Source organism: Diceros bicornis, chromosome 3, assembly GCF_020826845.1.
Source record: "Diceros bicornis minor isolate mBicDic1 chromosome 3, mDicBic1.mat.cur, whole genome shotgun sequence".
NCBI classification, from domain to species: domain Eukaryota; kingdom Metazoa; phylum Chordata; class Mammalia; order Perissodactyla; family Rhinocerotidae; genus Diceros; species Diceros bicornis.
This window is the reverse complement of record NC_080742.1, coordinates 17537904-17609992: the sequence shown is the minus strand read 5'-3', so window position 1 is coordinate 17609992 and position 72089 is coordinate 17537904. Positions and strand designations below refer to the sequence as shown.

General features: G+C 34.7%; 1 long non-coding RNA gene across 1 annotated transcript; it reads left to right on the top strand.

Annotated features, from left to right (window-relative positions):
* Window positions 1-19043: 19043 nt before the first annotated feature.
* LOC131393436 (uncharacterized) lies at window positions 19044-27098 on the top strand. Its single transcript, XR_009215923.1, has 3 exons — window positions 19044-19428; window positions 21501-21591; window positions 26860-27098. It is a non-coding gene; the product is annotated as an uncharacterized LOC131393436 (long non-coding RNA).
* The last annotated feature ends 44991 nt before the right edge of the window (window positions 27099-72089 follow it).

Below are 72089 nucleotides of genomic sequence, written 5' to 3'. Positions count from 1 at the left end.
CCCTAATATGCCTCAAAGATAGTTGGCATAGGAATAATCATAATAATAGAGGAATAACTATAGTTTATATTTTTAGTGTTTACTCCATGTTAGGTGCTATTATAAGAACTTTACAGGTATTATTTGATTTGATTTTCACAACAATCACAGTAAAAGGCATGCTACTACCCTCATTCTACAGTGAAAGAAAATTAAGCACTGGGAGTTTAAGTGACTTGCTCCAGGTGACATAAAGTGGCAGAACCCAGGAAATCACATTAGAACCCAGGAACTCCAACTTCAGAGTCCATGCTCTTAAATACCATGATATGTATATAATTAATTCTGGGTCAGTGTATCAAATATCAGAAGGATAACTCCTTGGATATGTGGTGTAGCAAAGACAAACCTTTGAGAATATTTATGAACGTTATTTATTCTAATAAATATTTATTATTGTTACTTCTGTCTATAAACATATCTTAGATTTTATTTATTTATTTATTAGTAACTCACATGCATATGTAACACTAAAGTTTATTTTTTTAGTTTTATTCTGCCAATTTCACCACATGGAGAAACACTGATATGTAGCATAGTGGAAGTTTAACAAATTTTGAATTTAGATAAATAGAATTCAAATCCTAGCTTTTCCACTGTATGGAATATTGCAATTTGTTTCTCTCTCTAATTTTTACCTTCTTGGAGAAAAACTGGAATCTTATAAGCAATATAATATTTATTTATTAATATTATTTTTTATTGAAGTATAATTGACATACAGTATTCTATTAGTGTCAGTGTACATCATTGTGATTCGATATTTATTACGAAATGATCACCATGATAAGTATAGTTACATCTGTCACCATACAGAGTTATTACAATATTATTGACTATAATCACTATGCTGTACATTACATCCCCATGACTTATTTATTTTACAGCTGGAAGTTTGTACATCTTAATCCTCTTCACCTATTTTGCCCACCCTCATCTCTCCCCCTCTGGTAACCACCAACTTCTTTTCTGTATCTATGAGTCTTTTTCTGTTTTGTTTTGTTTGTTCATTGTTTTGTTTTTTAGATTCCACGTATAACTGAAATCATACAGTATTTGTCTTTACCTGTGATTTATTTCACTTAGCATAATATTGTCTAGGCCCATCCATGTTGTCATAAATGGCAAGATTTCATTCTTTTTTATGGCTGAGTAATATTCCATTGTGTATATGTACTACATCTTTTTTACCCATTTATCTATGAATGGACACTTAGGTTGCTTCCATATCTTGCCTATTGTAAATAATGCTGCAATGAACATAAGCATGCATATATCTTTTCAAATTAATGTATTCATTTTCTTCAGATAAATACCCAGAAGTGGAATTGCTGGATTGTGTGGTAGTTTTATTTTTAATTTTTTAAGGAACCTCCATACTGTTTTCCATAGTGGCTGCACCAATTTACTTTCCCATCAACAATGTTCGAGGGTTCCCTTTTCTCTGCATCCTTGCCGACACTTGTTATTTCTTCTCTTTTTGATAATAGCTATTATGACAGGTGTGAGGTGATATCTCATTAAGGTTTTGATTTGCATTTCCCTGATGATTAGTGATGTTGAGCATCTTTTCACGTGTCTGTTGGCCATCTGTATGTCTTCTTTGGAAATACGTCTATTTAAGTCCTCAGCTCATTTTCTAATTGGGCTGTTAGGTGTTTGATATTAAGTTATATAATTTATTTATATATTTTGGATATTAACTCCTTATAGGATGTATGATTTGCAAATATCTTTTCCCATTCTGTAGGTTGCCTTTTCGTTTTGTTGATGGTTTCCTTCACTGTACAAAAGCTTTTTAGTTTGATGTAGTCCCATTTGTTCATTTTTACTTTTGTTGCCCTTGTCTGAGGACACTGGTCCAAAAAAATATTTCTAAGACCGATGTCAAAGAGCTGACTGCCTATGTTTTATTCTATGAGTTTTATGGTTTCTGGTCTTACATTCAACTCTTTAATCCATTTTGAATTTATTTTTGTATATGGTGTAAGATAGAGGTCCAGTTTTATTCTTTTGCATGTAGCTATCCAATTTTCCCAATACCATTTATTGAAGAGATTGTCTTTTCCCCATTGTATATTCTTGCCTCCTTTGCCAAAGATTAATTGACTATATATGCATGGGTTTTTTTCTGGGCTCTCTATTCTATTCCTTGGTGTGTCTGTTCATGCCAGTACCATATTGCTTTGATTATTATGGCTTTGTAATATAGTTTGAAATCAGGGAGTGTGATACCTCCAGCTTTGTTCTTCTTTCTTAAGACTGCTTTGTCTATTTGGGGTCTTTTGTGGTTCCATACAAATTTTAGGATTCTTTCTTCTAGGTCTGTGAAAAATGTCATTGGTATTTCCATGGGGATTGTATTGAATCTGTAGACTGCTTTGGGTATTATGGCTATTCTAACAATATTAATTCTTCCAATCCATGAGCATGGTATATCTTTCCATTGTGTTGTCTTCAATTTCTTTCATCAATGTCTTATAGTTTTCAGTACACAGATCTTTCACTTCCTTAGTTAAATTTATTCCTAGCTTCTTTTTGATGCAGTTGTACATGGGATTTTCTTAATTTCTCTTTTTGAGAGCTCATTATTAGTGTATAGGAATGCAACCAATTTCTGTATATTAATTTTGTATCCTGCAACTTGACTGAATTTATTAGTTCTAATAGTTTTTTGGTGAAGTCTTTAGGGTTTTCTATATGTAATATCATGTCATCTGCAAATAGTGACAGTTTTACTTCTTCCTCACAATTTGGATGCCTTTTATTTCTTTTTCTTGCCTAACTGCTGTGGCTAGCACTTCCAATACTATGCTGAATAAAATTAAGGAGAGTGGGCATCTTTGTTTTGTTCCTGATCTTAGAAGAAAAGCTTTCAGCTTTTCACTGTTATGTATGATGTTAGCTGTGGGTTTGTCATATATGGCCTATATTATGTTGAGGTACATTCCCTTTATACTACTTTGATGAGAGTTTTTATCCTAAATGGATATTGAATTGTGTCAAATGTTTTTCTGCATCTATTGAGACGATCATATGATTTTTATCCTTTGTTTTGTTAATGTGGTATATATACATTAGTTGATTTCCAGATGTTGAACCATTCTTGCATCCCTGGAATAAATCTCTCTTGATCATAGTGTATGATCTCTTTAATGTATTGTTGAATACAGTTTGCTAATATTTTGTCGAGGATTTTTGCATCTATGTTCATCAGGGATATTGCCTGTAATTTTCTTTTTTTGTAGTATCATTGTCTAGTTTTGATATCAAGGTAATCCTGGCCTCATAAAATGAGTTTGGAAGTCTTCCTTTGTCTTCAGTTTTTTGGAATAAATTGAAAAGGATAGGTATTAACTCTTTTTTAAATGTTTAGTAGAATTCACCTGTGAAGCCTTCTGGTCCTGGACTTTTATTTTGGGGGAGTTTTTTTTTTTTTCTTTTTTTTTATTGATGTCATAACAGTTTATAACATTGTGAGATTCCAGTTGTACATTATTATTTATCAGTCACCATATAATGCTCTCCTTCACCTCTTGTGCCCACCCCCCAACTCCCTACCCCCTGTTAAGCACCAAACTGTTCTCTCTGTCCGTGTGTTAGTTTATATTCCACATATGAGAGAAGTCATACAGTGTTTGTCTTTCTCTGTCTGGCTTATTTCACTTAACATAATAACCTCCAGGTCCATCATGTGGTTGCAAATGGGACAATTTTGTCTTTTTTTATAGCTGAGTAGTATTCCAACGTATATATATATCACATCTCCTTATCCAATCATCTGTTGATGGACACTTGGGTTGCTTCCACACCTTGGCTATAGTTAATAATGCTCCAATGAACATAGGGGTGCATAAGCCTCTTTGGATTGTTGATTTCAAGTTCTTTTGTTAAATACCCAAAAGTGGGATAGGTGGATCATAAGGTATTTCTATTTTTAATTTTTTGAAGTATCTCCATACTGTTTTCCATAGAGGCTCCACCAGTTTGCATTCCCACCAGCAGTGAATGAGGGTTCCCTTTTCTCCGCATCCTTTCCAACATTTGTTATTTTTTGTCTTTGTGATTATAACCATTCTCATGGGTGTAAGGTGATTTCTTAGTGTAGTTTTGATTTGCATTTCCCTGATGATTAGTGATGTTGAACATCTTTTCATATGCCTATTGGCCATCTGTATATCTTCCTTGGAAAAATGTCTGTTCATATCCTCTGCCCATTTTTTGATTGGGTTATTTGATTTTTTTGTTGTTCAGATGTGTGTGTTCTTTATATATTATGGAGATTAACCCCTTGTCGGATATATGATTTGCAAATATTTTCTCCTAGCTGGTGGGTTGTCTTTTCATTTTGATCCTGGTTTTGTTTGTCTTGTAGAAGCTCTTTAGTCTGATGAAGTCCCACTTGTTTATTTTTTCTTTTGTTTCCCTTGTCCGAGTAGACATGGAATTCGAGAAGATCCCTTTATGACCAGTGACAAATAGTGTACTGTCTACATTTTCTCCCAGGAGTTTTATAGTTTCAGGTCTCACCTTCAGGTCTTTGATCCATTTTGAGTTAATTTTTGTGTATGGTGAAAGCAGATGGTCTACATTCATTTTTTTGCAAGTGGCTGTCCAGTTTTCCCAGCAACATTTATTGAAGAGACTTTCCATTATCCATTGTATGTTCTTAGCTCATTGGTCAAAGCTTAGCTGTCCATAGATGTGTGGTTTTATTTCTGGACTTTCAATTCTATTCCATTGATCTGTGTGCCTGCTTTTGTACCAGTACCATGCTGTTTTGATTACTATTGCTTTGTAGTATGTTTTGAAGTCAGGGATTGTGACACGTCCAGCTTTGTTCTTTTTTCCCAGGATTGCTTTAGCTATTCGGGGTCTTTTGTTGCCCCATACGAATTTTAAGATTCTTTGTTCTATTTCTGTGAAGAATGTCATTGGGATTCTGATTGGGATTGCATTGAATCTGTAGATCGCTTTAGGTAGTATGGACATTTTAACTATGTTTATTGTTCCAATCCACATGCATGGGATATCTTTCCATTTCTTTATGTCATCATCGATTTCTTTCAATAATGTCTTATAGTTTTCATTGTACAGGTCTCTCACCTCTTCAGTTAAATTTATTCCTAGATATTTTATTCTTTTTGTTGCAATTGTAAATGGGATTGGGGGAGTTTTAAAATTGCTGATTCAATTTCCTTACTTGTAATCAGTCTATTCATATTTTCTATTTCTCCCTTATTCAGTCTTGGAAAATTGTATTATTCTAGGAATTTATCCATTTCTTCTAGGTTGTCCAATTTGTTGGCACATAATTGTTCATAGTAATCTCTTATAATCCTTTGTATTTCTGTGGTGTTGGTTGTAACCTCTTCTCTTTCATTTCTGATTTTATTTGAGCCCTCGCTCCTTTTTTCGCGATGAATCTGGCTAAAGGTTTATCAATTTTGTTTCTCTTTTCAAAGAACCAGCTTTTAGTTTTGTTTCTTTTTTCTTTTTTTTTTTTTACTCTCTATTTTATTTATTTCTGCTTTAATCTTTATTATTTACTTCCTTATATTAATTTTGGGCTTTGTCTGTTCTTTTTTTTCTAGTTACTTTAGGCGTAAAGCTGGACTGTTTATTTGAGTTTTTATTTTTTTTCTTGAAGTAGGGCTGTATCGTTATAAACTTCCCTCTGAGAACTGCTTTAGCTGCATCCCATAAATTTTGGAAAGTTGTGTTTCCATTTGTCTCGAGGTATTTTTTGGTTTCCTCTTTGATTTCTTCATTGACCCATTGGTTGGTTAGTAGCATGTTTGATGTCCTTTTGACATCTCAAATGGAAAGTCCGAGAAAGATTTTTAACTTATTTTAGAAGGATATTCACTTCTCTCTAAACACATTTTAGAAGGGAGAAAAAGGAGAGAAAAAGCCTAGGGCTTCCTACTATGTTCAAAAGGCTCCCAAAGGCCGCAGCATAGAGCGGGCACAGACACAAACCAAGACAATGTGTTTGTGTTTTTTCCAGTTTTCTTCTTGTAATTGATTTCTAGTTTGAAACTGTTATGGTTGGAAAACATACTTGATATGACTTTTATCTTCTTGAATTTATTGAGACTTGTTTTGTGGTCTAATACGTTATCTATTCTGGAGAATGTTCCATGTGTTCTTGAAAAGAATGTGTTCTGCACTTTTTGGACAGAATGTTATCTATATATCTATTAAGTTCATCTGGTCTAATGTGTCATTTAAGACTAGTGTTTCCTTATTGATTTTCTATCTGGATAATCTAACTCTTGATGTAAGTGAGATATTAAAGTCCCCTACATTATTGTATTCTTGTCAGTTTCTCCCTTTATACCTGTTAATATTTGCTTTATATATTTATGTGCTCATATGTTGAGTGCATAATTTTTTATGAATGTTATATCCTCTTCTTGGATTGACCTCTTTATCATTATGTAAAGCCCTTCTTTGGCTTTTGTTACAGTCTTGGTTTTAACATCTATTTTGTCTGATATGAGTATTGCTACCCCAGTTTTCTTTTTGTTTCCATTTGCATGGAGTATCTTTCTGGCAGAATGCTTGGAGCTGGAGTGGGTGCCAGTTGGGGAGTCCTGGGGTACACTGTATTGGGGCCACCATGGTAGAATGGCTGGAGCTGGAGTGGACTCAGATGGGGCAACCCATGGCATGCCGTGCTGGGGCTGCCTTGCTAGGACGGCTAGACTGGTGTGGCCAGGGGCCCTGGGAATGCTGGGATGGCCTTGGAAGGCAGGCTAGAGTGCCTGGACTCTGCTTCCACCTGCACTATCAAGGTAAATGGGAAATGCAAAAAATGGCACTCATCAGCATGTTCGACCCCAGAGAGAGGTCCAACAGTTTCCGGCCCATTTGGCAAACACTCTAGGATTAGTAAATGGATTTCCTTCATATATAATCTAGGTGATCTTTAAATCACTGTTTTTTTTTGCTGTGCACCAGGATGAGCAAATTTGCATGTTGGCCCTTCAGTGATATCCCTCCCTGCTGCAGGTCTCAGCATCACAGGTCTCGGGTTCCTGTTGATACCATGTCTTTGTCTCTCCAGTCTACCGGTCTCTGTGTGGTCCCTCTATCATCTGTTATGCAGAAGCTGTTCACTCAGCCCTCACTTCTTCTTCGGGGAGTTGATCTACATATAGGTATAGATTGGATGCCTCTGTGGGAGGAGGTGAGTTCAGGGTCTTCCTATGCCACCATCTTGGACTCTTCTTAGCTTATTTTATTTTTTATAAAAACTTTATTGAGATAAATCACATACTATACAGTTCAGACATTTAAGGTATACAATTCAGTGTTTACTATATTCACAAAATTATGCAACCATCACTACAATTTGAGAACATTTCCTCACTCCAAAAAGAAACCTTTCCCCATTAGCAGTCACTCTCCATTCCCCCTTCTTCCTCCCAGCCCTAGGTAACCACTAATCTGTTTTCTGTCTCCATGTATTTGCCTATTGTGGACAATTCATATAAATGGAATCATACAATATGTGGTCCTTTGTTATTTGAATTCTTTAAGCAAGAATTATTTATTTTTTATTTATGGACAAGAAATTTAAAGTTACTTTTTCTAGAAAACATGAACCTTACAGGATTACTGTTTTGTACGTATGCCACAGGAAGTAAGGAGTAACTATCTGGAATATAGTTTTATGTAACAGATTAAATATCCTAAAGTTTTATTTTGTACATATTGTCACTGTAAAATTTCCTGGTTTATTGTCTGAGTTTCCTAGTAAAAACCAGAGCCAAAATCTTCAGCTGTGGTCCTAAAATTTTTCATCAGAATTTTTCACAATTGAAGATAGTCACAGAATTAATTTTATGTTAAAATTTACTAATTATTTGCCCCAATTTTATATTGCTCAAGATAAAAGTGCTAGGAATTTCAGCTTCTTTAATATTTAGAGCTAATTATAATACCTGTTATTTTTATTAAAACGGAAATTGCATATTATGAAAATACACATTTTGGTTGAAATATTTTCAGTTACATAATTCTATAATCATTAATTTGGAAACTTTTTTCTTTATTTAGCATGGCTGCCTTGTGGGATATTATTTGAGGACGAGTTAGGAAGGGACAAAAGTAAGTCATGTTAATAGGAAACAAAAAGAAATAGAAGAGCAGATCCATGGGACTTTGGAAGTGGCAGGGAAGGATGAGCAGTAATTGAAAATTTTTGTCTTCACTATGCAGGATCATATTGTGGTGTCACTTCTAAATTTTGCCTTCTACTATTTAGCTTACTTCCTTTAGTATCCACGCTATTTCTAATTTCCATAAACCCTGTCTCCTCATGCTTCTTACCTGTTAAACAAAGGATATCTTGGAGTCAATAACCTCTATGTTACAATTTAGGGGTTTCTTGCTTTTTTATTTATTTTTTTGGTAGTTCAGAATTTTCTTAGTTTTTTTTTAATTTTTAGACTTTATTTTTTAGAGTAGTTTTAGATTCATAGCAAATTTGAATAGAAAGTACAGAGAGTCTCCCCACACACCCACAGCCTCCCCCACCATCAACATGTCACACCAGAGTGGTACATTTGTTACATTTGATGAACCAACCATAATTTACGTTACGGTTTACTTTTGGTATTTTATCTTCTGTAGTTTTGGCAAATGTATAATGACATGTATATGCCACTGCAGTATTATACATAATTGTTGCCTTAAAAATGCCCTGTGCTCCATTTCATCCCTCCCTCCCCTCTAACCCCTGGCAACCACTGATTTTTATAATGTCTCCAAAGTTTTGCGTTTTCTAGAATGTCATATAGTCAGAACCATACAGTACGTAGCCTTTATAGATTGGCTTCTTTCACATAGTGATAGAATTTAAAGTTCTTCCATGTATTTTCATGGCTTGATAGGTCATTTCTTTTTATTGCTGACAAATATTACATTGTCTGGATGTACCACAGTTTGGTTATCCTTTCATCTACTGAAAATATCCTGGTTGCCTCCAAGTTTTGGGACTTATGAAACATCTGTGTGCAGGTTTTTGTGTGGACATTAGTTTTCAACTCTTTTGGATAAATACCAAGGAGCATGATTGCTGGATCATATGATAAGAATATGTCTAGTTTTTTAAGAAACTGCCAAATTGTCTTCCAAAGTGGCAGTATCGCTTTGCACTCCTGCCAGCAATGAATGAAAGTTCCGTTGCTCCACATCCTCAGTGGTGTTGTTGGTGTTTTGGATTTTGGCCATTCTAATAGGTGTGTCGTGGTATCTCGTTGTTTTAATTTGCAATTACCTAATGACACATGATGCGGGACATCTTTTCATATATTTATTTACCGTGTGCATGTCTTCTTTAGCGAGGTGTCTGTTCATTTTTTAAATCATGTTGTTTGTTTTGTTATTGTTGAATTTTAAGAGTTCTTTGTATATTTTTGATAATAGTCCTTTTTTGGTATACTTTTTGCAAATAATTTTTCTCGGCCTTTGGCTTACCTTCTAATTCTCTTAATGGTGTCTTTCACAGAGCAGAAGTTTTTAATTTTAATGAAGTCCAGCTTATCAATTATTTCTTTCATGGGTCGTGTCTTTGGTATTGCATCTAAAACATCATTGCCAAACCCAGGGTGATCTAGATTTTCTCTTACGTTATTTCTAGGAGAGTAATAGTTTTAAACGTTACATTTAGACATATGATTCATTTTGAGTTATTTTTTAAGGGTGTAATATCTGCGTTTAGATTAATTTTTGTTGCATATGGATGTCCAATTGTTCTGGTACAATTTGTTGAAAAGACTATCCCTTCTCCATTGAATTGCCTTTGCTCTTTTGACAAAGATTAGTTAACTATATTTGTGCGGATCTATTTTGGGGCTCTCTATTCTGTTGTTAATCTATATGCTTATACTTTTGCCAATACCACACTTGATTACTGTAGCTTTATGTAAGTCTTGAAGTTTGCTGATGTCAGTCCTCTGTCTTTGTTCTTTTTCTTCAACGTTATGTTGGCTATTCTGGGTCTTTTCCCTCTCCATATAAACTTTAGAATCAGTTAGTTGATATCCACAAAATAACTTGCTGGGATTTGGATTAGGATTACATTGAAACTATAGATCAAGTTAGGAAGAACTGACATCTTAATATTGAGTCTTCCTAATCATGAACATGGAATGTCTCTCCACTTGTTTAGTTCTTTGATTTATCAGGTTTTGTGGTTATCATTCTATAGATATAATACATTTTTGGTTATACTTATACCTAATATTTCTTTTTTGATGCTTATATAAATGGTATTATATTTTTAATTTCAAATTCCAATTGTTCCTGGCTGGTATATAGGGAAGCAGTTGATTTTTGTATTTTAACCTTACATCCTGCAACCTTACTATAGTCACTTAGTTGTTTTGGAAGTGTTTTTCATTGTTTCTTTTGGATTTTCTATGTAGACAATCGTATCTATAAAGAAGGACATATTTTTTCTTCCTTTTTATTTCATACACCCTTTATTTCCTTTTCTTGTCTTATTGCATTAACTAGGTCTTCCAGTATGATAGTGAAAAAGATTGTTGAGAGGGGATATCCTTGCCTTGTTCTTTATCTTAGTGGGAAGACTTCTAGTTTCTTACCATTAAGTATGGTGTTAGCCGTAGGTTTTTTGTAGATGTTCTTTTTTATGTTAAGGAAGTTATCCTCTATTCCTACCTTGCTGAGAGTTTTTATCATGAATAGGTGTTAATTTATTGTTTATTTTTACACTGAAACTTTATCAATTAACGTTTTTATCACTGTTTACAATTATAAGATTATAGGTCATGTGCTATAGTCACGCATCACATAATGACAGGGAGAAGTTCTGAGAAATGCATCATTAGGCAATTTTGTTGTGTGAACATCATAGAGTGTATTTACACAAACTTTGATAGTATAGACTACTACACACCTAGGCTGTGTGGTACTAATTTTATGGGACCACCATTGCATATGCGGTCTGTCATTGACCAAAACATCATTATGCTGCATATGACTGTTAATTATAATTAATATAAATGCAATTCTTTTTTTTTTGGATGAGGGCTAAGCAGATTTTCTCACAAACCATTTGCAAAAAACAGATTCTCTTTTTGGAACATAGTCTTTGTTTCAAAAACCAGAGTAGGAAACATGGTTTTGAAGGAAAGGGAAAAAGTCTTTAAATGTTTAATTTGTGCTAAGCATTCATAAAGATAATAATGGCTATGAGAATTCCCCATCCATCCACAACCCATCACAACTTTTAATCATTTTCTCTAAGTGCTTTTCCTTTTGGCAAATAATAGCTTAGTAGCCCTCACTGGAAATGGACAGCACATCCTCTACTTAATCACATGGAACATTTAAGCAAAAAGAGACAGTTTCACCTATAGGCAAGTTGTTCACTGACATCTTGAATTATTTCTAAGATGCAGGAGCTTTTTACTTCATAATCAAAGAGTTGGCTCTGATTATTATGACATAAATTCAAAAATTAACCTTTCTTATTGTCTCTTCTAAAGTCTTAGAAAAAATATATATATATTTTTTTAAAAAAAGCACACATTGGGGAAGAGAATTGAAATAAGATATTTCCAAACTATATTTCCAAATTTTCACTTTATCTTCAGCTTGGCTACTATTTTTTTCCTGCATTTGGTTAGCTCTGCCCTTAGGTGGTCTCAGTTCTGACACCTGAACTTCATCATCCTCCCAGCTCCATACTCCTCCTGTTCTTGGTTCCAACTCTGAATTCCTCTATACGCTGCCCGGTCTAGGGCTCTGCTTTGCTCACCTTCCTCTAGGACTTAGCTTGCCTATCATTTTTATAAAGGGCTTTAAAACAATGCTCTGCTATATCTCTAGAGCCATAAGACCTAGAAATTGCTTTGAAGGGTCCCCCTTCCTCTTCTGTTTCCTTTTCAGGACACTTTCCCTCACTCCTTCCTAAATTTCCCAGCTTTGAATCTCATGTCATCACACCCTTCATTGTTGTGTTATTTATTGATCCCTACTCATATCTTCATTACCTAATGATTATGGCCCATGGTTCCCTGTCATTCTCTCTAATAATATTCCCGACTTAGTTCTTTGTCACCTCAATATTCACTTGGCTCCTTGAATCCACTTCTCCAATGATCTAATCCTCCATTCTTTGTCAACTACTCACTCCCATTATCATAAAACCTTGCCTCTGCTATTATTATAACTGTAACTTAGAACTGCAGTCATTTGAATCAAGATGCCATCGCTATTGGGGAACTGAGACTACCAGTCAACATGCCTGTGTTGTATGTTTCAGGAAAACTTTGCCCAAGAAAGATAAGACTAAAACTATAAAGCAACAAACAACTTTTTTGTTTTCTTCAGAAAATTCCTGCAAATTAATTTATCTAATACCTTTATCTAAGTCAGCTCACATGGGCAAAAATTTCCCTAAAACAACAATTACTTATCTAGTCTTGATTCAAGACCCTCCCTTGTTTTGTCTATCAATTCTAAACAATTGTGTCATGAATTTTGCTCAGTTCCCAGTTCCCAGCCTTGAAAGCTCCACTTCAAAACTTAAGTCCACACCCATACCCCTATAAAGATCCTTTCCTGACTTCCTCCTTTTGAAACATGGCTAAGACTCCTTTACTGCAGTGAGTTCTAATAAACTTAATTTTGCTTTATTAAGATTCCTGGTGATATTTTAGAGACTTTAACACAACTCGTCTATGATGTTACTTTTAAGCAGTCTACCCTCTGACCCTATTACAACACGCCCCTTCCACCTCAACCCTACAACTCCGTGGACAACTTAAATCCATTGATCTTGTCAACAGTCACTGTCCTTCACCACCTCTTGTCCTCATTCTCTCCATATCGAGCTTAAGTTCTCTGATCAGTCATAATCACTCCCTTGTAAACATCCTCAACATCCTAGCCCTCACCTACATCATCACATTCACTTGGAAAACCAACACCACCTGTCAGTTCTCATTCTCCCCTCCTCACTGCCTATGTTCTTGTGACTGAACACGGCTGGAGAGACACCCTCATGTGGAGCCGTCAGATTTTAATTTCTCACTGAAATCTTTAAGTTGGCCCTTATTGCTGCCTGGAGTACATTGTATATTGCCTCAGTTCATTCCCTCTCCCAAGTTCCTGTTTCCAACTTTCTCACCTTTCTTCAGAGTTCAGACATCCCCTTCTCAATCACTCTTTTATTTCACTGAGAGATTTGAAACAACGAGAGGAGAAATCCCTTAAGCTCCCATACCACGTTTACTCGCCTACCAGCATTTGTAACAAAATCCTTCCTTTCTTCCTATCACTAGAATTGAATTGCTTCATCCTTTCTCCCCTTTTACTTATGCATTCACATCACTATATAAACATGCTACTATTTCTCCCATTAAAAACCAAACAAACAAACGAACCTTTCTTACCTCCCTGTCTCCCTCCAGCTACCACCCCATTTCTCTGCTCCTTTTTTAGAGATTAGCTCATTAAAAGGGTTATCTATATCTGCTATCTACACTTTCTTTCTATTCTATCTTAGATTTACTCCAATTCAAATTCAACGCATCTCAAAACTTCTCTATATTACTAGATCCAATGGTTAATTTTTAGCCTTCATTTTATTTAGCAGCAGAATTTGACCCATTATTGCCTCCCTCCTCCTTGAAATACATTTTAAATTTATCTTCCAGGACAATACCTCCTTCTGGTTTCCTCCTTTCCTTACTGGTTGTCTTTTTTCATCTTATTTTCTGATTCCTTTTCCTATCTCTGAACATCTCGACCCTTGATGATCTTATCCAGGTTTCTGGCTTTGAATTTGATGAGTACCAAGTTTATATCTTCAACTAGCACCTTCCCTTGAGCTACAGATTTCTACGTTTAATTGCTGACTGGACATTCTTACTTGGACGCCCAACAGACATCTTAAGTTTTGCATGTCCAAAACTGAACTCTTCATCCTCTCCAACCAAATATGTTTCTCCCACAATCTTTGCTATTTCAGTTAATGGGAACTTTAATTTCTTAGGCTAAAAACCTCGGATCGATACTTAACTTTTCTCGTTTTTCTACCTTACATTCAACTAGTTAGCAAGTCCTCTTGGCTTTATCTGCAAAATGTATCCACAGTCTGACCATTTCACTGCTAGCATCATGGTCTAAATCAGAGGTTTCTCACCTAGATTATTGAAATAGCCTTCTAACTGATCTCCTGCTACCACCCTGATCCAATAACCATCTCAATACAGCCACCAGAGTGGTACTAATAAAACAGTGTCAGATTATTTCTCTCTTCCACTCAAAACTCTCCAGGTTTCCCGTTTCATCAGAGTAAAAGCAAAATCCTTGTGATATTTTAAGAGGTCTGTGTGATCTCGTTCCCTTAATGTTCTGACTTCGTCTCTTACTTCTCTTCCTACTGCTCACTTTGTTCAGCTGGTCTACATTTCCTGCTGGTCCTCAGATATGCCTGGTTCATCCCTACCTGTGGAAATGTGCCCAGATTATTCAGATTTCCAGGAATGCTATTCCTCCAGATATTCAAGGCTCACTCCCTCACTCCCTTAAAATCCTTGCTCAACATAGTTGTCTTAGTGAGGCCTTCCCCGATCATCCTTTTAAGAATCACAATTCTTGCTTTATCCCTGCATCCCTATCTTCTACTTTGCTTTATTTTTATTTATTTAGTTCATTGTATGTTTCCATGCAGTAGAATGTAATCCTCACAAGAGTAAGGTTTTTTTTTTTCTGATTTGTTGTTCACTGCTCTATCCTCTAGAATCTAGAACATTGCCTAACATATAGTAGGTGTTCAGTTAATTTTCGTTGAATAAATAAACGCATAGAACTTAATGTTTTAAAAACTTATACTGATTTAGGTTTTAGGCACATTTTTCACAAGTTACATTCTGTTATGTATTTTTAATCTGTTCAGTTGCTTTTGGCCTCCTTTCTCAAAATATACAAATTAGCTGAATATTACTTTTATTATTCACCATACTTTCAGTAAGGTCACTTTGTCTGTGATTCCTATGAAAACTGGATCATGATGCCTCATTATTTAATGAGATGTCACAAATCAGGTCATTAAGTAGCACTCTTCTCAACTCTTATATTGATTATGTGAGCCAATCTCACAAAAGCAGGAATAAAATGACTTCTATGCCAAAGCCCAGTAGATCATAGAATCACTTTTAATAAAATATCGGGAAATTTTGCGCAAAGTAAAAGGGTAAAAATTTTATGTCCCACAAGTGACATTAAAGTAAATGCATTTGGGAAGAATTATTTCAGGCATTTCCAATGGACACTTTTATGAGGTGCTGTTGATCACAGTTTCTAAAGTATCACATTGAGTGGTTTCATTTCCTATCACATTTCTTCTTTTTAAAGTAGTAAATAGCTATGATAATTCTTATTTCATCATGCCTGTCACATGTAACAAGGAACAACCCATCTTGTTTTCATTATTAATCATGGATACTGAATATTGAAAGACTAGATATAACAACTCTGTCAAGTCTTGTTGCTACCAGGGCGGTAATTTGTCTGTGAGTAATGGCTGAGTATAACAGAAACATGTGATGGTGAGACTCAGCTTCAACCAAGACTTGGTTTTGTTTTTTTAAACTTAACTTTAGTGTTTCTCAAAATGTGTTTTTTGTTCATGTGGTTGCAAGCAAAATGATTTTAGGTAGTATGTGGAAAGACACATTAAAAATTAATTCACATCTTCATTGTAATGTATATAAGAAAATAAGTAAGTAATAGCAGAAATGCTACTCAGCAAATATCAAGAAGGGGATAAACAAAATGAGTGAAGTTTGGAAAATCTTTGTTATTGGATGAGATCGCCAACTAATACCTAAATATTGTTTGATTACAGAATGTTGAATTAAGTTAGTTCACTAAAGAAAAAGGGACATTACCTGATATCCACTCTCCAGAGAGAACATGAATGAAGGAATAAATAAACAATAAAGAGCAAGGTGAGCATTAGACAGTAGTGAAATTTAGGACACACCACGCTGCCTCAACTTGACTATTCCAGCCCGCTATGTGGCTCCCGGTAGTAACACTAAAAAAGATGCAAGTAATTGGCATTCTTCTCGCCTTAAAAGTTAAATATGTACTCTGAAAATTCCTCATTTTCTTTATATATGCTTTTAAGAACAAATAGAAAAAATCTATTCCCCACAACTCAGCATCCCTATACATAAAAAGTCTAATCACTCCCATACTTTTGTACATCTAGGACAAAAACGTCATTCTCCCACTTTCCAGCTCATTATTAAATGGCATCAAATACTTTTCTCTTAATCTTCCTTATGTAATGACTGTAGTCTAAGTAAAAATTATATTCCTTCTTTGGATATTTTATAATCGTATTCTATAAATTCTGACATTAGCACACCTTTATTTTGTTTACTTTAACACTTAAAATTGTGCTATTTCTTCTAGTCTATGCCTAGAATGTTTGATGAGGAAGCAGGAAGAAAACAAATGATTGTCACCAGTTTGGGTTCGGTACCTGCCTCCACATTTTACTAGCTGCATGACTTTGAATAAGTTATATTATCCCTCAGAAAATTATTTTTTCTCATGTGTAAATTAAGAAAGCCAGCCTTGGTGGTCAGGTGGTTAAGATTCAGTGCTCTTATCATCACAGCCCGGGTTCGTTTCCCAGTCAGGGAACCACACCATCTGTCTGTGGGTTGTCATACTGTGGTGTTGCTGTGATGTGTGTGTTGCTGTGATGCTGAAAGCTATGACACTGTTATTACAATTACCAGCAGGGTCACCCATGTTAGACAGGTTTCAATAGAGCTTCCAGACTAGACAGACTAGAAAAAAGAACCCGATCACCCACTTCCAAAAAAATTGGCAATGAAAACTCTTTGAACAGCCAGAGAGCATTGTCTGATACAGCGCCAGAAGGGGAGAGGATGGTGCAAAAGACTGGGCAGAGTTCTGCCCTTCTGTCCACAGGGCCGCTAGGAGGTGAAATCAACTCAATGGCGCTAGCAACAACAAAATTAAGAAAAAGAATACTTTATCATGGGTTTGTTGAGAGAATTATGCGAAATGATGTCAAAGTATTTCATAAACTGTAAAGTGTCATGCAAATGTTATAATATAAATGTATTTTGATAAATTAAAAAATTACCTCGAATGTATTTAATTTAGTTAAGATATGATTTTATGCTTTTCTTCCTTCAATTTTAAGAGTGTTTATGCATAATTATTGGAAAAATATTTATTTCTTAAAATGCCTAGTCAAATATGTGTACTAATTATAAAGAATTGCTGGCCCTTTATTTCTGAGTGAAAATGTGCTAAATCTTTCCAAAGAACAATGCTTCTCTATTTTTATCTGTGTTGGATTATAGTTATGAGAATAGGATAGATAAGCTAATCTTACAGGCATAACGTGAATCTTTATAATTTTGAAGTGTTTAATTACATTCAGAAACTTTATTTTTTTTGCCTGTGTATATATGGGGTTTTGGAGGCTATAAGGTATAGGGCATATATCTGTCACATAGTTCTATTATTGTGATCCTTAAGACACATCCTTGTGAGTACTACTGGCTTATATATTCATTAAAATTTTGAAATGTGCACACCTACCCAACAAGAGTAGTGTGTAATTGCCCTCTATTCTATGTTGCCCTCTATTTCATCTCATCTATATGGTGGGCATAATAATATCCATCTCAAAGTGTGTTCACATTAAATGAGATAAAGCAAACTTTATTAGAAGATAAAGCAAAACTATTAGAAGAAAATATAGAAGGAGATCTTTATGATCCTAGAGTTGGCAGGGATTTAATAAAATAAATGTAGGGCCACATGAACCACATAAGAAAAAGGTCCCGGTCTGATTAAATTAGATAATATATAAGACTATGTTAAAAGTTAAGCAATGCATTAGGTACAGTGTTTATGGAATACACAGCAGACAAAGGGATATCATGTAAATGATATCAAGAAAATCCACAAATAAATATTAAAAAGATATTTTTAAATATCAGCAAATGATATGAACAGAAAATTTATAGACAAATAACCTCAAAAGGTCAATGAATATGTAAAGTGATACCCAACGTAAGAAAAATAAAAACAGGATGAAATGAAACTCTCAACCCATCAGATTGCTAACCACTAAAAATTCAGATATTTAAGTTTGGTAAGAATATGTGTAAGTATGAATTTTCTTGAAAGGAGTTTTGACATGCTAATTAGTACAGCTATCTTGGAGAGAAATTTGGCAGTAAAATATTAAAACAGTGCATACTTTACGACTCAACCATTCTCTTCAAGGTATATGCCTCAGAGAAATTTTTTCACCTAATCAAAGACCACATGGAGCTAATAGAAAATTCAAAGAATTTCAAAATAACCTTCATATACATTGGAAAAGGAATGGATGTACAAGTTTTCATATAATAATAAATGGCAAATGTAGACAATATTCTATCTATCGATCTCTCACATGTATGGATCTCAAAAACATAATGTTGATTATAAAAAGTGGTTAATGGAGTGTAAAATTATGTACTTTTAAAAAAGCATACACACAAAAAAATGCTATATTTAAAGGACAGGTCTGAAGTGTGTATTGGACAGATACATCAAATACAAGACAGTGAGCGTCTGTGGGTTGGGGAGGGAAAAGGGCGGGAAAGAGGGATAAATGAGACAAAAATTAATAAGCTGTAGTTAGATGGTTATGTGCCACTAGCATAGGACTACAATAGATAATATCAATACAACTCTTAAGATAAGGTTCATGTGCAGAAGAGAAAAAAAAAGAAAAATGATCAATCTAATTAAATCAGATTATATATACGCAAAATATAGTGTTTACTATATCATGGACACTCAATTTTAATTTGTTTCATACCTTTTCCTATAAAGTTTGGTCAAATTCAATTCTACTTGCATTTTTCAGTTTTTAAAAGTTACTATTTTCTCTGTCATAACAGAATATCCAGGTTTCACTGAGGCTGTAAACTGATATAATTGGGAAATATGGTAAATTCAGAAATCAGATCATTGTAGCAAAATATTACTTTTAATACCTGAAAGATAAAGACATGAAGATAAACAGCATTGATATGGACATCCCCCTGAGATCTCAAATTTATTTCCTATGTTAATCAAAGTTCTTCATGCTCAGAGAAACTAAATTTCACTGGACTGTCTCAAAAGGCAAAGACTGAATATCTGTTTCTGAGAAGAGGATGAGAGTCAAGTAAACACTTTTAGTCCACAGAAAAGTGTGAAGATTTCCTATTCCACAGAAGATTTTCTGTCCTATTTGGTAATTGCAGCTTGCCAACTTTTGGTTCTAGCCCCATGGACCCTCCATCCCAGGTGAGCCAGTACACTGCATAAAGGATGGTGGTTTGTAAGCATATTGGGTGAGTGGTGGGGAGAAAATACGTCCTTACATCCCTTCTGAGTTTCTGTTCAAATACTTTTCCTAGTTTCAATAAAGAACCTTTTGATCTGTACCAGAAACTGCACAGAGACGATTTCCCGCAGAGTACCAACAGATACTGTTGTAAGAGTCACAGAGAAGAAATATTATGCTTTGTAGTAATGGACTTACTGTGCATTTCATACTTTTGCACCCTCATACAAAATTGATTATGTCCTAATAATGTCCCAAATATAGATATATGAAATTTTACCTATTATATAATTTAGCCAAATCTTTACATTAATGTGGCCAAATAAATTGTTGAAGATTACATACCATATCTCTAAGACGTCTGATCCAAAGTCCAATGCTTTTCTTTTTTGTCATACAACTACTCAGAAACATGTTGACGTCCACACTAAATGGTTTAAAAATGCTTTGTGTAAACACACACACACGCACACTTCTAGGAACTGTTCCTCTTTGTATATACCAAACATTTCCATTAGCTCAGGATGAATAACTTGGCTAATTCTATTATCATCTCCAAAACGTAGACAGCATATAAAAGCTTAAATGTTGTATATTAGCAGTAAACTGATTTCTTTCAGATTCCTAAACATTCCTGGCAGAGACTTCTTTGAATGGAAGCGTTAAATTATATTAATCTTTCTCTCTTTAAAATCTAATACAGTGTAAATGTCAGAAGAGAAGGAAAAAAAGGAAACAAGGAAGGAAAGCAGGAAGATGGGTTTTGTCCCTCTATCTTTCTAATGCTTCTGACATTGTTCCTGCTGGTTCTTTGCCCACATCCTTAATACCTGCTTGCTGCCTCCTCGTAGGTCTCACCCCATGGAGGAAGGCCTGGTCTAAATTGAGCCCTTTCTTAATAAGACACTGTCTCGAACAAGGACTCTTCTTTGAACATTTGAACGACACATTGCCAAATTTGACTTATTTCTTAAAATCATTCAAATAAGATCTACACTTTTTTAATTAAGCAGGCATTACCCTGGATTATTGATATTCCAAGCACTAGCTGATTTGAACACTGCCTTCATTATACATTGATTGATTAATTAATATATGCTTTCACATTTATTATGTATCTAATTGCCAGGTATAGTTTTAGATTTAGAGGTTAAACAGATGAACAGAATACAATATTTGATTGAACAGAACATGATACTTAATCTAGGGGGAGTCATCCTTAGCCAGAGATACACATAAATATCCACATAGAGAAATTATTGTTGTTTGGACAAAAATCTCCTTTTACCACAGACTTTAGTGCTGTGCAAGCCAGCTGTCCTGGAAACCATTTCTCTTTGGTCATAAAAGAGGCTACATAAAAATATTCATGTCCTCACTAATTTAAAAATTTATTGAATGCCTCATATTTCAGGCACTGTGCTCGGCACTTGGGCCATCATTAATGAATGAAACACATTAAAATATAAAAATCTGCCCATACCCTGGGAGACTTTGATGTAGAAAAGATTATTTTCAGTGTGGAAACAAGAAAATTTCATAAATTTTTATTCACTGGGAAAAATAACTCTGGTAATATTTACTCAAATAAAATGCAAGTCAGCAACGATTCCTGGGGGAAAGGTGTGACTATGAGTATCTGAGCCTGTAGGTGGATGGTGCTAAATTTTAATGTCATTCCTTTCCACAATTTTGTCTCAAATTAATCCCAAGAATGTCTTAGTGTTTTCACATAGAACTAATTTGGATTTAATGTTTTGATATATCTATCTTCATTTTTAGATGAAAAATTCACAATATTCTATATTGGTAAACATTTCTCTATATTTCAACGTAGGTTACATGACATTTTGTGTGGAATGTTTAAACAGAGTTAGCCCTCCATCATGGCAGTGGTGGAGGGTGGGGGTGGAGCATATAATGGTACTGCACGGAAATTCTTATTGCAACAATGTTTGTCCGATGTGAGGGAAAGGAAACAATTTAGCTTGGACTCTACTTGTTGTGGGTAATCTTCCATATTTACTCCAAGGGAGAGAGTGGTAGAACACAGAGAAAAAGAAGGTGTCTAAGACTTATGGCACAGTGCTTGGATATGAAAGAGACTATTCCAAAGTTATCAGGTAAATTTGGCAGACATTAGATCAAGATGATAATAGCTCCTAATCAAGAAAGTAGCCAACTGAAACTCTGGGTGGAGGGAATGAGGTAAGAACAAAGTGAGAAACCAAAAAATAATCAGCAGAACCTAAAAGAAGAAGATTCGAAATTGGTTGAAGCCTGAGATTGATGACACTTCTAAAGGTTTCCAAACGTTCATTAGAGAAAAGAAACTGTGAGTTTATATTTCAACTTCATGCACCAATTTGGAGGAGTGCATAGTATTTTTCCTTCAGTTGTTTATCTATAGAACAGAGTATCCTATACTCACTCAATAGTTTATCAAATAAATAATTGATGGAAGGTAACTGATTACAGGCCTACAAGAGCATCTCCCTGACTTTTTTTGGTCCTAACAATGGAAATGATATTTGTTATCAGCTTAAAAGAGATGATAGAATATTGTTTTAGTTTAAGAGAAACAATGGGGAAGCATTGTTCCTTTAGTCATCATATTCCTTGAATGTTATGTGTAATCTCAATTCTCCTTGATTATTCTAGTTTTTATCCCTTTTTATCGAGACATCTAAAGTTGCATCTCATTATCTAAATAGTTCTTCTTTTGCATCCAATGTGAGTCAGAGACTTAGCCAGGGATGGGCTGCAAAGTTGTTTGCTGCACAAAAAGTATACAAACTGGATCATGGTTTATAAGAAATATATTTAAGTCAAGAGATACAGAGCATTTCAAAATAAAAGGATTGGCAAATAGATATCAGGCAAAAATACACAAAATAAGGAAGTATTGACAAAATAATATGAAACATGGTACAATTCAAGGGTGGAAAAGAGAAAGAATGATAAGTAGCAAAATTTATGATGAAGGTCTGAGGAATAAACTTATTGCACCAAAAACAGAACAGTCAAATATACACCAAAATCATTGTAAATAAAAGGAGAACATCACAAAAAGCAATTAGTATGGGTGTTTTGTTTTTGGTTTTTGGTTTTTGGTGAGGAAGATTGGCTCTGAGCTAACATCTGTTGCCAATCCTCCTCTTTTTGCTGAGGAAGATTACCCCTGAGCTAACATCTGTGCCCATCTTCCTCTATTTTGTATCTGGGATGCCGCCACACACGGCTTGATGAGCGGTGCATATGTCTGTGCCTGGGATTCAAACCTGCAAACCCCTGGAAGCCTAAGCAGAGTGTGTGAAAACCACTACACCATTGGGCCGGCCCCAGTATGAGTGATTTTCATATACCTCTGTCAATATTAGACAGAGCCACTGGATCAAAATAAATACATTATAGATAAATAACAAGAAGGGCTTCTATTTCTAGTAATATGGTAGCCTAAGATTATATAAAATTCTTTCCAGTAGAAAGCACTTAAAATGCTGGGTAAATTATAAAACACTCTTGTAAATGAATATGAGCGTGAAATAAAGAAAGGAAAATCCCTAGGGGTCAAAAACAGAAAGCTGGTTAAAAAAAAAAAAAAAAGTGAATTAGTGATGATCCTCTTGCTTCGGAGGCACTCAGTTACCTTAAAAAAAAGAGGCTTGTGTTTTGATGACCATGTAGAGCCAGGAAACAAAGCATTAGGTTTAGGATAGATTCACGTTTGACCTGAAAACTCTACATAAAGTTGGGACCCACAAAGAACTACACAATGAAAGCCTGGATCAAGAAAATGTAACCAACAGGAAAGGTTGCCTAAAAGAAAATTATTTGCCCCCACCTGAGCCATAAGTGTGGATAAATGTCTCCTCTGAGAGTTTGTAGCCACTGTCCTGTTATCACAAGGATTAAGATTAAAATTTACACTATTTACACCTGGCTGGGGTACCACAAGCTGAGCAATTAACATAAAGTGGGTACCACATGTGGATGCTTCTCACAGGAAAACAAGCTAAGAACGCAAAACACAAAATTATAAAACACCTGAGGAAATAAGTCACCATAAGCAAGTGTCAGCAGAAACGAAAAAGAACCCTTAGAATTTGAGCTAATAGAATTTCAGGCTATAGACCAGCACCGCCCAATAAAAAACATCATGTAATACACATATTTAATTTTAAATTTATTTATAGTCTCATTAAAAGAGTAAAATAAACAGATGAGATTAATTGTAATAATATAATTTATTTAATCCCAAGTAAAAAGAGTATTATTATTTCATCATATAATCAATAAAATTATTAATTAGATATCTTATTCTTTTTTTCATACTAAGTCTTTGAGATCAGTATGTATTTTACACTTTCAGTACATTTCCATTCAGACTAGTTATAGTTCAAGTGCTGAATAGCTACACATGGCTAGTGATTACCATCTTGGACAGAGAAGAAATAGACTATAAGTATTGTCAAAATTATTAAATACAGAAAAGATGAAATAAAAATATGAGATTAAAAAACAAATAAAAACAGAACTTCAATACATTTAAAATATATCAATAAAAATTAAAACTGAGTAACTTAGAAAAACAACATTAGAAACAGCTGAAGAGGGAAAGATGTGTTAAAAGACAATAGCACAAATTACCCAGAATGCAGTGGGAAGAGAAAAAGAAGTTAGAAGATGAGGAAGACAGAGTAAGAGAGTCCAAGATACATATACTTATAATCGTAGATGGGGAAAATAGAATAAGAGAAAGGGAGTATTTGAAGAGATCATTCCTGAGTATTTGCCAGAATTAATGACAGATAAGAATTTTTAAGATTTTATTTATTTATTTTTTACCCCCAAAGCCCCAGTAGATAGTTGTATGTCATAGCTGCACATCCTTCTAGTTGCTGTATGTGGGACGTGGCCTCAGCATGGCCAGAGAAGTGGTGTGTCGGTGCGCACCCGGGATCCGAACCCTGGCTGCCAGCAGCGGAGCCTGTGCGTTTAACTGCTAAGCCACGGGGCCGGCCCAGAATTTTTAGATTCAGGAACACAATAAGTCTCAAATTGAATAAATAAAATTCTATGCCTGTATATATCTAGTGAATCTACAGAACAAGAAAAACACAGAGAGAAAGACCATGTTAAAACCAACTAGAGATAAAGACAGATTTCAATCTGTCCTTGTTATTTGTGGCAGTTATGGTCTATGAAGTTGCTATGAACACTGAGTTAGCTAATATGGAGCCATTGCTCCTAGGGGAAATATGGAGTTAGGTTCCTGTGAGCCTCTGGTCATAGCATTTTCATCAACCCATCAACACATAACCTTTTTTATGTGTGTTTCTATGTAAAGATATTCTATTTAATATATATTTCTTCCAAATAATTAACTACATGGTCTTTGAATGATTTAAAGCCAGGGGCTTTGGAGACCATTTGTGTTATAGAGGTTCATTTGACAATGTCATTATCAAAGAACCCAGTCTCATCAACATTGAAAAAAACCTGTTCTTCCAAATAACCCTTTTCTTGCTTAACACTTAGCAGATACTTTAAAAATTCTTCAACAGCTTCCTAATCTGCAGAATCTGCCTCACCTTTAATTTTTTGATTTTCATGCCATATTGCCTTTTGAAACGTGCAAGCTAGTCAGCACTAGCCCAGAAGAGTTTTACATTTTCCTGACCTTCAGTAACATGGCTATAAATTTGTTTGGCTTTTAGCCTCACAAGAATGCTGTTCACTATGCTTTTTCTTTTTCATTATAAGGGAGCTGTTTTACTAGGTATTAACACTTATTTCAAAGATACTGTAATCAAGCAATGCGATAATGTAACAGAAGTGGACCAATTGTTCAACGGAGTAGAAAGAGCTCATGAAATTTACAGAAATTTAGTACATGTAAAAGCTAGTATTTCAATTAAATGGGAAAAGTATTTAATAAATTGTGCTGGCACAACTGGTTACATGCATCTGGAAGAAAATAGAGTTGAATGCTTACCTTATACAATATAGAAAAACAAATTACAGATGGATTAAATACCTAAATGTACAAAAGTGAAATTTTAGAAATAAATGTAAAATTTATCTGTAATTTAGGAGCAAGTGAAACTATTATAACTGAGCTCATGAAGTGAGCTTCCTAGTTCTATATTTGGAGGACAAAGTGTTTCTGAGAGAGTGGTTTTGGTTGAGCAGGGATTTCTGGCTCCCAGTTCTGCATCTTACTTCCCAACATCCACCACTCTCCATCTACATAGCTTTGTTCTAGCCAGTTTAAATAAGTTATCAAAGAGTCTTCTTGACAATGTGTGGCTGGCAAGAGCACTTACTCTTTGAAATAAAATTATCCAACTGGACTAGCCTTTTGGGGTAAAGAGTGGTTAAGGGTCTAATTATGCTTTTATAGTATTGAAATAACTGAATTATTCTTGATATTACTGGAAAAAGAACAAGGAAAATAGCCTTTACATTACTCTGCCTAGTTGCCTTAGGGAACAGGTGTTAAATTGTAGGCAGCAAGCACCGTCTACCTACGTCCCTACAGTTGAAAGCAGATTTACGCTGCTGCTGTCAGACTGACGATTAACAAAGAACCTAAAGTTTCATGAGGAAAGCAACATGAAGTAGCCAATACAGACCTGTGGTTAATTTTATATAACTTGTGTTTTTAAAATATTTTGATAGGAACTGTTGACAATGTCTAGACTTCAAACATCTGGAAGAACTGTGTATTTACATGTGAAAAACATGTATTTATTTTTGGATAAAATGCCACATGATCTAGTTTCATGGATTCAAAGTTTATATTAAGATGGAATTTCCTAGAAGCATATAGAAATAATCTGTTTTATTAGAAGCTCATTTTAAAACAAAGACTAATTCTGTTTTCTCATTCAAATAGAGTATAGATACAGAGATTCAACCAAATAATTTGAAAAATTACTCTCCATAAATTAATACTGAGTATGATGACTTGAGCTGACATAAATGTAAAGAATGAGTGGTGAAAGCATCTGATCATTTAGCAGCATTTAATGAACAGATGCTGAACGCCGCCGAGCTCATCTACCAGAGAGCTTCAGGCTGGCAGAGGGGTCAAGGGAACTTAGCTTTCCGCCTCCTGCCTTAACATATTTAAGTTTCAACATATAACATAATATATCACATTATATATAGTTAACTTTCATTCATTGAACTCTGTACAATGAAACCTGCTGAATTGTATAAGCTCTCTGATTTTCTTTCCTTCCTCTTATGCTTATGGGATCCATCATTTCCATTTTAAATCCTATTCTGAACTATTTTGATCTTTTCATATGCTTCTATCTCTAGGATGTTTTTTAATCCCAAGTGATACTTTTAAATTTTTGTCTGTATGCATTTTTTTCTAGAAAAAGGAACAGTGAGAAACATGGAAGCAGTGAAGTGTTATATTCTGGGTACTGCAATTCAACTAATTTACCTGCGAATGTGAAAACCTGCAGTAAATAATACTGATAGTATTTTATCAACTTGGATCTAAAACTGGACTTATTTCAATAAAAAATAATCATCTAATTTTTAAATAATCAATGTTGTTCTGTAAATATCTGAAAAGTTCACTTTAAACTAGCTTTTGGATATTTGAAATACAAACGTGTAGTATTATCTACTAAAGAAGTAAAATTGACAAATAAAAATTGTGTCTCTTTAAGATGTACAACTTTATGTTTTGATATACAATTACATTGTCAAATAATCACCACAATCAAGCTAATTAAAATATCCATCACCTCACATAGTTACCATTTTCGTTTTTCTGGTATGGTGAGAACACTTAAGGTTTACCCCCATAGTAAATTTCAAGTATGCAATACAGGACTGTTAACTAGAGTCACACTGCTGTACATTATATCTCTGAAACTTATTTATCTTGTGTTACTGAAAGTCTGTGCCCTTGACCAAAATCTCCCCATTTCCCCTTGTCTCCAGCCTTGGCAACCACCATTCTACTCTCTGCTTCTGTGAGTTTGACCGTTTTAGATTTCACATGTAAGTGAGATCATGCAGTATTTGTCTTTCTGTGCCTGGCTTATTTCACCTAGCATAATGTCCTCTAGGTTCATTCATGTTGTCACAAATGTCAGGATTTCCATATTTTTAAAGGTTTAATAATATTCCATTATATATATTATATATTATATATATTTTATATATATATATATATATATATATATATATATATCTCACATTTTGTTTATTCATTCATCCTTCCCATGCAGCTAAACCATATTCCTAAGCCCCTCAACTTAGGAACCATGTGGCTAAGCTCAGGCAAATGCTATGTGGCAGGAAATTATGTAAGTTCTAGGCCTGGCAATAAAAATTCCCTATAGAAATTCTCCATCCTTCCCTTTCCAAGGCAAACTCGGAGGGAGGCCTCATGTTGAAGATGATGGTGACGTTATAGTCATGTGCCACATAATGACATTTTGGTCAAAAATACAACAGTGATCCCATAAGATTAGTACCATACAGCCTAGGTGTGTAGTAGGCTATACCATCTAGGATGTCTAAGTACACTCTATGATGTTCACACAATGACAAAATCGCCTAACGACGCATTTCTCAGACACATTCCCCATTGTTAAGCAACGTAGAACTGTATGTGGGAGGATTCTGGGTCCCTGAATGACTACACAGGAGAGAGGTCTCCTCTGGTAAAGCCAACCACAAGAGTGCACAATAAGCTTTAATTCAGCTGAAATGTGGGTGTTGTTTCAGCAGATAGTATCCTGACTAGTGTGAGGACTACTGACAGCAGAGGCAGTATAATGAGTAATCAAGGGCTTGAGTTCTAACATCAGGCAGCCTCCGTGTACATTTTAGTCTGTTCTCACTATCTGTGACTTAATGTAAATCACTTAGTATCTTCAATTTCCTGAGGATAAGAGGGAGAATATTAGTAATGCCTAACTGACTTCACTTGTTGCGACAAGTAGGTCCTTAAAAATGTGAGCTACTATTTCATAGTTGTTTCTAAATTTCTAAATTATTATTTAGCCAATTATTTCCAAGATTTTTTTTGATGAACATAAAACAAAGAACCCTAAATCTCCTAACAATACTATTAGTTTATATAGAATATGCTGAAACATACAACCAATGATAAAGATAAAGGATGTAACTATCTTCAAGTTGAAAAGAGTCATAGAGACAGTTCCCAAGTCATATTTTATGGAAATAAACACTAGGAAATTAATGTTATGGAATTCATCTTCTGGAGATGATAATATAGTAGTATTTGTCTCTAGTCAAAGCTAATTAGATGTTTTGGTTACCACAGGAATCATGGGAATAAGTTTTATTGGCATTTTTTGCTGGGTAATAAATAATACTGATTAAAATTTTCAGATATCTCCTGTACCAAGTGTTCAAATGTCATTCTTAATCATGATTATACATGACGTACTTAAAAAATATTTTGTCAGCCTAAATATTTATTGTTATTAAGAAGTTTAGAGATAATTTTTCACAGTAAAGATTTTGGGTCTATGTACAAATCAATATTGCATAAGATTGCTTACAGATACTACACATGATACACCAATCTACGGAAGAGTTTTAATGAAAATATTACTCCTCAAACAAGAAAGCCTTGTTACGTGCAATCTTCACACCTTTCAAGCAGTGCACAGGGAGATATGCTAAATCACTGTTTTTTCTGTCTGCCAGGACAGGAACAGAAGCTATATTTCATTATGTTGGGGAAAGCAGCATACTATCGTAACTTTTAAAACTTTAAAGGCTCTATAATCTGTTAAATATTATTTGTCAGTAAACTCGTAAGATTTCAGGGCCTTTATCATACAAATGTGTAACTTTTAACGTTTCCAAGAAGTTTTTGAGAAGACTTTTCAGATGTGCCATTTCCACTAAATGAAACTATTGACAAGATTGACAAATGTCAGTAACTGTAGAAGTTGGTGATGGGTACATAGGCTTTTATCATCAAGTTCTTTGAGGTTGAAAATCTCCTTAATCAAAAGTTTAAAAATGATGAATCTGCATATGCATTTTTGTTTGGTTTTTGATTCGTGTAGGATGATAGAAAAAAAATAGTGAAGAATGTAGATAATGAACAAATTTGGAGCCCTAATTTACCTTCCTCCAATCTCCTAAATCATTTAGGCATATTGTTTTATTTTAGAGTATGATTTATGTGTTTAACAGGATTTCTTTTATTTAAGACACGTTTTTGGGATTTTTTTTTCTATTGTGGTAAGAACATTTAACATGGATGTGGAGAAATTGGAACCCTTGTACACTGTTGGTAGAACTGTGAAGGGGCGCAGAGACTATGGAAAACAGTATGGAGATTCATCAAAAAATTTAAAATATAGGGGCCAGCCTGGTGGCATAGTGGTTAAGTTCACGCACTCCACTTTGGTGGCCTGGGGTTCACAGGTTTGGATCCCAGGCACGGACTACGCACCGTTTATCAAGCCATGCTGTGGCAGGCATCCCACATGTAAAATAGAGGAAGATGGGCATGGATGTTAGCTCAGGGCTACTCTTCCTCAAGCAAAAAGAGGAAGATTGGCAACAGATATTAGCTCAGGGCTAATCCTCCTCACCAAAAACAAAGAAAAGAAAAGAAAAGAAAACAAAACAAAAGAAAAAAATTTAAAATATAACTACTATGTGATCCAGCAATCTCACTCCTGGGTATATATCCAAAGGAAACAAAATCACTATCCTGAAGAGATGTCTGCACCTTGATGTTCATTGCAGCATTATTTACAATAGCCAAGATATAGAACAATATAAGTGTCTATTGACAGAAGAATGGAGAAGAAAAATGTGCTATTCTATATACAATGGAATATTATTCAGCCATGAGAAAGAAGGAAATCTTGCCATATGTGACAACATGGTGAACATGGAGGACACTATGCTTAGTGAAATAAGCCAGTCACAGAAGGACAAATACTGCATGATTCCACTTATATAACTTATCTAAAGTAGTCAAATTCGTAGAAGCAGAACCTAGAATGGTGGTTTCCAGGGGCTGGGGGAGGGGGAAGTGGGGAGTTATTATTCAGCCGATATAAGGTTTCAGTTATGTAAGGTCAATAAGTTCTAGAGATCTGCCTGCTGTACAACATGCTGCCTATTGTTAACATTGCTGTATTGTACACTTAAAAATTTGTTAAATGAGTAGATCTCCTGTTAAAGGTTTTTGAAATGGAATGAATCACAGCCAGTCAAACTTCACTCAGTTTCCAAGCTTATTTAGGTAAAATAATAGGAAGCTCAGTAGTTCCTTCATCTTCCTCACTTTAATGAGCGATTAACAAGTATTCCTCCAAAGTGTGATATATTTCATGGGAAATTTACTTAAATCTCTGGGAATTGTCATAATTATTAACACATTACCATAATGCTTCTATAATGGAAGCAGTGGAACTATTTTTTCCCTTAAAACCAAACAATATTTAGTTACAGGGAAAGCAAGAAATCCATTATTGATGCTGGCAATCTTTTAGAGAACTTTTGCTTACAATTCTTGATGATGATGTATTCCAAAATCTGTGCATTGGATAACTTAGTTCTAAGGGATATCTGAGAAAAGAATGCTTTTTGTGATCAAATAAGTTTGAAAATGACTATGTACAAGAGACTCTATTAGAGATTTAAAATATATTTTAGCATATTAAGAATGCTGAGAAGCTCTCCAATACAGAAACTTGTTTATCTTAGAATATCTCAAATTTACTTGGTTACCGAGTCCTTTTATGTCCCAGTAATACGTATTTACATCCAACAGAACTAGTTTCCACGGAGCAAATTTTGGGAATCTCTGATATGTAAGGAGATCTTGATCCAGTAAAATTTTTACTAAATTTTATTTTGAAGACTTGACTTGTCACCTGTTCAAAACTGGAATATTAGGTATCTAATAATTGTCACACTGTTACAATTCAGCATGTCCCTCTGTCAGGAGTCTTGAGGATTCATCAGAAAGTTTGGGATATGTCTCAAAACATGATTTTGTGTGTGTGTGGTAAAAACCTATTACATAATGTTAGCTATCAATTTACAATGTCTCTATAATATGTACATCTTGTAATTATAAGTATGAAATAGTTTCTTTTTCCTAATTTTAGCATTAAAGAGGAAATATTCATCCTAGCTATTTCTTTCATGGTTTACTCTCAATAATTTAGTCGCTCAGTCATTGCTTCTGTATGTAGGAAAACACTTAACTTTTCAGTCTACTAATAAAGCTATGTTTCTCTGTTAACTTTTTTTCTTTGTCATCCTTCATTTCTGTTTCTTTTCTGGTTCCGTTTTATCTCTTGCAAGGAGTGACGGCCAGAACTTCACACAGATTTTTCAAGTGAAGTAGTATATATTTGTACAGGGGTGGCAAAATATTTTCTGTTTCCTCTTCAAAGTCCCAACTATTTCCCAGCTGCAATGTCTTATTGAAAGTTTAACATAATACATTCTCAGTCAATCTCTGATTCATTTCCTGGGTGGTACCAGAGAGCTCAATTCCTTCACACTGGAATTAAGGTTTGGATATTTTTTTCCGGAATGAATCATATGCTATTACTTACATTGAATTTCATTATGTTTCCAAATTGTTTGTTAAATCTACTAGCAATTTTAATTTACAAGTAACAGAAATAGAAGTTTTGAGATAAAGATTCTCCTTTAACGTCTGATTACTCCTGAACATGATAATTTTAATATTCCAGAAACCACTTCTGTTCAGAAAATGTTTACATTTCAGTTTACCAACAATCATCTATTTAGTAATTTAAAAAGAGAACTCTCTAGCTTCTAATTTATTATCCTAACATTCTTATAAATTAGAAATTTGTGCACACGTTTTATTTACAGTTTTAATTTGACAGGAGAGCATGTTAAATTTATTGATTTGTTGTTGATACTTGTCCTCAAATCTTAAATTATTAGCAAAGTTGTATTCAGTAGAAAATTTTTTCTCAGTGTTTAATCCCTTTTCAAGTTTGTTTTAATTTCTTCCTGCTGAATATGTTTCTAATCACTTAACCTTATCCTCATTTTAACAATTCATCTGTAGAATGTCCCAGCATCTGCACTACATGAATGAAAGGAAAAACAAAAAACACGTAGGCTCAGGTCTTTATGCCCGCAGGCTGGATGATAGGGCTTTGCAATGACCTGTGTAATCAGTAAAGGAGATGCCAGATGTTTCATTATTCCGGCGGCCGCTGCTAATGGCGGAGGAAGGTGTTGGTATTTATCAGCAGAGGCTTTCTAACCGCTGGTCTGATGAGTCAGGAAATCAGCACCTGTGGAGAGAATGGGGCGAGAATCAAAGAGCCAGGGAGTGTGTTGAGTTCGAGTTCTCAAGTAACTATGTGGTAAGCCTACTTCTTTTTCATTTTTGTAGCATGCGTTTCTCGTGGAGATATACGCTAGGAAGGGTGATGAAAGAACAGAGAAGATTTTTGAAAAGAACCAATTAAGGTAATCAGGAAGGTTTTGTCAATGCTTCTGCAAATTGCTTTTTTTTTTTACAATGGATCTCTACCTACTCAGATCTTTCTGAGTGGGTAGACAGTGCTGTTGTTTACTTCCTAGACATATCATTGTTGGATCTGAAAAGCAATGCATTCACCTTTTTGCTTTTACTGAAAAAAAAAAAAAAACAACTTTCAGGCAAATATTAAAATTTATAAGGTACATCAGAGCAAAATAATGACTGCAATCTCTCCAATTCTTCACGACGATTTTATCCAATTTGATACACTCTTCACAAGCAGTCAGAGTGACTGTGCTACTTTGGGGAAATGTTTCAGGCAGCAAATGCGGTGTTACACTAGTCTGCTTCAGCTCCCAGATCTCCTGACCTAGATGTACATTAAGAACCAGTCAAAAGTCATAGAAAGGCATGTGGTAAAAGATATACAATGGAAATATTTGCAAGATTGAAAGCATAACAAAAATAAATGGGAACATTTGCTAAATTACAATTTCAAAACAGACTCTAACAGAGAAGATTTAAAGTACTCTAAGGTGACTCTTTAAGGGCGTTGCTCCCTTGTCATACAGGGAACACATACAGTGGAAACCTGTGAGTCACTTAGTAAAAATACAGATTCCTAGGATCCCTGTAAGACTGACTAAATCAGAATCTGACAAGCAGAACCCAGGAATATGTATTTTAACAAGTGCTTTAGGTGGCTCTTATGCATACTAAAGTTATGAACCATTGATATAGGGTAAGTAGAAAAGACATTTTGAGGGTACATATTAAAAAGGAATAGTTGATTTTCAGAAATTATATTAGTAGTCTGTATAAACATCTTGTCATTTCTTTCCAACATAAGAACTTGACAAGTAATAAAGGATGTTTAATTTTGGTTCCTATGAAATAAATAGTGGGTCCATCTGAAGCATTGAACAGGGTGGGAGTGGGTGGAAAGGCTGTGCTGGATTTACATTGGATTACAATTTACATTGATTACAGTGGGAACAGTGGACTTTATTATTAGCCCTAAATTCTTAGATTTAAGAATAATTATTTGCTCATGAGAAATTATCAGAAATATTTTTTAGAAAATGGACAGATGGGGCCAGCCCTGTGGTGTAATGGTTATGTTTGGTGCACTCTGCTTTGGAGGCCTGGGTTTGTAGGTTCAGTTCCTTGGCATGGACCTACACCACTCATTAAGCCATGCTATGGTGGTGACCCACATACAAAATAGAGGAAGATTGGCACGGATGTTAGCTCAGGGCCAATCTTCCTCAAAAAAAAAAAAAACAACAACAAAGAAAGTGGACAGAGGTTTTGCCACTTTATTTTATCCATCCGTGTGCTGATTAACATTTTCATTAGGCTCGAGTCAGCAATTCCTATTGTACATAGCAGAAAATTCTGAGGTTCTTAAATAGATTTTTTCCACAAACTTTACGACATGGAAAGGGAAAATAACTAACAGTTTATATTCCAAATACATTCTAACATTTTTAGGACTTAAAATGTGTTATCTTCAAATCTGTACTTCTTATATTATTTGTATTAGTTTTGTTATGAATATTACCTAATGGCAACTTCAGTCATTTAGGAGCCCACATTAGAAAACTCAGTCATCTTTAATTTCATCTCCTCTCTTCTCATTCCCTGTCAACATGTTACCAAATCCAGCAAATTCCACATATTTCATACTTCTTCGATCTATTATCTCCTCTAAGTTCCAGGACTACTTCCTTCAACAACCAAGGCATCAATGCCCTTGGCTAGATTATTGGAGCATTATTTTAATTGGTTTCTGTCTTCATTCTGGACACCTTCTAGCACTTCCTATAAACTGATGTCCAAGGTATTCTTTTAAAACAAAAGACTGAAGATGCTGCTTGCCCACTGAAAAACATTTGCTGGCTCTTATTTTCATTTAAGATGAAGATTTCATTTAAAATTTCTTAGTATGTCATAAGTCTTTTAACAAGTTGCCTTGGCATATATTTCCAGCATCTTATAGCCCTATCCCACGAAGAGATGGAAAGGATGATGTTGTAACCTAGGGAAATATATTGCAATATTTCAAGAAAAGATGGGATATCAGGCTTTTTGCCATGGGGGTCTTGACAGCACTTGGGAGAAATTGATCTCCTTGGTCCCTTCCCAAACCGTGGAGCTATAACTTTCTCCAGCAAAAGATGTTTATTGCTCGGTGTTTTTCTATTCAACATCTGTACTAATAGGAACACTCAGAAATAAATTGAGGTCATTGGGAACTGGAAGGTAAGCATTTAGATGACAAAATATTGATTTTCTTTCCAAAGCAAAAGTGCTTTCATAAAAAAGTAAATAAAATCCTTTGTGGACAATTTACAAATGAAATATGTGAAATTGGCTTTTTCTAAACTGTATATTGATTCGATGTTCACAAACACTTTTGCTTGTCAATACAGTGTGATCACTGCTCAATCTTTATGAAACTACACAAGGATGTAACTACCCAACTAAATTTGAGTGAAACATTATTTATGTTAGATTAGCATTATGAGATGTGCTTCTTTGTAAAGTTTGAACACAAAACATCTCATCTAGACATTTTCCTAGTGTCCTTTTAAATTAATTTCATCAAAATGGAAGTACTTCACGTCACATGAGTTTGTCAGTTTTATTATTTTTGTTAGTCTGATGAGAATTATATTATGAGAAAAGGTTTGCTTATATAAAGACACAGTCTAAATTACAGTACTTAGATGGAAGCAATATAAAAGATAGTTGACGTGTATGTAATACTTGCTGTATGCCAGACCCTGTGTTTTTGATAATTAACTCATTTGATCAAACGTGGTGAGTCATTATCTTTAGTTTTATAAACTCAATAATTTATGACTCTTAGAAATACACATTTTACATTTCTCTAGAAAGTACAAGGTACAAAATAAAAATAATAATATTTTAGAAACTAGTTCCATAAGCCACAGACTGGGAGGAAATTTTTTTTTTCTTTCCAAAGTGCATGTCTGATAAAGACTGGTACCCAAAAGAATTCTTAAAACTCTTAGTATTTTTTTACAAAGAAAATGAAACAACCAAATTAAAAAATGGACAAAGGATCTGATCAGACACCACACCAAAGAGATACAGATGAAAAATAAGCATATTAAAAGATGCTCAACAGCATATGTCATCAGGGAACTGCAAATTAAAACAACTACACACCTATTAGGATTCCTCAAATCTAAAACACATGCAAATACTGGCAAGGATGTGGAGCAACATTCCTTGCTGCTGGGGATGCAAAATGGTACAGCCACTTTGGAAAACAGTTTGGCAGTTTCTTACAAAACTAAACATACTCTCACCATACAATCCAGTAATCGTGTTCTTTGGTATTTACCCAAACAAGTTGAAAATTTATGTCCACACAAAATCCTGCACACAAATGTTTATAGCAGCTTTATTCCTAATTACCCAAATGTGGAAGCAACCAAGATGTCTTTCAGTAGGTGAATGACAAACAAACTGGCACATCCAGACAGTGGAATATAATTCAGTGATAAAAAGAAATGAGCTATCAAGCCATGAAAAGACATGGAGGAAACTAAACACATATTGTTAAGTGAAATAAGCCAGTTTGTCTGAAAGGCTACATACTGTATAATTCCAACTACAGTAGTCCCGCCTATCCACGGGGGATACGTTCCAAGACATACGGATGCCTGAAACTGTGGAGAGTACTGAACCTTATATATACTATGGTTTTTTCTATGCATACATATCTCTGACAAAGTTTAATTTATAAATTAGGCACAGTAAGAGATCAACAACAATAACTAACAATAAAATAGAACAATTTTAACAATCTACTGTAATAAAAGTTATATGAATGTGGTCTTTCTCAAAATATCTTACTGTACTGTACTCACTCTTACGATAATGATGATGACCTGAGATGATACAATGCCTATGTGATGAGATGAAGTGTTTGGCGTATCCAAATTGCCAGCATCACCACTCTTGCACTTTGAGGCCATCATTAAGTAGAATAAGGGTTACTTGAACACAAGCACTGCGATACCGCAGAAGTCGATCTGATAACCAAGACGGCTACTAAGTGACTACTGAGCAGGTAGTGTATACAGTTTGAATATGCTGGACAAAGGGATGGTTCACATCTCGGGCAGGACGGAGCAGGATGGCACGAGATTTCAACATGATATTCAGAATGGTGCACAATTTAAAACTTAAGAATGGTTTATTTCTGGGATTTTCCATTGGATGTTTTTGGATCTCGGTTGACCATGGGTAGCTGAAACCATGGAAGGAGAAACTGCAGATAAGGGGAGACTACTGTAAAGGACATTCTGAAAAAAGCAAAACTATACAGACGGTAAAAATATCAGTGGTTGCAAGGGTTGGGGTAGGAGGAGCGACAAATAAGTGAAGCACAGAAGATTGTTAGGGTAGTGAAAATACTCTGTATGATACCGTAATGTACACATGTCATTATACCTCTGTCCAAACCCATAAAACACGATAGGACACAACACACAAGACTGAACCTTAATGTAAACTATGGACTTCGGTTAATAATAATGTATCAACATTGGATCATCAATTGTAACAAATGTAGCAACTAGCGAAAGATGTTAATAACAGAGGGAACTATGTGTTGTGTGTGGGGGGCATACTATGGGAATTCTCTGTAATTTCTGCTCAATTTTTCTGTAAACCTAAAACTGCTCTAAAAAATAAAGGCTATTAATTAACAAAATTGGTCCCAAGGTTAGTCAAAATAGAAATATAAAACCTTAACGCTTTCATATACTGAATATTTTTTCTCTGCATCTTAGTTAACTAAGTGAATTAGATAGGAAATTTCTCCTAAGCTGCGTGACCCTGTTTCATTAGTGCCCACAGCAGGTTCTTAGCTGCTTGAGCGCAATGTATTACTGTACCATTCTAACTTGGGGATAATCCGTGCTTGCTTTATGCCCCAGAGGCCAACATGACAGAAGAGTGACAGAAAGCAAAGTACCAGAACTTTGTAGCTTTCAAAATTTAATTCAAAAATGTATCTTAAATACTCCTCTTGAGATTCCTTGCTGAAGATTCTTTGGAGCTAATTCTAAGAACAGTCCTGCAAGGGAAGCATCTGGCAGGAAATGTTCCCATTAGGAGTATCACAAAAGCCCCCCTTTTTGTAGGTTTATTTAAGGAGGCCTGTGGATATATGGATATTCGATGTTTGTTCTTTAGGCAGGTACTCAGATATGTGGTGACCTTCACATCTCTCTGTCAGTTCCAGCAGCATGATTGATGTACCAGAGCTAAGCCATGAAAACACAGAAGGTTTGGTGAAGATATGTTTAAAAAATTGAGACTAGGTTAATTTCTAAATTATTTGAGTCTGAATGAATGAATCTTTTGATAGTCATGATAACATTATTAGAATTGCAACTGATGTAAATGTTTAAGGAGTTACTAGATCAAATATACTTTTAAAATTAACTAATAGTATAATACACAAACATTTACTTGAATATCGTGGTTCAAAGCACACATAAAAGAGCTTTAGACTGAGGTTTTACAATTTAATTATATACTAATGTATTCCTAGGGCCACAGACTATTAGATTTAACTAGGAAGTACCATTTAGGTTATGATATGCCCTTAATTTCTAATTGAATTTAATATGTTAAAAGCAGTTCTCAAATATGTACAGTGGCAATAAATATTCCATAAGGATAATTATGAATAAATGAGAATTTTCAAACTATGATCAAGGAGAGGTTTAGATACCAAGATTTGAAATAATAATAAAATAAAATAAAATGCCTCAGCTCCTGGTCTTGTGGGCCTCTCTACTGGGCTGCCTAAATGTCCTTTGACGTGACAACTGGCTTCCATCAGAACGAGTGACAGAGAGCAAGGAAGAACCCTGTGAAATGACATTCCATCACTTCTGATGCATTCTAGTAACTATATGCACCAACCCTGATACAATGTCTGAGGAGACTAGACAAGGGTGTGACCTCCAGGAGGCAAGGGTCATTGTAGGTCATCTTGGAGGCTGGCTACCATATGGCTAAATGGTTTTCATGTGAAATAATTGTCCAGTCTTTGGAAATAAGATAGAGTCAATCCAGTAGTTATGAGTAATAGTTAAAAGCACATGGCACTTGGTATATATAACTACTCTCTATTTCACACTTTATAATAATATATTAAAGCTGGAAAATGAAAAGGCAAATATAGTCTGTAGATTTAAAGTAATCTCCTTAGAATCCTGTACAGTATTGACAATGTAGGTATTTATTAAAGAATAGACTTTTTCATTAGGAATTTAGTTGAGAACATCAACTCACTTGACATACCACAGAGTTCTCAGATGAGAGTACATTTAAATTATTGTTAATCTACACTGTGTAGAAGCTTATGGGTGACAGGTTTCAATTAATACCTTTCAATGATTCTTCCTCTTAGGTTTTAAACTTTCTGATTGCACCTGAAAAATGCACTCAATCACAGAAAGAAGAAACTATAATTACAGATAAATAGATTTTCTGCTAGGACCATTCAGCAGGACTTTTTATGTACACAAACTGACTTTGCCCAAAGAAAAAGAGAAAATATTATCACCTTTTAAAAAACAATATTGAGATATTAAAGAGTTGTGGAGGGAAGCTCTAAGAGTGTAAAATGTATTTTGTTCTTTGGGGTGATATACTTCCGGTATTTCAGGGGCCGGTTACTCTCATTTGAAATCTTCCCTTAAGTTGTTACTAAAATTTACTTTCAAAGTCGTATTTAACAGTAGAATTTGTGACAATTTACAGAAGCTGTCTATTTCATATTTAGTAATTGATGGTTCAAATGACTGGCCCTCGTGACCACATTGCTTGACTGAGCTCTTTCCTGGCTCAACATCAAAGCATAGTTGAAATTTGAGCCTTTCAAAGCATCTGAAGACTTCAGTTATTTTAGCATAATAGTCCCCATCCTTACACTCATAATGGTTTGGTAAAATGTACCATGTTTATAATTTAAAAGAAAAGATGAGTGTTCTGTATCTTTTATGAGCAAAGGAAGCTTAAAAATGCAAACTAACTTGGTTTTTTCCCAACTGAAATTTTTGAGAAGAAAGTTTACACTTAAAATGTATTAATTTTAAAAATAAGAATAAGCAGTATCTAAAATTCAGTATATAGGTTTCTTTGTTCTGCCTTTTTTACAAGAGGGTAGGTCCACCTAATACACTATCATCCACTATCACTTTTCTCAGCACAGCTGAGGATCATGGGCAAAGAAAGATATTAGTGTCATTAAGTATTGCTCTTTGATACTGCAAGCCTAAAACACAATAGGGAGCATTACATTATCTATTATCTATAATAGTTTATAGGAATTCTTGTCTAGAATTGAATGAGAAAATCTCCAGACTTACATTATCTCCTTCTAACACATGTAACTATTTTAGAAATGGGATTGGCTCATTCAGACTCATAAGCATACTTAGAGTCGAAATAATTTTCCAGATTGGGAGCTTGGCTTATTTTCCTTTTGTGATCGTTGATTACACAATGGTATTCTCATTGTTCATTCCCCAAATCTGCAAATGTGATTTCTGGTATAGGTGTGGTTCTGTTATGGGCTGAAAGTTTGTATACCCCTCAAATCTACAGGTTGAAGCCCTCATCCCCAGTGTGATTATATTTGGACATAGGGGCCTTTAGTTGGTTATGGTTAAATGAGGTCATAATACTGGAGTCCTCATAATAGAATTAGTGCCCTTAGAGAACTTGCTCTTTCTCTACACACAAAGAAGAGGTCCTGTGAGCACACAGCAAAATGGTGGCCACCTACAAGCCCTCAGCAGAAACCAGCTATGCTAGAACTCTGATCTTGGACTTCCAGCCTCCGGAACTGTGAGAAAATAAATTTCTATTGTTTAAGCCATCTAGTCTATGGTATTTTGGTAAGGCAGCCTTAGCCGACTAAGACAGAGTCAAAGAAGAAATCTTAATAAAGAAAGGAGACAACTGTATTGTTGTCTATCCTGCCTAACTTCAGTTCTCAAAGTGGAACATTCTCATAAGAACAATGTGTCTTCCTTCCTTGGGACGTGTTCTGTGGGCAAAAAAGCACAAAATAGCTAAAGCAAGTGGAAAAGTAGGGTTGTACGGCAGGTGATGCCAGATCTGAAGATTTGAGTTTGAGTCAGGACCCTGCTCTGGTCAGCTTTTGGACCAGCTGTGAATCATCCATTCTCATGGACTGAATGTGTCTTTCAAAATTCATAAGTTGAAGTCTTAACCCCCAGGACCTCAGAATATGACTGTTTTTGGAAACAGGGCTCTTAAGTTAAATAAGCTCATAAGGGTCAGGCCCTAATCCAACAGGACTGAAGTCCTTATAAGAAGAGGTAGAGACACCAGGGATACATGTACACAGAGAAAAGGCCATGCGAGGACACAGTGAGAAGGTGGCCATCTGAAAGCCAAGAAGAAAGACCTCTAGAGAAACCAACCCTGCCAGCACCTCAATCCTGGACTTCCAGCCTCCAGAACTGTGAGAAAAGTAATACCTGTTGTTTAAGCCACTCAGTCTGTGGTATTTTGTTATGGCAGCCCAAGCAAACTAATACACTCATCTTCTCTAAGCATACGTTGCTAAGTAATAACACGTGTCACGTAGAAGAGTGAGTCTGAACCCAGACTACTTGGGCTTAAACCCCAGCTTTACCTTATTTTTGCCTCAATGGCCTCATGTGTGAAAAGAGATGACTAGTAGTAGCTACCTCATAGGGTTTGGGGAAGATTTATGAAGTGTAAGTGTGAAAGACCAGAGAGCAAACTCTTAGTAAATATTAGTTATTATCATAATTTCATAGTCAGTAATTTTAATTACAAATCCCTATATATTTCAACTAACAGAATATATGCAAAAAGTATTGTGTAAACTATAAAGAAGAATTTAAATATGAGGCATTAGCTTAGCTATAATATTTAAACGATGGGAAAATAGGCTGCTGAGGAGCTGGGAAAAAGTAGAGATTAGAAAGGGAAATGGGGAAGAATGGAACATAAAACAAGGGGAGAAATACAAGAAAAATGTGGAACTCAGGAAGGAATTTGAGGTCTGAAGGAAAGGGAATTCAGCAGCTCTGCAGTTGTGAGGCTTCTATAGCAAAATGAATGAGTCCTCTCACCTCGAATGATCAGCTGTGTTTCACTTTTATTCATGTCACAAAATCTGATCGACTCACCCAATGCACATGTGGTCTATGTTCCTCACAGGACATACATGCCCAGAAATTCCACCATGCCACTCATCCTCTTCGGATCGATTTAAGAGCACACCTGCCTGTTTTGTGGAAAAACAGAAAATCTGAAATTCACAAAAGAACCATTTCTATTGCCCAGATTATAAATTTGCTCTTAAAAGCAGCTTTGTTTAAACCTTGATGGTATTTAATCAAGATCCCCCCAAGTAGGGTTGCCAGACAAAATACAGGAGACAGAGTTAAATTTGAATTTCAGATAAACAACAAATACTTTTTAGTATAAGTATATACCATGAATTATTTTTTTGTTTATCTGAAATTCAAATTTAACAGCATCCTATATTTTTATTTTCTAGATCTGTTAATCCTATCCCAAGCCACCTTTTTTTTGGGAGGGGAGGGGCAGTGACTTGCACTTATTGATCTACCAAATGGTCCACAGCAATGTTATTTATCAAGCACCTACTGTGTGCAGTGATTCAGTCACTGGTCTCAAGTAATGAAGGTCAGGAACAAACCAAAATATTGGAGGCACAAAGCAGTGAAAGTATTATGTTGTCCTTTCCATATATAACTCAAAATAAAAATATTACCAAGCTGTAAGATAGATGTCAGGGAATCTAACTAAATTCTGATTTTTCACATATTGACTCCAGCTTTTTAAAAAACATCAAATATCAATTTTTGCCAAAAGAATTTTTCTCTCCTTTGTGTTTTTTTTTTTTCCTCTCCTGGATTTGTAGGTGCTCTAAAGTTGAGCCTGGTCTGATTATTGATTAATTCATTATTGCACACAGCACAGAGTAAGATCTCAATGATTTTATATTGAATGAACAAATGCACGAATAAACAAAGATGGGATACAATAAAGGAAAAGTTAAAAAGTTATAATACCTTGTTAAAAGAACAAGACAGAATGTAAATTCTGAACTCTATACAAACAAAATAGATGGAGGTCTATGGGATTCCATAAAGCATGGAGGGAATAGATTAAGAGGACTAGGAAGATTTTTGGCAGGAGATTATGGAACAGGAAAACACTGTATGATTATGAGCTGCTTTACTGGAATATTAGATTATTAAAATAAGGATTATGTTTTCATGTTTTCATCTCAGTACCTAGAACAGTGTCTGGTCCATTTTTAGTAATACAAATCTATTTAGAAAGAATAAAGGAAGGAAAGAATGGAGAGAGGAAGGAAAGAAATAAAGAAAGAACATAAATAGTAATTGTTGGGGACAGGTGTGGAGATAGGAAATTGCATAACGTGCTCATGTAGAGTAGAGAATAGGGTATATTGAAATAAGTAAAATATAAAAATGGAAATGAAATTGGGTCCAGAACATATACTTTTGAAATCAATGGTAGATAAGTAGAAAGTTTTAAATATTTAGATGACTATTCTTGTAACTTTATCGAGTTTGTATTAATATCAAGAAACTTTTTGCCCATCTATTCCTAGAGCAAAACATTGAAACATCCCAATATATGCATATATTTGTCTACTATATACCCACAGTACTATAATAATATTTCATACATTTTAAAACATACACATAAGTAGAAGTTAAAATAATGAGACAAAAGTAATATAAGAAGCTCTGTATTTGTCTCATGTGCCTCCCTGGCTTATCATGCTCATCCCTCAGGATTTGCGCATCTCACTTTGGAAATCTTCAAACAGAAGTGCTGCCTTTCACACCTTTTCTCTAAACTGGTTCTCTAAATACACCCAGGACAAGCTTTATGCGTTTAAGCTTCTAGAACTTTGTCCATGTCATTTCCCTTTTAAAATTTAAATGTGTCTATCTGAAGCCCATCTATAAAAGGAAACCTTCCTTATGACTCTCACAGTAAGTGACTTCTTTGTCTTCTGAACAACAGAAAAAGCTTCTGTATTATCCAAATATTTGGTACTTGGCGTAAACTATCTTAAATTAGGTTGTACTAAACAAGCTGCATTGTTTTTAGATGTGAATATGCCTTATCTTTCCAATTAGATTGTAATCTTTTTTAATGCAGGGAATTTTTATATTTCTTCTTTTTTTTGATCCATGGAATAGATAACCCAGTGCTTTATTTAATAAAGACTTACTGATGGATCATGGTGAGCAATAAAACTGTTTGTAACTCCCCTGAGTTATTCCCTCATTGATGTTTCAGCTGGAGTATTTTGGTTGAAACGGAAACTGAGTCAAATGAAAGAAAAGCTGAAGGAAAGACAGGAAGGACAGCAGCTCTGACTCAAGCACAGGCTCTTCCAGGAAGACTGATCTTGGGATTCATTTTATCATTTCTGGCCTTGTGTCACCCACTGAAGATTTAGATCTTTATGACAGAGAGTACGATGCGCCTATTTTGGGCCTTTTGGGCGTTCCTTTGGTTTTTAGTCTGATTGATATGCCATTCTCACAAAGAAAGCTTAAAAAGGGGGGCTTTACCCAAAAAGTGGGGGTGAATGCTGGGAAGGTATAAACAGCTGTCTCCCACACCGTATTTCACAAACAGTGATGCCATCATTGTCTACCTAAAGATGACAATTCTGAGTTAAAGAAAAATGTGAATGGCTTGCACGGATAGCTAGACATGCAGATGCACTTGGGAAACCAGACAGCAGTAGCTGTGATCTAAGGTTACCAGAAGATTAATCACATTAAACCTTTTTATGGGTTGCTATGTTGATTTCTTAATAAGAATTAGAGTAGATTTGTTCTTATTTAAAATGAGCAGGCCTGCTAAATAACCTTGGGCAAGTTATTTAGCATTTCTCAATGCAGTTTCATAATTTTAAAAAAGGGAATAATAATACCAATATCTCTAAATAAATTAATGCATATTCACTGCTTAATAGAATGCTGGGCTATGGTAATTTTTCAACTAATGTTAGCTATGACCATTAAGATTATGGAGGTAACATATTCATATGATCAATATATCCTATATTTCATATTTATATCCAAACATCTTCATAATTGGCTTATTTGCATTTGAACCAGACACATCTAAACTCACCAGTGATCCCATTTAAAAACTAGTCCTCTTGAACATTAAAATACTTTTCTTAGAACCAAAGCTTAACAAAAAATTATGTTTAACAAATATTTCTTCCATTTCTCAAATGTGCTTTTTTTTTCTTTTAGGGCAAAGAACTATAGAACAATATTAATTTCAGATAGCTTATTTCAATGATATTAAAGAAACTAACAATAACCAATTAGGAGTTTGAGAAAGAACAGAAAATAGAGATGGACAGACCTAGCTGTAGCTTTATAAATACCCATCAATGGACAAGTCACAACTTTTCTGAATGCAAAAAAGGAAGATCTCATAAGTTGGAATATTTGTAATGTTTGTAAGTATTTAAAGGAGCAAAGAGAATGGAAAAGGACATACTTATTTTTGAGACATGTATATAAAGTTAAGTTTGTAGACATCCAAGTTACAGAGATCTAATGTTAATAATAGGAGGTATAATACTTCAGTTTGATTGAAGTAAATGCTGAAAGAAAATGTTTAAATTGGCCAATATTTCACTGTCTTTTAGGTTATCCTTGAATGGCCAGAAATTTCATTTATTTCCTCTTTTATTCCCAAATAATCAAATTTAAAAGTCCGTTCAGTTTTGATCTTTCTTTAGGGTCCTTATAGTTCTCCTGTGAATTATGGAAATAGGAAAGACATATGAACGTATATTATTTTCTCTGTCTGGTAAGTATAATCTACCTAGTTTAAGATTTTGATGTGTGTCATTTTGTAATGAAGAAGCTTCCCTGACCTCTTCAGATCTAATGTGAATGACAGAATTGGGGGGATATTGGAGAAACTAATATAGATCAGAGCTTACAAAATCTTTACAAAAAGTTTTTTCTCTTTTTGACTAAGACATTGCCTGAATCCCACAGCATGCTGGATGCCAGGTGGTCTATAAAATCTAAAATGTTTTGAGCCTAAATGTCTTGTCTTTTTATAAGTGGAATAAAGATCCCAATTCAATTATTCTCAAACTCAAATGTGCATCAAGTTTTCATGGTGTGTCTATTTAAAATCCAGATTCCTGTGGTCCACCCCAGAGATTCTGACTCAGTAAGTCTTAGAGGGACTCGGAATTTGCACCTTTGTAAAGCAGCCCAGATGATTTTGATAATAGGTGGTTTAGAGGTCACACTCGGAGAAACACTGCCAGAGGGGCTATGGCTTCTCCCTGATATCAATACCACTTGTTATTATTACTATTATGACAATTTACCTACTGATGGCTGCTCCTTCAATCAACTCTGTATAATTTTCCCAAATGGGAGAGCCATAATAAAGAAGACCCAAAGCCTTTTATATATTACTGAGGATTGATTTTTATATTTACATTTGAATGTGAATGTCTGATCTTAATTATATCTCCCAAACCTCAGTTCCATTGGTTGTTAATGGGTTTCTATGAAAAAAGAATTCCACAGCCAAATAGCTTACATAGTATGGGCTAATACTTTGTCTTCTATTAGAGAGTTACAGACACATGCTCACACACAAAATTATGTGGCTTTGATTTAACACATGTTCACACACAAAATTATGTGGCTTCCCAAGATTCTGACTCTGGAATCTTATTAACAAGGGACAACTGTTAATATCTTGTAGAAATATTATTCCTCATAGAGAGCTAAGTGCCACCTTGCTTTCTTGCTAAACCTGTTATCTTTTCGACAGTTCAGACTGCTGCTTTGGTCTAAAAGTCCTCTCTGGCACACTTAGAGCTTACACGGAGTAAGATTAGTCAGAAATGGCAGTGTTGACAGCAGCTGAGAACAAGGTGTCTTCCAAACTAAATCCGATTACAGAGACTAAAGAATTTTCATATGGCTGAGGATTGTCTGTCACAGGGGCAGGTAGTGTAAGATGCCCTTCCAAACCCCTCTTTTTAAAAGACTTGGAAATAAAATCAGGTAACATTTGTGAGTAAAAATAAAGAATTCAACGTTTAGTGGATGAAATCAAAGCTATGTAAAGACACATTTAGTGACTAGTGTAGACTGGACTGTGGTTAAATAAGCTTTATAAACATGTTTGAAGAAAGACTCATTTTTTATCATAGAGACCTAGAAAACAATGAACAGAAAAATAACTGCCCATGTGCACAGCATTAGATAGAAGAGAGAATATCTTGTCAATGGAGTAATATTGTCTGGCAAGGTTGTGTCTTTTGGGAGAAAGAATGCGTTAGGCTGAGAGAAGTTGTTTAGGATCATCCAAATTCCTAGTGCTAATTCCTTGGATAATAAGTAAATTTGTGTTTCAATTTTCATGTAATTCTGCCATAGAGAAAGCATATCTTAATCATGGCAATGTGTGCAATCTAGTCAGAATAGAATCATAATTCTTATCGTAAATGAATAAATTGTTATTCTGTTTTACATTCCAGTCTCTCATTAATTTAATTTAGAGTAAGTTAACATCCCTGAGTCTGATCACGTCTGAGGAACTACGCAATTGATTTTCTGGGCAAAGAAGTTTCAACAAAACCCAGACTGTAATGAAATCCCCCTTTAAATGCTACCCTGAGAGATTTTTGGTAGACCATTACAAAATACATCCCGGGCAAACCCCTAGCTTTCTACTTGCTTCTCTTCAAAATACAACATATTTAACATAAAGATTTGTATGAGAACATCAGCCTTGCTTCTAATGAGGATATTTTTGTTGTTTTGAGAAGAAGAAAGTCAACTTAGTTCCCGCCGTTTACTGTTAGCACCCTGTTTAGCAGGTTCTATAGGAGGGATTTTTCACTCGAGAATTAGTGTCTCCCTTTATTACTTTTTCTCAGAACTCTGGCAAAATAGAGGAATAAAAGGAGGTTACGTTGGACAAATAATACTTATACTCCGTTCTTAAATCTTGTAAACGTAATTCCCAGGGTCTCTCATCTGGAATCACTAAGTTAAACTCAGCTCATTCGTACATTTCTAACTGAAATCTGTTGGGACTTGAATGGCATAGCTAAGTGTTCAATTCAGAAGTTCTCTCTGCACCTCATTCTCACCCCAAGAATATGGAAAAAGTATGTAGTTATTACCAACAATTGTAATGTGAATTAAAGTGTGCGTAATTTTTAATGCTTTCAACAGCGAGTTGTGGGAACTTCCTAAGTGAGATAAGAACGCTTTTTCTGCCTTTTTTCTTCCTCTAATCCAACATCTGAGATACTATAAAACTTAAAAGATTTTTAAACATGTTACAAATATATTAAGCCTTCATATTTTAAAGGAATTAGTAAAATCTCCTCACATATAACTACTCAACAATCTCAAAACTGTCTTTATCTTCTCATACATTTCAATTGAAGGACAATTCCATAGTTCTTTAAACGTACCTACTCTCTCTTTTGTCAATACTTTTTATTTTTGTTTCTGGTTATTTTTTTAAAAAAGAGAATTATCTGCCTACTTAATTTCCTAATGTACACATCTGAAAAGTGGGCGATGGAGACTTACTCTCCTCAATCCTCTTAGCTGAGTTAACGGCAAGCATCACTAGACTATTACCCAGTACCAGTAGCACTGAAATTTGTCTATAGAGCAATTTAAATTAACCATTACTCTGCAAACTGCTCCAATACTATAACAGAAAAGCTTTACAGTTATTCCAATAGGCAGGGATTCTCTCAACCTCCCCCCGCTCCCCACGTGTTCTCTGGAAGGATAACTTATGTTTTATTTCATGTCAAAATGCAAATTTGTTGTTTTCTTATGCTGTATTATAAGCAACTAAATTTAAGTGGAATGAAAATTAATATTTAATTGAGTCAACACCAATTTACATAAGTCTTCAAAAACATATTAAAAAGCCAGACCTTATTCCTCAGCAAAAAAAGAGGAGGATTGGCAGATGTTAGCACAGGGCTGATCTTCTTCACAAAAAAAAAATCAAAAAATAAAAATAAAAAATAAAAAGCCAGACCTTATTCCAAAGAGGTTGGATCGTCAGCTTAATAGTTTTAAAAATGATGCTGCCTGTAAGGATGGAGAATGGCTTGGAAATAGATAAAAGTAGATAAAGGAAGACAAATTGCGATGTTTGAACATAATAGGGACCAGTGGGAAGAGAGAAGAGTGAATGTAAGTAAGCGATATTTAGCAATATACATTGTGACAATTTATATTTACATATATATATAAAACGAAATGTAGCCCATTTTATTAAGCAACAAATAGACTTCTGTTTTCTAAATTTACCCTTCCCTTGAACTAAAACGCTAAATGGTATATCCCTACTTACAATTTACTCAAAAAAAGGGAACATAGATTTCTATGATGTCTTAATGTTTAAAGTTATTCTAAATACTAAAAATTATAACCTATTAAAGTATGTTCATTTCAATACCTTGGAATGTATGACTTTTATTTGAAAAAATTACAGCACTTTTACTGGACAAGGAGATGATTTATTACATAAGACTTAATTAGGATAAATGAGGGATGTGACGTGGTACAATATTTTCACAGATGGCTGAAATCACTTTGGGAAAAGCTTGGATTCAAGTCCATCTACATAATCTCCTTGAGATAATGTAGATGGAAATTGAAATAAGTTTACCAGCAGTTTAAAGCATTAAATTTATAAACAAACACAAACAATAATTATAATTCTTGATGAAGTTACTGCAGAACCAAAACTCTTTAATCAATAAAGTCAAATACAGTCTTTAAAGTGACTTTCAAAGGCCTTTGTAATTTGTGTTTTCTTCAAAAATAATATGGCTACCTAAAGTTAATGACAATTCTAATCCAACTGACTTTGGACACGATTTTAGCCAGAACACCCGCTTCCAATTTATCTATCCTTGAAATGAGACAATAATATTTTTAATAATTACAGAAATGCTATGAGAGTTACCAAAATTAATAAATAGACATGCCACATATATGAAAGGGACCTCTACAAGCCATTTAATCTTTAAATATATTTTATTACTAAAAGTTTTGTAAATGTTGAGAAAAACAATTCAAAATCTGCATTAGCAGTCCCTAATCTCATGTTATCTCACCTAACATAGTTACGTAAGATAATAAGGGTTGTCATTAAAATGTGATTAAAGATTTAAATCTCATGCCAAGCTGTCAGTGAGCTTCATTTTACTTAATTATCTGCAGGTTTTCAGGACCACCTGTTTTCAGGAGAACTTTTCACTTCCAGGAGGTCAATGAAAGGAAAAGAAAATGAAAATTTTGCCGACCGCCTTGTCTAGAATCCATTTGTTCCTGACTGAAGGATGACTCTAGCTTCTCTTAATGCTTGCATTTCAGTCTGATCTGGTTGTCACAGGCTTTTGACAGGCAGCTGCAAAGTCTGGCTAGAAGCTAAAAAGAAAAAGGAGACCTATTTAAACAATTATAATGTAACTACCGCAATAGCTGGTATTTGGTAACAGTAAATTTGTTTTCCAGCCTATGAAAGGCTCCTGCATGTCCTTCTTAAAGTTAAATGGTTTTATTCATTTGTGACTCGTTTCCCACCTGCTGGTGCTAAGTCTGAGAACGTATGAATTTCGGTTAGAAAGATTGTATTAATGTTCTAATGATCTACATGAATATGTATAAAATAATGTTTAAAAATAAAGAATATTGGGGGCTGGGCCTGTGGCATAGCAGTTAAGTTCGCAGCGGCAGCCCGGGGTTTGCAGGTTCAGATCCCAGGCACGGACCGACGCACCTCTGGTCAAGCCATGCTGTGGTGGTGTCCCATATAAAGTAGAGGAAGATGGGCATGGATGTTAGCCCAAGGCCAATCTTCCTCAGCAAAAAAATAAAGAAAGAAAGAATATTGAATGGATTATTATGCATAAGAATTGACACTGAGAGAAGAGGATCCCTGGCTTACATCTGTAGTGGCTAAATAGTCAGTGTTGTTCTTTTGTTTTTCTCCAGTACACTTGGAGATTCATGGCATTTAGAAAGTAAATATTTACAAACTTGTAAAAAGTTTTTAAACTAGTGCATTTCTTAAAGAAATGCAATGTAACACAGCAGTTAAGACTCAGGCTTTAGGGCCAAACTGCTGGGGTGTGAACCCCTGCCTTATCATTTACTAAAAGCGACCTTCGGCAGGTTACTCAATCTCTCTGTGAGTCCACATCCTCATCTACAAAATAAAGATAAGACCAGCCCCAACTTCTGAAAATTGTTATGAAGACGAAGGAAATGTAAAGTGTTTGTTCAGGTCAGAGATGAAGTCGGGCTAAGGCAGTGAAATTGGGCAGAAAAGAATTCAAACTCAAGAGCAATATATTTTTCAAGTGGACTTCACAGGCTTTGGTCGTGATTAGGATCTGGTGAATTTTTCTGCCACCTTATGTTAAGGTGCTTGCAAAGATATCCCTCCTTTAGACTTGGAGATGATACATATATGTATGTTTATATGCACGTCATGTATATATACACACTCATATATATATACACACATCACTTCAGCGACAACACAGGCCCTGGCAGCAAGTGACAGTGCTTGTATTCATCATGGGCATGGGTGGTAGGTAAGAAACAGGTCACTTCCTCAGCCTTCTTAGCTGGAAATCCTTTCCCTTGGGCAGCATACCAATTAGAACGGCACATTCCGGTGGGCAAAATGGAGCTCAGCTTGGGACCAAAGGAGAGCTGGGGATAAAGTCTGAAAATAGAGTTGAAAGTGTGTGGCCTCCCGGTTATGGGAATTCACCCAGAAGAAAGCAAAAGGTTTGGGCTGGTGTGGCTGCTAAGCACTGGCGAAACAATGTGAAAGTAGCAGGAGTTATCCTGTGGTGGAGGGGATAGACATATAAACATAATTATATACAGTTTTGCAAATGCAAACATAGAAGTCTGCAGAAAAATCTTCAGAGGGTGCCATAAGAATTTATATCATGAATCATGCATTTAATTTACATACACTTTCCTCTGTATCATCTTATTAATGAGAAAAATGATGCCTTTAAAGAAAAACAGTTAAATTATCCGACTATATACCTGTGGTGTTTAATTTTAGGTGGCCAGTACATTTCTTCATGGAGACCAAGGCAACCTGAACATTCCCCTCAGCTTGACTAAACTTTACCCAGTTTTCTTCCTGACTCTAGGCCCCCCATTTCCCTCTTCTTAGAGCATTTACTTTAGAAAACTTGTAATTGGGAATTCTTTCTCTGCCTCTTTGAGATATAAATCTTTTTAAAAGTCTCTTGCCAGTTTTACAATTTTTTTTTTTTTGTGAGGAAGACTGGCCCTGAGCTAACATCTGTGCCCATCTTCCTCCATTTTGTATGTGGGATGCTGCCACAGCATGACTTGATGAGTGGTGCGTAGGTCTGCGCCCAGGATCTGGCCCGTGAACCCTGGGCTGCCGAAGCAGAGTGCGCGAACTTAACCACTATACCACTGGACCGGCCTCCCGTTTTACAATCCAGTTATGTCTTTCTCAAGGGCTTGGGAGCCATTCTTTTGAAGTAAAATCAAGGAAGACAACACCCCTATCTCCCAGTCCAGGTAGGATCCTAACTTCTTTGGGCACCTTCCTCCAAGGTATAAAATGAACTCCCATCATGAAGGGAGGAGAAAGTTTACTTTTCCTTTGGGTAAAGCTACTTAGGAAATAGAGATGGCCTCTGGTCCCCCCAGCTCACATTCTAAAAGCTCTCTCCCTTTGTCTCAGAGGACATGAGTCCAGACTTGGTCTGTCCTCTCTCCCCAGTCACTGGCAATAGTATCAGAATAAAATCAGCTTCTGTTTGCTAATCTTGTGCAGTGAGATTTTTCTTTAACAGTGACCAGTACATTTTGTAGATATTTATTTCAGAATTTCTTAAATGTCAACATATTTAATTTGCCTATCTTTTAGATATTGTTCCATGTGCTCCTTCTTCCCTTTTTTTTGATAAAGAAAGTATTCTCCTCTACTGAAAAAAGATCCATCTTTCCATTTGTGCTCTGATTCCTAACCCCTCTCGCTTTTTTAAGGAATTTGCTTCTCAGTCATTCATCCTCCTTCCTGCAACACTGAGGCCAACACATATACTAGAATATTACAAATAGCCTATAAATGTGCTTTAGTATCTTCCATTTTTAAAATAAAATCCTTTCTTGACTCCCACTATTGTCCCTTTTCTCAGGTTACCATTAACAGAACAAACTTCTCAAGAGCTACCTACCCAGTGAATCCATTTATTGACCTCCCATTCATTCCTCAACCCACTTATAACTAGCTTCTGCTATCATTTGTCCACTGAAACTGTTGTCAAGATCACTAGTGATCTCACTCATGACAATCCAATGGAAACTTGTCAACAGCTTTTGACACAGTTAGGCAAATTTTCCATCCAAAGATGCAGATTCTTCTCTAATTTAAATTTGACCTTAGTGATCACATTCATTTCCATGGCTTTAAATACTATTTCATATCGGTAGTCCAAGACTCTCTTTTGGGCTCAATGTCCATATGTCCTCTGATTAACCAAACAGTTCCATTTAGATGTCTCACAAATATCTTAAATATAAGATATCCAGAATCAAACTTTTTATTTCTACCTGCAATACCTTCTTCAAATACTTTTCTTCCACATCTATTTCTTTCCAAGAATGACAATAACATTTCAATAGTTTCTCAAGCTAGAAGCTTGGGATTCATTCTCAGTTATTCCCACACCGTTCTCATGCTCATCCCTCAATCCAATCCATGATGACTATTAATTAACACCTTCAAAATATATTTCAAATCTGCCCACTTCTGTCCATATCTATTACTGCATTCTAGTGTAAGCCATTATTTCTGACCCATTTTTCCAATTGCCACCTTCTAATCAATTCAATCAAATTCTACATGGTGATCACACTGATATTTTTAAAACATAAATTTGATCATTTTATTTCTCTGCCTTAACTCTTTCAATGACTCTACCTGTATTTGGAATAAATTATACACTCCTCTCGAGGGCTACAAAGCACATCCTGCCGCCCCCCCCCACTCCAATAGAATAAAAGTTATTTCTCCAATTTCATTTCTCATGTTTTTTTTTCCATTTCCCCATGATCACCATATGTCAGCTGAGCTGTTCTTTTAGTCCTATACTCACCCCCAGGGCCTTTGCACACGTTCTTACTTAGATCACTCTTTCTCACTCCCCTCTTAGCTGTATTGTTAGAATTTATATGTCAAGCTAGTGGTTGTCTCTATTGGTTACATCCAAACTAGTTCTCACTATATTTACAGTCATAAAAACTTTTCATTTTCTTTGTATTATGTATCATGATTTATAATTAGTTTCTTTCTGTTTTGTTTTTTTGCTCTCTGTCTTCCTCACAAAACTGAATTGCCAAGAGGTTTGGGATTATGTCTGCCTTGTTAAATAGTGTATCTCCCCCACTCACCATGCTGCCCACACACTGGAGACGCTCAAAGCATTTATTGGCTGAATGACTCCTCCTGTCAGAAATCCATTTCTGGCTATGTGTGTGTGAATTCTGCATATGTTTGTGTGTGACCTAAATGGATTCACATTGAGAGGATACAAACATTAGTTCAGAATGTTCTTGTTAGTTCTTTGATTTTTTTAAATCAGAATTCACTATAAGGCAAGAAATGCCTTTTTCTAAAGTGCCTTCTGCTTTTAGCGCTCTTTAAAAATTGTGCCTAACCAAGTTCTATTAAGAGTACATTTTAAAAAATCACCCTGACTGAATGCAAATGGGCAAGGAATGGGCTGAATCTGGCTGCCGTTCTCCACTAATAAGATTCTAACATCTACTTGAGCTCACGTGGGATGCTCGCTCACAGCCACAGCTACTCATTACTGCCCTGCAGCACTATCGAGACTGTAAACACTAAAGAGACCCAAATCATAAGCCTCCCCAGAAAGAAACAGGAAACTTCAGATCAACTCAGTCAGCAAAAAGGTTGGAAATTGTTGGCCTGGAGAAAGCAGATGCTCAGAAAGACAAATTAGTTATCAGAACAGATTTATTATAAAACACATGTGCAAGTGTTTCTATACACATTAGATGTGCAAACAAACATAAACCTACTAACAGCTTAGGGACGTCTGGAAATTAATTTTATTAATTACTCAACATTGTAATATTCTGTGATTCAGCTACCAGTTTCATAAGAATTATTATTATTTTTTTAGGAAGAGTCATTCTTTTATCTTGCAGGTGGCTGAAATGGAGTGGTTTTCTGTCATTGCTCAAACAAATGAATGGCTTCTGAGCAACAATAAGTAATGCATTAGGTTAAAAAAATCAAGCATAATTATCTTGACTTGAAATTTTATCCCCATTTCGATTGTATGGCCTGGTGGAGACGTATGCGCTGAAGGTAAGAAAGCTGTATGCAGCTGGTTTTATGTTTGCTTCTCAAAATAAATGTTGCCCTCAAATTAGTTTTCTAATACTCAGATGGTCTGAAATGAGTCCTATAAACTCAGAATAAATAACTGTCCTATTTTGCTCAAAGCTTTTCTCACACTCCAGGTCTGAGTCAGGCACTCATTTCCCTGTCATCTGTAATGACTAGACACATACATTCTATTGTGGTGTTTAGCCCTTCATTTATCTTACAAGACTCAAAAGCTGGAAGAATATCTTTTACTCGTAGGTTTCTACTGCACAGAGCAGATGCCAAATGAAATTTTTAAATTTAATAATGGGTGAATAATATTTCCACAAAGACTTTTGCTTTTAAAAACTCATTGTATGCAACAATACATACACTTCTAACTGCACTGTATTGATATATAAGGTAAGAAATTGAAATTGGAAAACTCTCTAAGCATGTGAATAAACAATTTACATAAAAATCACCCAAGTTCAGAGGCTGGCCTGGTGGTGTGGTGGTTAAGCTCCCACACTCGCTTCAGCAGCCTGAGGTTCACAGGTTTGGATCTTGGGTACAGACCTACACACTGCTCATAAAGCCATGCTATGGTGGTGTCCCATATACAAAGTAGAGGAAGATTGGGACAAGATTGGGACAATCTTCCTCACCAAAAAAAAAAATCACCAAGTTCAGAAAATTTTTTGAAACATAGACAATGAAATATAAAACAGTGAATGCACACATAAACACACATACATACTTTAAAAACTATCAGACTGGTCACTTTTTTAATAAAAATAAATGCTAGGGATAATATAGTGAAAGAGTTATTCCTATGTATTGTTGGTAGAAATGTGATTTTTTCAACCACTTTTGAAAACAATTGAGAATTCATTATGCAATAAAATTAATCAGTGATAAGCACAAAGATTATTGTTCAAAGATATTCATAGTATTTATTGTAGTAAATACTAATTAATGGGAGGATAAACCTTAAATATCCAACAATAAGACTTATGGTGTTCTAAAATAGATTTTGCACCATTATTATTATGTTTTTTAATAATTTTAATGACAGGAAATATGAGTTAAAGTTAAGTTTAAAATGAAGCATACACAATTATTTGTGTGTGTGTCTGTTGGTACAATTTCTAAAAAAATAAACACAGGAAAAACAAAACAAACTTTCTGGTTCAAAACGGCAGAATGATTTTTTTCATTTATCACTGCCCCACTACAGCAATTTTTAAATGAAAGTAAAGGAAATAAAAGATATAAATTCAAAAGACAAAGAAAATAAGAGAAGGAATGGCATATGAAAAATACTGGAAGATAGAGAGGAGTTGGATAAAATTGAACTTTTGGCAATATGACAGACGAATTGCTCAGAAGGACCTTTCTGTAAAGGAACAATTAGGTCCTTGATATAATATAGTCTTTTTAAATAGATTGCTGGATTTCTTCAAGAAGAACTATCCTCTCCTGCTGGGAAAACAAACAAACAAAAATAAAAACAGCACCAAAAAAAAAAAAAAAAATCAGTGATCTGAGGCTGAGACTTGGAGCAGTAGGTAGATTAGAAAAGCAAGAATTCCACGAGGTTGGAAGCTGATATCAACAGTGTAAACTAGATGCTAGGCCTAGGGCAACAGTAAAGTGGTTGAACTAAATATTTTCCTCTCATATTGAGGTGGGACCTTTGGGGAGTTGTACAGTCATCCGAGGTTGGTGGCATTCCATGGCTCCTGTCTGAAGCAAAAACCATCTTAACTTAAGATCAAGATTTCTTACAGATCAGATCAGCCAATAAACTCATAATCAAAAAATCACCAACCAGATGAAGGGGCAAGCCACCGTAAGTGAGAGTCAGAAGGGAAATAATAAATAACAGATTTAGACACTCACAAACTACGTATATTGGAGTTAACAGCTAAAGAATATAGAACAAATAATTAAGAAGTATTTAAATAAACAAAAGATGGAATCATAAAGATTAGAAGAAAATCAGGTATGATCAGGCAGTTAAAAAATAACTAAATGGAATCTCTAGAAATGCAAAACATTATTGGTGTTATTTTAAGCCTAAAGAATGCCTTAAAAAGTGTATTTAATTCAGCTAAAGAGAGAATTCATGACCTGAAGATATAACTGAATAAATTAACCAGAACTTGCAATTTAGAGAAATGAGGATATGGGAAACATTGAAGAAAAACTGTAGTACATAAAGGATTGAATGAGGTCTAACAGGCATTTAATAAGAGTAGACAGATTGTTTTTCAGTTCTGACCAAGATGCACTAAGCCCACTACAGCCTGTGTTTCCCACTAACTACAAGGAAAAACTCTAGATAAAAAGCAACTACCTGAGGACTCTGAAAAACAAACAAAATTGGGCAGATTGGGGAGGGAAGTGCAGACTTGGAGAAAAAACCCATATGGCCGTGAGTTCCCCCATTTCTCATGGCTTTGTTGGAGGGTGGGCCTAGATTAGACACAGAGCTTAAAACAATAAAAATTTATTGCCTCACAGTTCTGCAGATCAGAAATTCAGGAATGACAGGCTGGATTCTCTGCTCTGGTTTTCACTCAACTAAAATCACAGTGTCAGCCAGCCTGGGCTTTTATCTGGACACTCTGGAGTAGAACCCACTTTCAGGCTAATTGAGGTGGCTGCAGGACTAAAGTCCGGGTTTTCTTACTGTCCGTGGGGGTGGGCCAGCAGCCATTCTCAGCTTCCAGAGGCTGCCTGCTTGCTTGACTCATGGCCCCCTCCGTCTTCAAAGCTGGCGACAGCTCACCAAATCCTTCTGGTGCTTCAAATCAGACTTTCTCTTCTGCTTTTAAGGACTCATGTGATTACATGGGCCCATCTGAATAATTCAAAATAGTGTCACTATTTTAAGGTCAAGTAATTAGTAACCTCAATTACATCTCACAATTTCTGGGGATTGGAGCATAGGGTCTGTGGGAAGCCATCTTGGAATTTCGTTTATCACACTTGACAAGACCATTAAGAGATGATTCTTCTAGTCTCTGAAAGAGTTTGTGTAAGGTTGTAATTAACTGTTTTCTAAATATTTGATATAGCTCGCTTGTATTCCTCATCCAGTGTTTTCTTAGTGGGAAGGCTTTAAACTATTGATTAAGTGTCTCTAAGGTTAATAGGATTATTCAAAGTTTCTAATTCTTCTTTAATAATTTTGAGAATTTATATTTTTCTAGGAATAAATGCATTTCTTCTAACTTCTAATTATTTTGCATAAATATTCTATTATATTATTGAATTATCTTTCAATTTCTGTTGTTACTTTACTAATTACTAATATAGTATTCTATTTATTCATTATTAATATATTATATAGTTTAATATATTATTCTCTTTTCCCAATTCATTTTTTATCTTTTATTATTTCCTTCCTTCTACCTCTTTTGGGCTTATTCTGCTGTTCCTTTTCTAACTTCTCAAGTTAGATTTTAGATTTTTAAAAAAATTTTTAGTCACATTTAAAAATTATAAATACATGTCCCTGATGTGTGTTTTCCAGCTTTTCAATATAGAATTGATATGTAGCCATTAGATAAAATTTAACTGTGTTGTTTAAATATTTTCTGTCCTTGCTGATATTTGTTAAAACAGATTTAGTCATGTATTTCTTAAAAATTTGTTAACATTTTCTGCTATTATTATGAATATCTCAAGTTTTCTTTGTAGTACTTTTAACTTGTTTATTTTGAAATCTTTTTATCATATATAAAATATTACATTTTCCGCCTCAATTAAACCTTTTAGTAATACATAGTTACCTTTCCTTTTGTTATTTCTCATAATAATTTAAGCCTCAGAATTACTTCATCTAGTAAAATTGGAACCTAGGACTTTTCTGGAGTATTTCCTTTTTTACATAATTTTGGTTTCAACATTTCTTCTTCCTTTTGTTTTAAGCAAGGCTATTGCAAATATCATATGGATATTTTTCTTAAAATGCAGTATGTAATTTTTGATTATTAAGAGTTTAGTTCATTTATACTAATAGTGACTACTCATGTAATTAGACTCATATCTAATTTGTTAATTTGTGTTTCTGCTTTTTCCTGCTTTTCTTGTTTTCTCTCTTTTTCTATTGTTTTCTTTTGGATTAATGAAATTTTTTTCTTTATTTGTGTTTTCTAATACTTTGTGAACTATGTAGTCTATTTCTGTTCTTCCAGTGGTTACCCCAGAAATTTTAGCATGAATATTTAACTTAGCAAAGACTTACTTCAGTCAATATCTTTACCCCTGTGGATTTGCTCTTTCTTCTTTCATCACCAGCTCAGAAATACTTTAAAAGGGATTGTTTATAATTTAGTTAGCATTTTTTGGCAATTTTTATAATTTGCTGGAAGCAGTAGCCTTGAAAGGTAGTATTTTTACTGTGAAAGAAATCCTCACTTAAAACTTGTTATTATATAACTTGTTGAGACAGGCATTTAAAAAATTAATAAAGGAGAATCGATTCTGAACCAGGTAATACATGTGAAAAACTGAATGAAATGGAAAAATACTAGAAAGATATAAAATGCCAAAAATGTCCCAAGAAGAAATAGAAAATGTTATTAGATTAATAAAATTTAAGAAACTGAAGTGAAAACAGAATCCTATACAGATAAATTCTACCAAAATTTTATACATAATTAATTCTGTATTGTAAAACTTATTTAAGAAAAAATAATTATTTTTACCATTAAATTATGCTTGTATATTAATTTCTTTTCCTATTTTATTCACTTTATTTTAGGTCACTACCTTATATTTGGAGTTTTTTTTTTTTAAACCAATCTGAAAGTCTGTTCTTTATGAGAGTAGATAATTTTGCGGTTTAAAGAACCCCACATTTGTTAATGATCCTCCTTCTTTCAGCTTTGGAGCAAATTATTCTTAAAAATTAAAGATATTCTAGATATTTATCCACCTCCTAACAAATATTCCCTGCTCTGTGATCATATTTTATAATTGATAAAAAAAAGTGGCATGTGCTCAATGAATCTAAAGTTAATGTTGTAACTAATTTATCATCTTGGATTCACAAAGATGATCTCAATGATCTGATAAAAGTTATTTATAGCATTATTGAGTTTTTCTCTGGCTTTGGTGCAAGTTCTACTTTACAATTTTTCCAGGCTGCTGTCACGGGTGCCAGGGTGTGGACGCAGATCTTTGTGGTCCTGATCGGTTATGCGTTGAAGTTGATCCAGAACTGGGTTTTGAGGGAAATCTTGGTTTTGGTCTTATGTCATGCTGGCTAAATAAAAATAAATTTGAAAATTTACCTTTTCTCTTTATTCTTTGGGATAGTTTAAATAGCATTGTAAAAATCTGTTTCCTAAAGGATCAATATAATTTACTTAACTAGCCCATTTTGGGAGAGTTCATTTTCAAACATATGTGATTGATTCAATAGCCCTTGGTCTATTTAAAGTTTCTAACATCTTAGGATTGAATTTTGGTCATTTATAGTTTTCTGAAAAATTATTAGTTTTATCTAGTTTTTCAATTGTTTTGTATGGCTTTTGTAGAATGACTAAAATATTCTCTTATTTTAAATATTTCATATATATAAAATATGGTTATTTCCTTATTATATATGTGTCTCTATATATGATTTCTTCTCCTTTTTTTTATATTAGGTTAATATTAGGTTAGCTAGAGGTTAATTTATTTCATTAGTTTATTTAATAAACTGCTTTTTTTTAATTAGTTCTACCACTATTCTGTTTTCTCATCCTTAATTCCTGTGTTTGTCACTGTTAAATCTTTCCGATACTTTTCCTTACAGTAATTTTCTACTTCTATTGAATATTCAAATCAATTATTTTCATATTCTCTGTTAGTAATGCAGCCACTAAGTCGATATATTTTCTTTGGGGCACTTTTTAATGGTAGGCCACAAGTTCTGATATACAGTATATTCCTTATTATTCTTTTTATTTATTAGGTCATTTGTTTCTATTTTTTATTGTAATTTCTAGTTTCAGTTCATTGTAACCACAAATGTGATCTAATATTATTTCAACTTTTGAAATTAGTTGAACTTTCCTTTGTAACTTAAAATGTAGTCAATTTTTGTTAATATGCTTGCACACTTAAAGAAAAGGTAAATTACTGCTTTCCAATGTGTAAAATTTGGCTTTCTTATTTGATTCAACATGCAAGTAATTTTCAATATTTAATTATTCTTTTATTATAATGACAGATATACTTGATCTTAGGTCTGTTTTCATATATTTGTTAGAATTTCTATATTGAATGCTTTTTTTGTCTGTCTTTAACATTTTTATTCATAATATTTGCATTTCTACTTTTTGGTTCTATGCCTAGACTTGATTTACATGCTTATTCAATCCTTACCATACTTCCATTTAACATGGTTTTCTTCTTTATATCTCTCTCTCTTTTGTTTTGGCTGGAATTCATTGCCATTTATTATTGCCAAAAGGGGCTATTTTCATGGATGCTGTGTTTCCTAAATTTTTCTGCACTTGAAATGGCTGATATAAGCAGAGATGGCTACTACTGTCCCAGTCTTCATATACATATAAAATTCTAATTTCCAGAGGAAGAAGGATTGCTCTCTTCTCTTTTAGCAGAAATCTCTCTGGAGAAAGGTAACATTCCCCTAATATCCCTATCAAAATTCTCTTTGCATTTTCATTGATTCAAATCATGTCACATACCCATTGCTGAATCAATTGGTGTTGCTAGGAGAAGAGCACATGATAATTGCACAGGACAGATTTACTGAACTTGTCACTAAGAAGGTAACAGCACTGACTTCCACTGAGGAGGGAGCTGCTTGGGAGGGATGGCTACTCAGAAAAAATTCAGGGAACCATTTGGAAATAGGGAAATGGATGCTGCTTAGGAAACTAGCAATAGCCCCCTGTTAGTTTCTTTTTGATTATTTCTGTATTTTGAGAGGGGGGCATTCATTCTGTACCAGATACTAATTGAAGCTTAGCGTTGGAGACCGGCCAGGGGAATGTGCAGAGTCAGCATGCGGCTTGGATTTAGATACGGTATTCCGATCATTCTCTTACTACCTCTACAGGGTACTCTGCCCTTGGGAGGGTATCTCTTCTTTTCTTCTTAGAGTTCTCTGTTACCTTGCTTTGGGGTGAGCAGGTACACTGTAGCCTGGTATGTGATGTGATTGTACATGGATGCGTGTTTTGTTTTAGCATTTATTCCTACCCATGTGATTGGCATTCACAGCTGCAGAGTTGGGTCCATTCAAGCCTTGCTCCTCTGCTATGCCACACTGATACTCCGACAATTGAAAAGAGGCTGTCTGTTTAATATTCTTATTCATCTTCATATTCTCTGTTGGCATCCTGAATGTGACTCAGGTACACTCCTAAACTGCATCCGTATCCTATGACCCTACACTCTGGAATAAGTGATTGCTGGTCTAGCAATTCAGTTAGATTCAAAGTATAGGGTGGGGTTATTACATTGAAATTTTCCAATTTTTTCAATGTTTGTATTAGTTTCTAGGAAACTCAGTACTGAATTCTAAGCCAAATTTAAGTTATGGAAGTATCTTAATTAAGTTATGGTTCCCCACATTTCCTTTAATGGCAAACTAATGCATCTAAACTGAGGTAAGCCATCTGAAATCATTCATTAGGGTCCCATCTCTTGAATGAAGAATGGTGCACATGGATGACATGCTTCCAAACTCTTTCCATTTTACTTAAGATCCTCAAATTGAAAAAACCATTAAGGACGTTTTCTGTGAGATACCTTATATTCATTTCTTCCAAACGCAAAATCCTGAGACACCTCATAAAAATATATTTAATGCTATAATAAAAACTTAAGAAAGAAAAATATAATGTATGTAGGAATTCAAGAGTTTTCCCAAAAGTGAAATGAGCTAATTTGGAGTGAGGTCTGAAGAGAGTAAAAAAAGTTTCTTTGTTATGCAAAAACATACTTATATGAAATATTTTAAAAGTGATATGTTATAAATATATGAGAAGAGTTGTCCATATAAGGGAAGAATAATTGTATAACGTTTGGATTAATTTTCCTAAAGAAAAGTATTATTTCCCTTAAATGTTTAATTTTGCAATAGTTTTCAGGCATTTGGGTATTTATATACATTTGAAGGGGTTTAAGCAGCTGACAAAGCAGATCATCACCACGTCACTCTGTTTTACTTTTGTCTTTAGTAGGTTTATCCATCTGACATTGCATATTTTTCCTAGAGAGGTCTATATCAAGCAAAGATATATTAATGAACATTATATGTTGGTTAGATGATTTGGATCAACATGTCGTAAATGGCTAAAGAACAGCTAATGTCTAGGTGGTTGTTGAAAAACTCTGAATTTAATAAAATACCAGGTATTTTGGTAAATGCAAAATAATAAATATTACCAAAGACTCGATGTGGCACATTTTTTCTTGAATTTGGTATAAGCTACATTTTACTATTTACTCAAACATTTTTCAGTAATTAACTGCAGTGAGGTACACTTCTAATTGCAGTATGTTGGCAAGTTATTCACAGCTTCCTAAATTTTTAAAGTAATATTACATTTGTAATTTTATAAAAAGAGTGTGAGTGTGTGCATGTATTCAGGAACATTGCTTTTTAAAGGAATATGAATAGAAACAGATTATGTGCCATAAGCCTATTACAAACCTTTATAAGCTCGAAAAGACTATAATCATAGTTTTTGTGATATTTTTTGGTGTTTTATAATAGCAGGTTTTCTCACAAATGAGATAAGAATTATATTCTAATTTTCTAAAATAATTGGTAAATCTATTGATGTAAAAATGAACACTCAAGTCTACTATTAGATTGATGGTCACACTGCTCTGTGGTTGAGCCTTATGAAAACAGAATTTATAAAAATAGGTAGAAACTCTTTTGTACTCCAGAGTACAAAAAGGAAACATTTTCAAAGGGAAACACAACCTAGACTCTGAATAGTTTTTGTACAGCATTACTTCATGGATAGTAACAACACATGTAAGTTCTCTGTTTTTCCATCTTCTCTCTAAATGGTCACATTGAAACCTTGTGTTTTCTTTCATAACAATAGGCGTGCAGAACCCTGTGTTCCTAAACTCTAAGGCACAATATTATGTTTGCATCCAAAACCCAAATCCATCCCCCTAATGATCTACTCAGCTATCTACTGCTCTCTCTCTTTCCAAATGCCTCCCTCGAGCTCCCTCAAGGTGGGGGTGGCTGGCCTCACTTACACCCTTTTATCCACTGCATCAAACTGTGTTAGGTGTCTCCTCTTCTTATCTGCTTCCCTATAATGTCTTGGAGATAATGTCTTGTTCCTTTGATTTCACTGATTTGCATTCTATTTCTATTAACTAACCCTGATAAGTTCTTTCTCTCAATACAAGACATTTCTAATTATATTGATAACCAACATGTATGTAATTCCCTCCTCCACAAATTTCTCCTTTATAGTTGGTAAATTCCTATTCATGCTGCAAAATTCAGCTAAATATTACCTCCGGTACTTAGCAACCAAAGGTATTAGTAGGTATTTTTCCATGTCTCCATAGCATTTATTCAGTACTCTTATCACATTTGTTATAAATTTGAGTTTTTTCACATTTCAATTTTACTTATTTTAGTTACAAAAAGTATACAGGTTCACTTTTAAAAAAAAAAAAATCAGACATCACTCAAAACAAAATCATTCAGAGTTACTTCCTTACCAATGCTACGTTTTATGGTATAAGTCCTATGTATAGGAAATCTCTCAATGGAAAACCAATGTCTTACCAACAAAGAAACAAAACAAACTTTAGTGAGTCCTTTCATCAAAGTACTTAAAGTATTTTATCCAATATATTGTGATATAAGCGTGTATATGAATAATCTTCTACATTTATATTCTGTGTATACTTTATAGCCAGCCCTGCTGGTCTAGCAGTGAAGATTCAAGCCTCTCACGGCTGTGGCCTGGGGTTCATTTCCCAGTCAGGGAACCATATCACTTGTCTGTCGGTTGTCATACTGTGGAGGCTGCATGTTGCTGGGATGCTGAAAGCTATGCCACCGGTATTACCAATGCCAGCCAGATCACCCATAGTAGACAGGTTTCAGAGGACCTTCTAGACTAAGACAGACTAGGAAGAAGGACCTGGTCACTCACTTCTAAAAAAATTGACCATGAAAAGCCTATGAATAGCAGCAGAGCATTGTCTGATACAGCGCCAGAAGGTGAGAGGATGGCACAGAAAACGACCAGACGGAGTTCAGCTCTGCTGTACACAGGGTCGCTAGGAATGCAGGAGTCAGAATCTACTGGGAGTTGGAATCAACTCGATGGCACTAACAAAAACAAAATTACTTTATATGATGCCTAACAGATAATAGTTGCTTAATAAGTGTGAAATATTATCTAAATCAAAGTGTGTTTTTAGTTTTAGTACAGTGGGTATTTTAAATCTTGGAAAAAAACCGAGCCTTGCTATATTCAGTTGGCTAGTTTCCATGTGGGGTCAATTATTTAGATAGAAGCACTCAACATTATGGCCTTAAAATATACTATGACATGCCAGGAAACTGAAGATACTATTACCACCCGGAGGCAAATGTCATTGAATAACCTCAAGTACTTCGAAAAACTCAGTTGGGTTTTGTAGATAATATTTCAGTAGTCAGTATTTGGGCATTGTTCTAAGACCCATCATGACTAAGAAATATATGAGCAGACATTTAGTTTCAGCAAGAAATAAACTTAGAGAAAAACAAGACCTTGCAGAAATTTGTTTTGTCATTTTAAAGCTGCCAAGAGGAAGGCAAATGATGTGTCTCCTCTAAACAATGCCAGTTACTGCTTTGCAAACAGAATAGCAAAATACTCAGGAAACAATTGGGGCTGGATTAATCGCTGGACAATTGCCATCCCTGCTTCATAACCTTTATTCTTCCGGCCACTGTGACTGAATGCTTACTCCTCAGTTTCTGATCATCCATCCCTGTGAAAGTGTAATAGGTTACTGAGTTTCAAACCTTTCATTTCTATGACTTTGTTAGGAGTTAGCCTTGCAGGAATTTTCACAGAACACTTGGGAAAGTTTTAACAGGGAAGCTCACTAGAATTGATGAACTCATTATTAAATATCAAACAGACATGAACTTAAGTGGACCAGCAGTGGGATGTGTGGAAAGAGATTATGATCAGAAGTTGGATTTTATTAATGTAGACTTTACTGAAAAATGTTGGTTCTCAAATCAGCACCCATTTTTCTTCTCAAAGAGTTTACTCCTTCATCCCTCATCCATGCCGCTCTTGTGTATGAGGTGAAACCATGCCCATCCTGGGCTCTCAGAGTGGGCTTGGCTGGTTTAGGGATAAGCACCAATCACCCTAATATCCATAACCAGTGACTGGCTAAGGAAATTAGGCTAAATGGAAGAATACATGGCATTCTTTGAGGACGTGTCACCCAATTTGGGTCAAAGAGGTGTAAGAAAACAGTTGAGAGAAGCTTCTGAGAAAGGATTTTCTTTCTCTTAAATGAGAATTACCAGAAGAGGCAACATCCTTCCTTGTCCTCTGAACATTGTGTACACTCTCGAGGCTCTGTGCTCAGCCGTGTGAGAATGAGGCTGCAGCTCCAGGAGCTGTGATTCAGCCATTTCTCAGACCTGTGTGCGCAACCATGTGAGTGGAGCGAGTTCCTTATCGATCATGCCACTTTGAACCAGGTTTTCCTGATGCGTTAGAGGAACAGGGATTTCCTTTGAATGTAAGGATGTTTTGCTTTATTTACTACTTCTATTTAGGTCCTCTTATAAAATACATTTCAGAGGGGATTGTCATTTATAATTAAAATCCACAAATTATCTTCCTGTTAATTTTTAGCCAATAACTATACCTTTCCTCACATAATGACTCTTTTTAAGACTTTTTTCACAATATTGTGCTTCTTTGTGTATTGATGTCATTGGACAAATAAAAACTTGATTTGTTTAGTTATTTGGTGGTAGTATTTATATTTGTGTTCATTTTTCTATCTTATGACCAATGATATATGTATGCAGGAATCATGACCCAGGGAACAATATGCATACATCATCTTGAACTAATTGGAGTTTTTTCCTTTTTAATACAACATTCTTGATATTTGCACCCAAAAGTTTCAGGAGGCCTGGGTTCAATAACTGTTCAGTGGAAGTTTATGTTTCCCACAAGTCTAAGAACTAGTCGAAGGCAGGAAAGAATTTTCATTTCAATAAATACTTTAGTGAGTATCTACTATGGGTTAGACATTGTCTTAAAACTGAAGAAAGAGGTATGAACAAGAAAGAAATATTTCTAGCCATTGAGGATGACATGTTCTAATTTATGTATGCATATATGTATATACAGAAATAAAAATAAATGAACAGATAAACCTGACAAACTCAGATTCTTCTAAGTGCTATGAGAAAAATAATTGGGGTCGTAGGATAAATGTAGAAGTGGAGGGGTAAAGTTTGAGATGCGATAGTCAGAAAGGCCTCTTTGAGGGGAAGAGTGTGGCCATGTGAAGAGCCAAGGGAAGAGGAGGTTTCAGCAGAGACAAGGAAATAAAACGAACTTAGCATAGTCAAACAACAAAATATTTCAAAAAGGGAGACGGTGTGAGATGAAGTTCAAGAGTTAGGGAAGTGTCAGATATTTGATTATAACTGCAACGATAAGCCATTTGGAGGTGTAAAATGGAAGAATATGTGATTTATATATACATTTAATTATTTTATTGAGATTATATTGGCTTATAACATTGTGTAATTTCAGGTATATGTTTTTATATTTCAGTTTCTGTGTAGACTGCATCATGCTCCACCAGCAATCTAGTTTTTATCCATCACTGTACATATGTGCCCCTTTACTCCTTTTGCCCTTCCCCCACCCCCTTCTTCTCTCCTAACCACTAATCTGTTCTCCTTATCCATGTGTTTGTTTATCTTCCACACATGCGTGGGATCATACGGATTTATATTTTTAAAAAATTCTTCTTGCTGCCTTGTGGAGACAGGGTTGGGAGAAGCAAGAGAAAACACAGGGGAGCCACTATCACAAAAGCGCAAACACTAGATGACGATTTAGATTTGTACGCTGGTATCAGAGAAGGAAAGCAGTGATGGAGTTGAGATATATTTTGGAATCAAAATTTTAGGACTTGCTGATTGACTGGGTTAGGGTATAAGAGAAAGGGAGAAGTTAAGTTTGGGTATGAGAGGCATAGGTAAAAATGACACTTGCTATGCTTAAGATGTCTAACTCCAGAAAAAGAAAAAAAATGGTGGCATTTTTAATTGACATTATGTTAAATTTATATATTGACTAAGAGAGAATTGATATTTTCATGATGTTGAATGTTCTTCTTCAAGAACATGGTCTTTCAGCTTGGTCAAGTCTACTTTCGTGTTTTTCAGAATGGTTCAAGTTATCCCTATTTAGATTTTTATATTTTGTTATATTTCACCATAAGTATTTTTTTTAAATCTGTTGTAAATAGGTTCTCTCCCACTATATTTTCTAACTCTTTATCATTCACATATAAGAAGGTAATTATTTTGGTATGTCAATTTTGTATCCTGCTAGCTTACTAAATAATTTTGTTGTTTTTGTAACATTTCTTTTGGTTTTCTTGGGTTTTTACATGCATGATCACATCATCTGCAAATGGTTTTCCTTCTTCCTTTCATATTCTTATGCCTCACCTAGTTTTCTCTTATTTCAGCAATTAATAAACTAGTGCCATTAACACAATGTTTACTAATAATGACAACAGCAGATATTCTTGTCTTGTATCCTATTTAGTCTGCTTCCCCTGTTTTACTGTTATCTAAGATGCTGACCTGCAGACTGGAAATGGTTATTTTTATCATGTTCAGGATACAAGTACCAATTCCTAATTTATTGATGGTTTTTAATGGAGAACAGAAAATCATTTTTATTTGTCAAATGCACTTTCAGCATCTCTGGAAATAATTTCAGGATATTTGTCCTTAGATCTACAAATATGAGTAATTACATTAATGAACAATATCATATTGAAGGGTGCTTATACCCCTATTTTAATAATACGTATTATTATGTTTTGAATATTTATTTAGAATTCTTTTCACATCATGTTCACAGGTAAGAATGATTTTTCATTTCTGTTGGTGTGCAATATTTATCAGGTTTTGGTATTTGCTTTAAAAATAATTTGAAGGTTTTCCATTTTCCTTTTTTTTTTTTTTTTGCCATGGTCTGGAACAATTTACAATAGTATTGGGATTATCCAGTCTTTAAAGGTTTGAGAAATTCCACTATGAATCCATCACAATCTGTTGCTTCTTGTGCAAACAGATCTTTGATAACTTTATCTTTTTTATGAAAATTGGTTTCTTCTATCACTAGTGAGTTCAGGTTAAGTAAATTATTTTTTTTCTAGAAAATTATCCATTTCACATAGATTTAAAAATTTATTCATGGGGCGATCTACAAGTCTTTCAGGATTAAAAAAAGATTGATTTGGTGGTTATTTTACCTTTGTCATCTCTGTTTCATTATTTTATGTATTTATGCTCTTTGCTCCCTTATTATTCCTAACATGGTTGTGTGGTGAAATGTCCCTTTGGTTGACTTTTAAAGAAGTATTAGATTATTTATTTATCACCTTTTCTAACTCATTATTGCCTGCAACTCATTATTGTGAATTCCTTTCTTCTGCTTTCTTTTGTTTTCCCTTTTAGTCTCCTGGACATTTTGGTAGGATATTTAATTTATTATTTTCATTCTATCATTTTTGTTGATATGAATCTCTTGGATATGAATTTTCCTCTGAGTACTATTTTAACTGTATTCCATAAATTCTGATATATATCACTTTCATTATTGTTATTTTCTTCTATTTTAATTTGTACTTTACATTATTCCTTTAGTTATTTTATTAAGGCCATTTAATCTCCGAGTAAAGGATTCTAATTTGATTTTAATTTTGTTGTTATATTCTGATTCTATTGCATTATGGTCAGAGAACATTGTTTATTTTTCAACTTTTTATAATTTGTTGAGGTATTCTTTATGGCCTAAATTATTTTTAATTTTCAAGATTGTTTCATTTAAAATTGATAAGAAGTTATATCTTCAAGATTGGGATATATGTTTCAATAAATTATATAGCTATAAATATGATTTGTCTAGATCCTTCCGTAATACTTTTGTCTTGACCTCTCTTGGGCTAAGACAGTTTTATTGTATTAAAGTCTCCTATTATTAGTGTGTTTTAGTGAATCTTCTATAGATATAGATTTTGACTTATGAAAGTTGTTGGTATATTTTTTGATGTTTAGAGATTTATAACTCTTTTATCTTTACTGTGAAAATATAGCATTCTAACATAAAACTCTTTTTCTCATTTAATACATTTTAGCCTGAATTATACTTCATCTGATATCAAGTTGTTATCCCTGCTTTCTTTTCTGTTTTTGCTGATATTCTTTTTTCCAACCTTTGATTTTTAGTCTCTCTGAAACTTTTTTTTAGGTGGTCCTCTTGTATACAATAATATAAAATTGCATTTTGCTGTGTCAGTCTATCTGAAATTTTTTTCTTGTATTAGGTGAGTTAAACCTATAAACATTTAGTAATTAGACATTCCTATGCCATCTACCTTTTTTAAATGTTTCTTTCAATATTAGAAATACTTGTATTTTTTTTCTTTTTTTGTGAGGAGATCAGCCCTGTGCTAACATCCGCCAATCCTCCTCTTTTTTTGCTGAGGAAGACTGGCCCTGGGCTAACATCCGTGCCCATCTTCCTCCACTTTATATGGGATGCTGCCACAGCATGGCTTGCCAAGCAGTGTGTCAGTGCGCGCCCGGGATCTGAACTGGCGAACCCTGGGCCACGGCAGCGGAGCGCGCACACTTAACCACTTGCGCCACCAGGCCAGCCCCTGAAATACTTGTATTTTGGTTCCAATGTTTACCTGTATGTGACTATCTCACTCTCCATTTTCTTTAGTATCTAAGTCCTTATTATGAACAAATAGGATATTCACTTCGTAGCACTTCCTTCTGCTTCATTCCCTCTCCTCCACCATCTGATTTTGGTCTATCATATTACCTTTCTTAATGTTTATACTCTTCTTAAATATACTTGATGGATAATTTTGTGTGTCAACTTGACTGGATTATGGGGTGCCCCGATATTTGGCTAAACATTATTTCTGGGTGTGTCTGTGAAGGTGTTTCTGGATGAAATTAGCATTTGAGTTGGTGGACTCAGTAAGGTGTTTTGCCATCCCCAATGTGGGTGGGCATCATCCAACCCACTGAGGGCCTGAACAGGACAAAAAGGTGGAGGAGGGAAGAATTTGGCCCTTCCTGCCTGATTGTTGAGGTGGGACATGGATCTTCTCCTGCCCTGGGTGCTCCTGGTTCTCAGACCTTCAGAACCAGACTGGAATCTCCATCAAAAGCTCCCATGGTTCTCAGGCCTT